The sequence below is a fragment of the Rissa tridactyla genome, chromosome 2 (genome assembly GCF_028500815.1).
Source record: "Rissa tridactyla isolate bRisTri1 chromosome 2, bRisTri1.patW.cur.20221130, whole genome shotgun sequence".
Classification (NCBI taxonomy): domain Eukaryota; kingdom Metazoa; phylum Chordata; class Aves; order Charadriiformes; family Laridae; genus Rissa; species Rissa tridactyla.
In genome coordinates this window covers 52897587-52969675 of record NC_071467.1, presented here as the reverse complement: position 1 = coordinate 52969675, position 72089 = coordinate 52897587, and the positions used below count along the sequence as shown (strand labels likewise).

General features: G+C 43.6%; 1 protein-coding gene across 1 annotated transcript; it reads right to left on the bottom strand.

Moving 5' to 3' along the window:
• Window positions 1-59973: 59973 nt before the first annotated feature.
• ADCYAP1 (adenylate cyclase activating polypeptide 1) lies at window positions 59974-64537 on the bottom strand. The gene is made up of 5 exons (XM_054191966.1): window positions 64475-64537; window positions 64077-64184; window positions 61955-62089; window positions 61342-61437; window positions 59974-60510 (listed from the first exon to the last, which is right to left on the bottom strand). The coding sequence occupies exons 2-5, from the start codon at window positions 64175-64177 to the stop codon at window positions 60324-60326; spliced, it is 519 nt and encodes a 172-aa protein (XP_054047941.1). The 5' UTR covers window positions 64178-64184; window positions 64475-64537; the 3' UTR covers window positions 59974-60323.
• Window positions 64538-72089: the final 7552 nt, after the last annotated feature.

The window sequence follows — 72089 nt, the reverse complement described above, 5'->3', positions numbered from 1 at the left end:
CTTTTTTACATATTGCATAACCTCTCCATGTAGATCCAGAAACAGCCTGATTAGGGGTAAATATTTTCCCTAATTTAGAGACTTGAGGGCCTATGGATCAGCTCGTGAGAAAAAGAAAATAGTAATGATTTCCCCTACCTACTACAGAATGAAAATATTCCGTCATTTTGTTCTCCTTTTATCTTTCTGTCCTCTTCCCTACACTCTTCAAAATTCATAACCCTACAGAGGTCCTAACTATTTTGTTATGGACTTTTTAGTGTCAGTCCTTCAGTTTTCTTTTTTGTAGCTGGCAGCAACAGGTTGTAGGCCAAGCAAAGGCTGGATGACCACCCCTCAGAATTCGGACAACTCTGCTCTTCCGTTGAAGGGCTGGATTTCGGAAGCACATTAGAGTGCTCTTACATAAAAGTGCATTTTACTAGACACATAAAATGGGTCAAAATATGAATTTAAACTGACGTTTTTCTTCCCATGAAGATGACATCCTCTCATTCAAATTACATAGCATGTACTAAAAAAAACATTGGAAATTTCCACTATTTCTTTATCTTCGCTGCTTAAATCAGCACTTTAACATATCAGCATGCAGAGTGCTATACTGCTGAACTCACCCTTTTGATGGCACAAATAAAAAGTAACACTTTGCTTTACAAAACCTTACAGATATGACTTGGTCAGCTTTCTAGTATTATTTAGGACAAACAGATTGTACACAGAGCCACTAGAGGCAGTTTTTACCTTCCTCTCACGCCCTTCGCCTCTGTTCTTGACATCATACAGAGTATAGGAAGCTGTTTATAGCACAAACTGTGGTAACAAAAACCAGACACTGAGTATCTGGGATACAGTCTGCATGTGAGGACGTAAGAGCTCCAAGCTAAATTTAAGCAGAGGCACCACTGCAGTGGCGGATTAGATACTTCCTGTGCATTGCTTAGCAAGATGTCCAGTGGAATATAGGCATCCAGTGGTAAAAGAGCATGTAACTGCAAAAGTGCAAACCAACCATCAGACACTTGCAATTAAACCCAAAATAGGGAGAAAGACCCGAGGCCCAACACCCCGTCCACCACTGCAGTCTGGGTTACAAGTCAGTCAGCAGAGCTCGCTGCATTGACGCATCCACAAAACAGACACGTGCAAGTTGGAGTCTCAGACAGCTCCGTATATGCCGTAGGTACATAAATAGATACATTAAAATGTCTCATGTGGACTGTTTTTAAAGTAATTAGTCACTCCATAGAGATGTCTATGTTTTTACTAATAGGAAAATGAGTGGCCATACTATAAGTGGGTTGTATACAGGCCATATTGTACTAGTTTCCTCAACAGATCTTAAAACAACCTGGATACCTCAATTGTAACCCTTTCCTAAAAGGGAAGTGGCCTTTGATCATGAACAGGCTATAAACTACTCTGGGATCTACCAGGATGTAGTCTTTCAAAGTGTCAGAACATTAACCTAGCCAATATTCATTAAATCCCGAATACAGGTAATGTCTGGAGAAAACTCAAGGGAAAACTAATGTCTGTCAGGCAACATTCAAGCTGTGTTGACGTGCTGCCATGCAGAATTTCATAATTTTCATCCATAGAGAGCAGCTCATATGTATTTCTGTTCATTGACTCCACGAAAAGCCTATAGGCAAGTCTATGGGGTTTTTGGTCTCTCAAGCAAGTGGAGAACAAAGATTTAGATTTCCTATGAAAAGGAAGGAGAGCATTTTGTCTTACTTATGTCATACTTGCTTATGTCAACCAACACGGATGTTGTTTTTCTTTTGTAAGTACTCACTAAACGTATTTCCATTCACAAATGTGTGCAGATGAGGTATTTATGACTTTTCCTACAGAATACATTGCTAGAAATCCTCCTGGGACTTTAGCACTGCTCAGAAAGCGCAAACCAAAAGAGGTCCAGAGAACCTGACTGGAAACCCCTCTTTTCACTACCTGGCTCTTTACCGTGCCCCACTCCGTTCACTCAAAGTAGTCACATCCCTTCAGATTATGGAAAGGAAAGACTGGCAAGAAGACCAAAACGCAGGCACGCAATTTCACGTATTTTCTTGCAAATGACAGAAGGAATTTTGAGTGAAGTAATGATCATTGAAGGAGCTGTTGTATTAATTGACATTTTATTAGTTTTGACTAGTTGATATCCTTTTATCAATATCTCTGTGCTGCCCTTAATCTCTTCTCTGTGGGTTTTGAGATGTAAGTGGCTACTTTTCAAAGGAAATTGGTCTCTAAAGGAAAAATGTGGAACTTCTAAGAGCAGAAACTCATCAGTCTGATAAACAGGACGGACTGCTTGCTTCAATCATTCAGGAATGCACAACCTTCCTGCACTGCTCAGATCAAGTAGATTTGCAAGACCCAGAGAAGTCATACTCATGTCCCTAAAACTGGTGTTCACTACCACAACTCTGAAAGAAAGCACCTTGGGGGGGTGGGGGGGTGGAGGAGCTCATCGCAAAGACGCAAAACATTTTGTGGGAGTGGGTAGCTTGTGGAAAAATTCTCTGTTTGCAGTTTTCAGCACTTAGAAATTGTCAGAATATTTGTTATGGAAATTTCTGGTCTGAAGAAACTTCTTGAGATATTTGAATTCCATCAGGAAAACAAATTTGGTGTTACCAATTTAAGTCTTTTGAAAAGGTCAAGATTCAAATGAAATGTTTCAAAATTCTAAGTGAGGAGTTTTATAGAAAAGAAAATTAGTTTTTGTCTGGGACAGGGATAGTTAATTTTGGTAAACTCATTTGTTTGGGTTTTTGAACATTTGGGGTTTTGTCCCACTTCAGATCCCCAGCTCTCGTGACCAAAATGAGTGAAATTGAAACCTGTCTTCTAAGTCCAGAAAAGCTCCCCTGGCATCTGTCAAGTTAGACCAGATAGCTACTGTTTTTCACCTAAAAATAGAAAGCAGAGCTCCGAAATGTTCGCTGTGGTGTAGGCATATGTCCAAAAAAGCAAGGAGCTGCATCGATTAAAAACACTGCAAGTAGAAGTGTGCCCTTTGAGCCACCCGCGTGCAAAGCTGTTCCAGTTGGGCATTTAGACACCATGTCTGCACAAGGCAATTTATTACCATCGTTCATATTGAGACCTCACCAGCACCTTTCGATCATTGAACAAGATGGAGGCTGGGTTTATTGGTGGCCCTGTTCGCCAAATGTCTTCTCCCAGGTGACAATGTCTTCAAAAATTGCTATCACCATACAGAAGGGATTTCAGAGTCAGACCCTCCGTCAGAAATGGGGAGGCAGATAGTGGAACAAGAGCTTGAAATAAAAGCAGGTGAAAGAGAAACACTCAGAGTTTCAGCCGTTTTTAGCAAGTCTATTTATACCTCACCATATCCTTTGAAAACACAAAATTCTAGTCCTAATTTATTAATGGAATGTGCCAGCACCAAGTTATTTTTAAATTTAGAATATAAATGGCCTTCATGAACTAGAGCGAGCAGGCAGCATCTGACATGAGTCTCAGAGCTAGTGTGAAATTTACTTTTAAATTGCTGCTGCCTTTCCAAAAATTATGCACCGTGAGCATGTGGCTTCACTCGTGTTAGCTTTTTCTTTAATTAGAAAACAGAACTGCAGGAAGTGGCACATAGAACGGATCTTGCCCTTGCTTGGACGTAAATAATCCTCTCGGCTTATTTCAGCTCTTTCTTCCCAGTTAAATTCAAGTTGTCAAATGAATGTGATCCAGAAAAAAAATCAGAAATTTCCAGATATTTGTAAACGCAAAAGGCAAATATTAATTATCTTTTTTTATTTATTTATTTCCCGCCCTTTTCCTTCTTTTACAGATAACAGGAAGCGGGGTCTGAAGGAAAACTGAAACAAAGAAAATAGAGAGGATTTCTTTAGCTCCTGGGGATTTTTAATCCCAATATTAAGTGCAATGAAAAAGGGTATTCTCCTGTAAAAATGTTCCTCAAAAGAACCTTGCAGGTCTGTCTTCAGCCGGCCTAAATCATTTGCCCTTTTAGTTATACATTGTTGACTTTTTCCAACGGCTGTCCTCATCGCAGCTTTATAAGCCCATTAGAGACATGCATTTGAGTGTTGTAGGGAATGACTAGACACAGTAAATGAATTCCCATAAATAATTTATTTGATGACTTCAAAATTCTCGGCGTTCCTGTAAGAAGTGCCTGTCATGGAGGAATGCTGGTAAGAGACGGCAGCTCTCTTCCCCGGTCCCACCGCCTGACCCAGGGCCCCCTCCACAACCCACGGAGAAGCTGCTGCAATTTCTCCTGGGATTTGTTCCTCTGCTGTCTGAGTTAGCGGGAATTTTCCTTGAACAGAAGCTGAACAAGATCCAGAGCCTTCCTGATCTTCTTTGCCTTCTGAGAATAAAAGGGAAAATTGCATTGCCTTACAAGAAAATGTCCTTAAGCGTGAGTCAACTTTGGGACAAAAAGTGTAGCAGCCAAGAGTCTGGTCTCACAAGCTCCTCAAAGAAGCAGTGCTATTATAAAGAATAAAGATTTACAAGACTAAACCATGGAAGGTTTTGCAAAAGTTGACTAAATGCATTTTGTACTGAGCTTAGCTCTATCTGTATATTTTCAGAGTTTAGTAAACACAAAAGTAGTTTTGGAGTTGCTTTAGAATAGATGAAAGGACTTTATCAGTTTTCATTAGTTTTAGGTTAAAAGAACCCTGAACTTTAAATACTCGTTTATGTGGAATGTCAAAGCTCCTCTAAGATAAATCTTTGACAAGGGAAAAAGCATATATGTTTTGATACATAAAACATGCATTTGAAACATTACTGTATATGGGGACATTTAATGAGAAAGTTCTTTATATATTTGAACACACTGGGTTTCCATACAGTCTGAAACCTCTAAAAGAACAAATTCCCACTGTATTATCTTGCTTGTATTTTCCAGTCAAGCATCTGCAGGGTCCTTGATTTAGTTTTGAGGTAAGAATCTCAGATAAGTTTTTCTCATTACCTTTGTCACTGAAGTTTAAAAATAAGTTAAATTATTAATTAAGATTAAATGTAGTAGCTGCATGCTAATATGCTGGCAATTTATCTACCACTTTTAGCAGTCAGCGTGTTTAAATTATCTCACCTCAGTGCCTGATAAACAATCAATGGACTTTATTTAATAGCTTAATCTCCAGCGCTAATTGTATCCATTTAAATGAAATTATTCTGATTGTTATTCCATGTAGTGATTTGGTGATATGAGACTTCTGAAGAGATATTATTGATCTGGGGCAACCAAGCACCATCCATTACACCTGTGAAGACAGGAATTAAATATAAATAGTGGGCTATTATTTTGCGGATGTCTTTGTGGACAAATAGGGTAGCGGAAGCAGGATAATTACAAATTTGCACTAATTTGTCTTCTTGATTTATAGGTTTATGATTCCTGAAAATAAAATGGGGGCTACAAAGTAATCAAAGTGAGGCTGGCAATAGATATGACCTTGTGACTCCTTTAGCAGAAAGGACAAACAATTCATGTGCTGTCAGATTTTAAAAGGTATTTAGGCAGCTAAGAAGAACCATTTTGGCACCTGATGAGATTTACAACAGTGCCTAAAATCGGTTTTGGACAGTTAGATAGAATTTAGGCAGCAGACTAAACAAACAACAAAAAAAATCTTTCATTGTCCCAGAGTACATCTACCACGCTGAATGGAACCATACAAAAACCATTTTCAAAAATGTGCGACAAAGATAACTTTTGTGCAACATTCCTGAGGTTATGGGGATATAATAAGCAGAACTAAAAGTTTTACAGCACATATGAAGGTACAAGTGAGTTGAACAGAATCAGTGGGAGATGCATGGTATTGAAGATCCAAGAACCACCAAATAATCTGGCAAGTGAGAAGTTAATTAAAAGATGACATGGTAACAGAGAACGCGCTCCTTTCCCTGAGCCTCAGTGACTTCCATCTAGATGGAGATAGTTCAGAAGACACAAGAAGTAAGAGGGAATGCAAGGTAAGGGTTGTTCGCAGTGTCTGTGATAAAGACCTAACTGTACAGAAGAAATTCATTATGTATAGCACCCACAAGATCATACGGTCTCTGATGAGGGAGGAAAATGGAGAAAAAGAAATCACAGAAAAAGCGACCTAAGCAGGACCAACACGTGAGAAGCAGCACTAGAACCTGGGTTAGCCTATGGCAGTACGTATGATCTAATCAAATCTCACTTTGCATGAGATGCAGAGTTAATTTGACGTATCCTGTCGTTGTTGGTAATAAAATCACACCTTGATGATGTAGTGCGTCACTGCATTTGGGCTTTGGTAAGTGATTTGTGATCACTGCATTTGTGATTTGGTAAGTGACAATAGCCATTGACCCTTGCTGCAGGGACTCCCTTGCCCACCTCCTTTATAGGAACACCTGTTCACAAAGAATTCTTTAACTGGATGGTTCACAACAGTGAACTCATATCAAATACGCAATATGTTTCCACTTCGGTCCTGACCATCAGAAGGGGCCAGCCAGCCTGATTCTTAGAACTGAGCCACCATATGCTGCTCTAATCCACTATTTTTCTTCAAGCTATTCCACAAGAGAAAAAGTTGCAGTGTTCACAGGACCAGAAATATCCTCAAGAGAGACAAGGATTCTGGTGTCTCACTCTGTGTTCCCAAGCAATTTCCATAATTTGTGTTAAACAGCCACTGAACAAAACGCTTAATGGTGCTATGAGCAGGATATGAACTCATGTCCGTTCTTCTTTAGGTTGGATTTTAACTAATAGTTGCCATTTTCTCGAGACTCCCAAGGTAGGTGGCGTACAGGTGCAACCTAATTTTCTTCCCAGGTAGCCAGGGAAAAATAAAATAACAGTGAGATTTAGAACTCGCCCCTCCAAGGGAAATGCCTGTTACAGCCATGAATTGCCTTTCATGCCCAATATATCCCAACACAGGCATCCAGACTTTCCTCCAAGTATCCCATGGGCTGATGGACAGAGAATTCACCACTATAGATGCAAAGGTGCTTCCTAAGCAACAAAACAATGATCTGTGTGATGGGCGCCAGGACATGAGTCTGAAACCTGACAGGAATAAAGTGTAAGACGTCTCTGGGATCTGCCCAACGATGCCAAGACCAACAGGCTTCTCAGTGCAACCAGGCACAAAGACAATATTACCCACAGAAATATAACTTTGAAACAGAACAATGATCTCTGGGAGCATCTGGGATAGGTGGGAGTTGATAAGAGTTTTGAGAATCTAAACTTCAGACTGAGATCTTTTTGTGCACGTGCCATCATGCAGATCACCCGAGGTTTTGTTTGTATCTCCCTAACTCCACCTCCAAGGCCAGGATCATGGGTCCTGAAGACAGTGAGCCTACAGGCGCAGCTCAGGCATAACTCCAGTTTTGCATGGATATGCAAGCCTGGACATACATGGTCAGTTAACACATCAAAAGGTTGGTTGTTCAAGGGTAGTATGCAAGCTGCCTATATAGAGAGTACCTGGTTGAAAAGCAGGAGGAAGACAGAACTTGCCGTGCTTACAGACATCTGTGTGTCTTTTCTTTCGGAATCATTTAAGTGGTGGCAGAAAACTCATGAAAGTAGCTATCATGCCACATCCTTTAGGGCTTCAAGAAAATCAACCCTTTGTAAAGTTATGGCAATAGAAAGATCAGCTAAAATCTCTTTTCAGCACAAAAGAGAAAACTTGTCGGTGCAAACCCCCGTGCAACTTTCTATCTTTACAGTAATTAATCTCACATGAATTGTCTTTGACTGGTTTTAATCGCATAGTCAGGCCATCAAGTAAAACACAAACCTCTTATGAAATTCATTGGAGTTTTTAAAATCAACTGGTGAAGGAATTTGACATTAATCTACAGTTTTCCTCACAAAAATTTAGATATTCCCAGTTACAAAAGGCAACGCCTATTAATTAGGATCACTTTACTAGAAATCAGATGCCAGAGTTGCAAATCTCCGAGTATCGTAGGCAACCAATAAGCAGAGGTTCTGGTACACCACTGCAACACAGAATTAGTCCAAGAATGAAAAAAGATCATTTCAATATATTTTCTATTTAGCTTAAATATAGCATGTTTCCATTCTTGGGTGTATTTCAAACCTATTCTAAAAAGAAAAAAAAAGAAAAAAAGGGGTCTAACATGGTTTTCCCAGTTGCAAGTCTTTCCATTTTTGGCGATAAAAATGCCTGGCTAAGATCAATGAATGTTTATACAGAATCTGAAAGAGTACAAACAGAAGGCACAGTCCAATTATTCTTTTGAAGGCAAAATTCTGTTATTTGCTCTGTATCTTGAGGCACATGAAAAACTTCTGTAGAATATAATGACAAAGTAACTATTATACAGCGGCTACTCACTGCATAAAACTTGCTCTGTCTGATGCCCAGTTCTGCTTCCCATTGATGCTGATGTCATATTTTGGCACTGAATCACAAGAATCAAGATCAGCTTGATCTTGACAGTTTGCGAGGAAGTCAAGGAAACTGCAACACGCCATTTGAATAGGAGAGAACAGGGACAGTGGATGGAAAGAAACTGAAGCTTTATTTTTTAGGGCTACTTCTTGAAAATCAAATCAATTGAAAACACATTAATTTGTGATCTGTCTTATGAGTAGGTGTAGTTGTTACACAGATGCCATTCCACTAAGATAGAGAACGGGGAGCATGGGCTCAGGCGGTGATTTTTATAACATCCAGAGCAGAAAGATAAACTCTATGGCAGTGATTGCAGGAGGGCTTTGAATGAGGAGCGGTGAAACGACCCTATAGAGCTCCATCCAGTCGTTATTCTCTGAATGAAGAACTTAACGGAAAGGCAGGACACTTGGGTCATAAGGGGCAAGGAATGAGACATTTCTGGGATGTTGCTTGCTGGGGCAGGAGCAGAAAACAGCTCTGAGGCTCCAACAGTGGAGATCTGCAGTCACTTATGGAACCAAAGGTCCTTCTGCTGAAATTAAGACAGGAGAGGAATACAGAAAGTGTGCACACGAGAGGTGTATCTGCTAATAGCATTGATTGTCTATATGTGACTTCATTACAGCCACTGAACTCCTGCTGCAGAGCCTGGGGGAGAAGGATCCATCACAGAGCTCCTCACTGCACAGCTGGTACTGCACAGGCAGAAGAGCTTCCACCAAAGTTATCACCCAGAAACTTCAGCACTGACTGGAACGAGCCCATATCTGCAATTGTTCCAGCCAAACTTTGCTTTTGATAAAGAAATTAAATACTAAATACTCTTCTCCTGGGTTGAGAACTCTGCCAAGCATCAGCCTAGTGAGAACTTTTATAACAAAAATTTATTCATTTCTGGGAGCTGGAGTTTTATAATGGGTAGAATGAGTCACTCTTTACTAGTGCAGTAATACAGAGCTGCACTCTAATCACAGATTCCCATCTGGACCATTTATTTGTGAATTTATCTTAAAATATGAAGCCATTTCAGCCACAATTTGGTTTTTTTCCTGACATATTTTACTCTTGTTCCTTCCCTTTCCTTTTGCTAATAAACATATTTCCCCCCACTTTTTTTAGCCAGTCAGACAACCTCTGCATTTTTCTAAATATTCTAACATTTTCAAGCAGCAAACAAAAGACTAAGTGCATTTATGAATCATTGGAAAACACAGATATATCTTCTTTCTTTAGCCATTAGTGTTGTCTATCCTAAATTGACTTTTCATTAACAAATGAAACCTAGCATATAAGTTCATTGCTCCAAGACACTCAGAATAGCTCTAAATTAAGGAAGATCTACCACGTAGTTCCAAGAAAAATCAGGAAGAAATTGTAAATTAGAAAACAAAGTTCTGTTGTTTCTCCAGTGTGAGTTTGGTTGGTAGCTTTCAGTGAGTGATGGAACTTGTTTAGTTAGAGTCTAATAGGGACATTAACTGTATATCTGGTTATAATTTAAAAATGAATGTATAATCACAAGGGTAACATCTAAAGCTAAACTAACCCCGTGCTTACCCACTAATGATCTATTATAAAAGTAACAACAGTATTATGGCAACTCAAACACAAGTGTTAGTGTGAGCTTAGACTGCAAACAAAATGCACTTGAGCCAAAAGCTGATTATTTGTGTAGTGTTTGGGTTGGATCAGAGTAATCCAGAAAAAAAAATGAGTTCTAGCAATATCAGTACTCATGTGGTTAAAGGTGCTTTTTTGAGAGTTTTGAATGAGAACAAATACAGCAGATGGATAAACAAATTCAAATGGATGGTGGTCTATGAATTGTGAGCCTCAGCCAGAGATAATGTCAGAATTTAGCTGACATTAAGTATCTCATGCTACCAATACCACTGTCACTAACTTCACAACCAGACAAGCTACCTCTGTTGAACAGCTAAATAATTAAAGACAGCTATTAAGAAATAATTTCTCCAATTAAATAACTCAATTAGTAGGCAGTCAGCACACTAAGAAGTTATGTCGTGCAAGGAAAAAGCAGTGAATTTTACAGAAAAAGAGCTCTCCCTATTTTTCGTTGTTGAGGCAGTTTATTCCTACAGGCTCCTCAAGAGCCCCATGCACCAGTTTGAACATCTCACATTCGCAGCAGTGAATACGTTAACGTATTTCTTAATCATTTCTGCAGGAGTGAGAAGAAAGGTTTAGGAAGGAGAAGATCTGATTATTCAGTTGCATGATTGTTGGTGTTTGACCGTTGCACGAAGCTGCATAAGGGACAGTTCCCAGAACTAGAGGCAAGCAGCATCACTCCTGGAGAGTGAGCTACATCCTTGCACTGCAAGTGATGATCCAAATCCCGTTTCAAAGCAATGCACTGTGAAGGCAAGTGTACCAGAGATTGTACAGGTAGATGACTTGATAACAAGGGACTTATAGGCATGAATAAATGTGGGTGAAAAACCAACTTGCACTGGTAGCAGCAGCTAAGAGCCGAGAATTTCCTTTTACTTGCATCTCTTTGGGAATTTTCATGGCTTAACTCCAGCCAGCAAATAGGACCATGCAGCCGCTCACTCACTCTCCCCCGACTTTTCTCCCCCCAAGAGTTAAAAAAAGAAGGGGAAAGGGAGAAAAAAATCTTCTGGTTTGAGATAATAACAGGTTAATAGAAACAATAACAGAAAAGGAAAAACAACAACAATAATAATAATGACACGGGTCACTCTCACCACCTGGTGAATTAGCATCGTCCCGAGCAGTGATCGTGAACTCCCACCCTCCAGCTAACCCCCATTTATATACTGAACATGACATCTATGCTATGGAATATTTCACTGGCCATTCCATCTTTCTGTCTATTCTTCTATGGGAAGCTGAAAAAAGTCCTTGAATAGTGTAAATATCACTTAGCAACAACTAACAACAATAGGTACTATTGACATTCCTTTCATAACAATCGCTAGAAAGAAAATTAACTCTTTCCCAGCTGAAACCCAGACAGGAATTAAGGAGGTAAAAACAGTAAAAAAGACTAACGTTAGTGATCACGTGGACAAATATGATAAACAGAAAGCGTCAAGTTTGGTAGAAAAAAACTTATGCCCCACAAATCTGTAAGAAATCTTGAAAGAACTAGGTGTGCCCAAGGTGATCCCAGTGGCAGAATATTATCAGCTTATCAAAAAGCTCCGATCTGCATCCCTTTTTCTAGATATATTAAAATGTCATGGTATGAGAGGAAAGTTCTCTCATAGGTTAGCAACCAGTTAGACGTTAGGAAGGCAAAAGTTGAACTAGGAAGGCAAAAGTTGAACTAGAAAGTCAGCTTTCACCAGAGAGAAGTTACACCTAGATCCTCTGAGGATCTGTGGTGGGAACTCCTAAGGGCTCATAAATGGAAAAGATAATGAAGAGTGAAAGAATTACATTTCCAAATGAAAGAATTTTTTTCAAGATAGTCAAAAATTAACACAATGTGCAGGATGATCTCACAATATTGGGTGACTTGGCAATAAAATGGCAAATTAAATTCAGTGCCAATTAATGCAGAGTAATACACGTAGGAGAAAAAAAAAATCTGTGCGTAAAAGCAATGAGGGACTCTAAACTATCTATTACCACTTGGGGGAGGATGCTGGAGTCACTTCGGACAGTTCTCGGAAAACATTGATTTAGTGCTCAACAGGAAAATTGCATGATAGCAATTATTAGGAAGGATGGCGAGCAAAGTTAAAAGCATCGTTTTGCTGCAGTGCAAATCCATGACATATGGACGTAAGTGGACATGAACAGGTTGTAGGTGTTCCTTCTTTAAGAAGATGTAGCCAACCCAGAAAAAACACACAGAGGACAGCAAAGATAATTACGTTGCCATAGAAGGAGAAACTGAATAGACGAGGCCTGATGACAGTACAAGAGCTGACGGGTGTGTGACAAGATTGCCAGGCACTGGAGGTCAGGGAGCAGTAGTTCCTAAGGGGAAGCAAGACAGGAGCCACTGGTGACAGGGCAGGACAATGGCCCCCCCAGCAAGGGTGCAGTCCTTCAGCGCCAAAACAAGGCAAACAGAGCAGGTTCCAGGGGCAGCCTCTGTTTCAGCCCCCAGTTGCCACCAGGCACGTTCCCTCTCACAAGGGCATGTCCAAGGGCAAGCAAGAAGTCAAGTCAAGAAGGCCAGGCACACCATACACTACATACAACGTAGTTCATGCAAGGACCGAGCACCAAGGCTTGGGCTTAAACAGGGATCCTGGGCCTGTGGGTGAGGGTGGGCCAGTCATTCAGGTGGTGGCTCTTTATTTTGTCTCTTGCTACTGGCGGAGAAAAAGGACATCCAGCCATAAGGGACCTTAGCCTGGGCATCTGTGCAGCCTTGGAGCTTATTAGGGAATGGACCGGTTGTAAAGATCTTTGTAAATGAATCAGTAAAATGGAATGCACAATTTTGCATCCCAAACTTGTGTTAATGTAGTGACTAAATGATTTGTGATTCATTCCTGTCCCGCTCTATTTGAGCAAAGGATAAAAATAAGCTGCCACTATTTGGCCTTCTTTGCAAAACTAGAATCAATATTTTTAACTAAGAAAAGACTAATGAAGCTAAATGAAAAATAAAAAGACCAAAAGTTAAAAAGGAAATTCTATTAGCTCTCTTCTTTAAAAAAAAAAAAAAGTCATACAAATTTATTTTATAACTGTGAGTTAGCCATCAGTTCTGTGAAACCACAGCATTTGGAAAATGCATTCCCCTTTCTGTGCATGTTGTTGACCCAGTCGGAGGTCTTACTTACAGTGAGTTGAAAAGATGTTACATTTGAGAACAGAGCTGTTATTGTTTACAAATTTATAGACATACCTAGAGGTAATTGCAAACCATTTGAGTGACTGCCATAAGCTCTCCTGAAATGACTGGCAGCATTTCACAATAGTTACTCAAAAGGAAGTTATAATCCCAATATGAGCAGATGAACAATTATGAGAATACCAGAAGATGTTCGGAACAGAGTTTTGTCTGATTTTTTTCTAGCAGATTTCATCTGGAATGTAGCACTGGAAGGGACCTCCTGAGTTGCCGAATCCAATTTCCTATTATCACCACTAAAAAAGTCAGAAACACCACGAATTTGGCAAGAGCTTTGCGATGGTAAACTGCCAATCTCCCTGGCTTGGCTTCCAGAGGGAAAAGCATAAGCAGGTACCCAGCCATGGCTGAATTTACTGAAAATTGCTACTGAAAGGTAACAGTTTCTAAAACACTGGCAGGAAACTGGAGTTTGCAGGGTTGAACACCAGGATAGAGATTACAGAGCAGAATTACATAGGAGTCTGTCCAGGAGAGGGACGAGGATGGCTGGGTGCCCCAGGGCTTGGGAGCCAGAAGGTAAGAAGAACCTAGAGCTCCAGGACAGAGGCTTACGGGGTAAGAAACGTCTATTTGTAAACTAATCATGCTCCTCCTTAAAACAAACGAACTGGTGAAAACAGCTCTTGAAGAGCCCCAGCTGTGTAACTTCCAAATCTTGAGGGCAGTTTCTGTCAAGTCTTGTCTCCTGAGCCAGCCTCACGGACCTTGGCACTGGTTTACAGTCTCTTACCTCTTAGAGCTCAGAGCAAGACTGGGTTTAGCCCAATCTTAAATGAAGGCTGTGGTAAATTCTTAGCTAAGCATCTTTGGGGAAAAATCCAGTAAAATAGCTTAGAGAATTCTAAACCATCCGTGCAAATTTAAATCAATAGGTAGAAGTCTATAGTGAGAAGGAGTTCCTTGTGAAATGTCGCACCACAAGGACTTGTTTCGGAGCAGCAGGGCAGTGAAATGTCTCTCATGAGTGGAAGGGTTGATCGAAGATCTCCAGCTGCCAGGCGATGGGAGGGAGGGGGGCAGGGAAAGCTTCCTCCATGCAGAACCTCCCACTAGCATCTCTTTTAGTGGTGCTTGGCAGCTTGTGACAGGCTCACTAGACTCCCCAAGGCCAAGTACATGCAAGAGAAAGGTTCAAACTATGTAACAGGTTGTTGGAAGCAAAAAGGAGGTGGATTATTTTCATGCTGCCCACTGTCTTGTGTACCAAATTAGCGAGCCTGACTCAGTCAAGGCTGTGAACACTGATACATGTGAAAGCAATGGACAGGCATGCCATGGGCTCCTTCCTTTAAGGGTGGTGGTTTGAAATGCCAAGTCCTACCCCAAGGCGGGAAATAACCCCAGGCAACAATCCACACTGGGGACCAACTGAATGGAAAGCAGCTTTGCAGAAAAGAACCTAGGGGTCCTGGTGGACAACAAGGTGAACATGAGCTGGCAATGTGGCCTTGCTACAAAGAAGGCTAATGGTATCCTCAGCTGGATTAGAGAAAATATTGCCAGCACGTTGAGGGAGGTGATCCTTTCCCTCTATTCAGCACTGGTGAGGCCACATCTGGAGTACTGTGTCCAGTTCTGGGCTCTCCAAAATGAGAAAGACATGGGCTCACTGGAGAGAGTACAGTGAAGGGCTGTGAAGGAGATTAAGGGACTGGACATATGAGGAGAGACTGAGAGAGCTGAGACTGTTCAGCCTGGAGAAGAGAAGGCTTGAGGGGGATCTTATCCATGTGTATTAATATCTGATGGGCGGATAAAGAAGATGGAGCCAGGCTACTCTTGGTAGTGTCCAGTGACAGGACAAGAGGCAATGGGCACAAATTGCAATACAGGAAATTCCATTTGAACATAAGAAAATACTTTTTATTTGTGAAGGTGGTTGAACACTGGAATAGGTGACCCAGAGAGGTTCTGGAGTCTCAAAATTTGACAGGGCCTGGCCCTGAGCAACCTGCTCTCACTGGCCCTGCTTTGAGCAGGGTGGTTGGACTAGACAATCTCCAGAGGTGCCTTCCAGTCTCAGTTATTCTCTGATTCTGTAATTCTGTGTTTCTAGGATTTTTACCTTTTTATGGTAACTACCTCACAATCTAGCAATTCTTTGTGTAGAATATAGCAGTGATTTGTACAGCACTACTTGGAACAGAAGAATAACCATTTACAAGCAACCCGAGCAATTTTTAGCATGCTTCAGCACCTGTTAGAGAATGGGATTTTCCTGCCCCACAGTGAGGCAGGAAAGCACTGTAACCCCTTCTGGATAGTCATGAGGTGATGAGGATTTGTTCACAACTGGGCCTTACAATTAAAGGTTTGATTTGCAAAAATAAAACAGAACTCTTCTGGTTCTCCCCCTGTGCAGAAAATAGATGCAGGCTGCAGAAGACAGTCTCAGGACAGGAATTTGTCCAGTTAACTTGACACTTAGGAATGCACCAAGTAATTTTATGGTTATTTCAGCAAATGGGGCTCAAAAAATGCAGGCTATTAACGTGATCCGTGCCTACCTCAGAGTCCTCTCCCAATTCCCTCCTTTCCTCTGACCTTGACCACACTGTCAGAAGACATCCCTGGCTTCCTCGATGCTCTCGGTCTCTCCATGAGAGGCAGCAGCAATCCTTTCTGGTTCTCCAATGCTCCTCTTGGCTGGGTCCAGGGGGCACTTAACCCCTTGCTTTTCTTCCTGTGCAGTACAGCACAGTTCTGGGGGCAGCAAAGATGGGGAGACCACCATACCTGTGCCTTTTGTGGCCCTCGTCCCCAAAGGGGACAGCAGCATCTGCAAAGGGGAATCTCACAGGAGCATTTTGTCCTCTGACTCTGCTGCCCCACTGCTGAGGAGAAACAACAGCCTGGCCCTTTGTTGGTAGGATGTATTTTAATGGACTGTCATCCCTGCCCGATGGCCTGTCCACCTGGTGAGCCCACTAAAACTGAGGAAACACGGAGTAGTGTGGCATTTGCTGGGCAGCAATATGCTTGAATAACTTCTGAACCCACTGGTAATGCTTTCTCTGACACCTCTTGGTAGGCAAGCTCCATCCTGAAGACAGACCCAGCGATTTCATAGAATCATAGAATGATTTGGATTGGAAGGGACCTTAAAGATCATCTAGCTCCAAACCTAGCAGGAGGGACACCTCCCACTAGACCAGGTTACTCAAAGCCCCATGCAACCTGGCCTTGAACACTCCCAGGGATGGGGCATCCACAACTTCCCTGGGCAGCCTGTTCCAGGGTCTCAGCAACCTCACAGGAAAGAATTTCCTCCTAATATATAATCTAATCTACTCTCTTTCGGTTCAAGACAATTACCCCTCATCCTATCACTACACTCCCTGGTAAAGAGTCCCTCCCCATCTTTCCTGTAGGCCGCCTTCAGGTACTGGAAGGCTGCTCTAAGGTGTCCCCGGAGCCTTCTCTTCTCCAGGCTGAACAACCCCAACTTTCTGCCTGTCTTCATAGGAGAGGTGCTCCAGCCCTCTGATCGTCTTTGTGGCCCTCTTCTGGACTCACTCCAACAGGTCCGTGTCCTTCTTATGTTGGGAGCTCCAGAGCTGGACACAGTACTCGAGGTGGGGTCTCACAAGAGCAGAGTAGAGGGGCAGAATCACCTCCCTTGACCTGCTGGCCACACTTCTTTTGATGCAGACCGGGATAGGGTTGGCTTTCTGGTCTGCAAACACACATTGCCGGGTCATGTTGAGCTTGTCATCAACCAACATCCCCAACTCTTTCTCCTCAGGGCTGCTCTCAATCCATTCGCCACCCAGCCTTTATTTCTGCTTGGGATTGCTCTGACTGACATGCAGGACCTTGCACTTCGCCTGGTTGAATGTCATGAGGTTTGCAGGGACCATTTCACTACCCTGCATTGCCCCTGCCCCTCAGGGCATAAAGAGACTGACTTGGAAAGGACATCCACTGTCTCCATCCCTTAGTACAGGTTGGATCCAGAGCAGCCCCTGGGCCTCACTGCCTCAAAGCCATACTGGCACTGCAGGGAAGAGGGGAAGTTATCAAAACCTGATAAATGGCTGTCTCGAATGACTTCCTCCTTTGAGTGCAGGGCACCAGGCGGGGAGTTACTAATTGCTGGGAGGGGAGCCGAATGCCAGCAGGCGTTCAGGCAAGAGGTCGAGACTTGCTCTTGCCTCCTGTGTACAAGGTAAAGAAAAAAGGAAAAATATTATTACACTTCATAAAACTCTTCAAAAGTGAAAAAAGTGTGATCTTATTCTGACACTGCCTGTCACTTTCCTCCTCTGAACCGTCATGAGTCAAAATCTGATCTCCACGGTAAGTCAAAAGGCCATCCCAAGGTATCTGGCAGATTTAATTTGTTTGAGGATAGAGTCTTCTCAGCTGGATTTTAATTAGCAGTTGATTTTCTTCAAATGCAAATAGCAAAGGGTGTGTGTCCTGACACACAGAAAGGAGATTTGCAGCACATCTTTAGAGCTTCATTGATTTCTCTGTTTTCCTCAAGCACTGCCATATTCTCCTGTTTTCATGCGGAAATATACAGAAGCGTAAACATAAACGGAAGTATGCCTTATGAAGGAGGAAAAGGATAACAAAAAATAAAATCAGACCAAGCATTTAAGGACACTATTTTTTCTGCAATATTGCTGTGTAGAGCAATCTTGACATCACAACACAATCAATCAACTATCATTTGGCACAAATTGTCCTGTGTCTTCACTAAACAACATATTTGCTAATAGCTATGGCTAAATAATGCAAAAAAATCCCATATTGTAAATAATGTATTGATACACTGATGGGCAAAAATCGTCTAATACATTGTTAGATAACGTGTCAGCCAGCCGTAAATTGGTGGACTAATGAATACGATAGTTCATATATAATTTACTCAAAGAAATATGCCTAATTTCCCAGATTTAAATAAATAATTCAGATAGATGTATTTGTTAGCAGAGAACCATTTGTTAGCTAATAGGAATATTTTCTTAAGGCCCAAGTGGACAAGATCTTTTTACTGCATTTGAACAGAGACTCTTTAGAGAGCTTGTAGTATACCTGCCAGCTTTGTTTTTTACGGGAAAAAAATGACCACAGATTAAAAATGTACCTACATGCTTGTGTTTCCATAAATTCAAGCAAAAACAATCATCTTGGTATTTTTCCCATCAAAAAGCCTCTAATAAGTCAGCTCCGTAACAAACCCCAATGTCTGTGGATAAGTGCCTGAATTCGAACAAACTGTTACAAATCTTTATTTAAGCTCATTTGTACCTTTGCAAATAATTTCTCTATAGATATAAGCTTTTGGCAAATGCATCCAACCCGAATAGAGCAGAATATAGAGCTGTGTAAAACTAGACAGCTCAGCTGAGCAAGCTGGACATTGCAGTGGCAGCTGGAAGATCTGGCAGGACTTGGGGAGGTGCGAGGTCTTCTGAAGCTGAGGCCTCCTAAATTGTCAGGAAGGAGCATCTGACTTGGTTAACTACAGATTTGCAGGTACAAGTGATAAGACCAGGTTCGGAGCCTTTGCACTTCTGTTGCTTTCTCCTGCAGATGCTCTTTTGCTTCTCAAGGGCTTGCTCAGGAGACCCCAGACACAAAATGCAGGGGACGCATGCTGTAGTGTGGAGTCACGGGGCTGCGTCAGGGACCATCCTGAGCTTAGTGCAGAGATGCACGATGCCTTCTGCCTCCTTTGCCTAAAGATGAAGTTACCATGAAGTACACGAATCTCACCAACCCTTCTTCACCAAATCTCCAAACCTTGAAAAGAACATCCATCGTTTGTGGACAGCTATTTTACATGCTAAGAGGCTTCAGCACATAACAGAGAAGCTATCTATACATACACGTATATCTCATACAAAAGAAGAATTCCTAGCAGTGCAATATTTTACTTGCAAATAGTGCTGACAGAGCATTAGTGGCTATATGTTGCATCGTCCTTTTAAAACTGGTTGAAAATACATGGGCTCAAACCTGTTCCTGATGAAAGTAATACCAAGCTAAAAAGGTGAATCCATCCTTGTTGTTGCTTACATGTATCATATGAATTCACATCCACAATTCAGCTTCACACAAAATTTTAAAATAAGGAGAATTAGGAATTCGGAAACAGTCAAAGTTCTGGAAATCAGCATTATCTTTAAATTTAAAATAACACGTTTAAAATTAAATCTGCCCTCTTCTGTCTAAGGATTTTATTCCCTTCATACCTCAGTGCATGTTCATAGGAATAGTAAAAGTCACTTGACCATAGGTGGATTCCTTTGGGCAAATCTACTGCCGTTTCACATTACAAAGGAATAAATTTTTTAAAATTTAAATTATGCATTTTGCACTCAATCTCTTTCTCTGAATTTCTAAACGATTTTCAATAACATTGTAAAAAAGCAACCTGAAGCAATCATCTACCATGGAAAATTTCAGTGTGACTTATTAAAGTGTGGTAAGGTTATTAGTAAGTGAAATAAACTATAAATAGGCTTACAGAAGAGCAGATTAGGCGCTTTTAAAACTGAATTTCACACTGCTCACTACACTTTGCCTAAGATAAAACACATGCTACAATCCCAAAGCAGTGGTCATTGCAAATTGATGCACATTTTAACTAGAACAAGGCACTGGGTACCCATTAACTCATTTTATTTTAATTTAGCAGTAAAAGCTTTCATTATAGCCATTAGACAAGAGAGAAACCTTTGGCATTAAAGTAAGGGAGAAAGCATATATAGAAATAAAATAAAAATTTAATTTACAGCACGGGGACTGGTAAGTTTATATTAACAGAACTTAAAGACTTAGTTCTAAATAATTGAATCTGATTAATACAAATGGGAAATATATCAAAAACATTAAAAAATCTGGAGAGAATTCATTTTAGAGCTCTGTAGACGGAGTCTAAAACATGTTTTAATACATATTTTTCCAGTTATCCTTGAGGAAATAAACCCAAATTGCTTTTCCAGTTGTTTGCAGTGTATTTGTAGTGATTATAATTTTCCACACTTTCTTGTAATACTTGGTTGGCAAATAGGGCAGAGAAATGTATACGTTTGCAGGCACAATATCCCTCAATTCTGGGAATACTTCTTTTCCTGTCTTTTTGCAAATCTTAGCTTTCAAAAATACATACTTCAGAGCAAACCTGGCCACCACCTTCCATTCACTATGTACAGTGCCTATTCAGCAGAATCATTAACTTGTTACATTAGGTAATATGAATAAAGAAAAAAAATTCAGCATCCAATCCGTATTACAATGGAAAAAAATCCCTCTGATGCCTGGGATAGAGCAAGTTGTGGGGATTTTTTTAATGTGATTCTTCTCCTGGATGGTCTATACAGCTTTAACACAAACAGACTTTGGATAACAGGGCTTGGTAACGGTCTTGGGTACTACATCTGATTTGCTGTCCGCATGTTTTCTGCATGACCCTGGGAGACAGTAGAGAGACACCCCAAGAGACAGAAGTGGCTGTGCCTCTAACACCCTGCTTCTTGTCCAACCCAAATGCCGTCCCATGGGAAGTCAGGAACCGGGGCTCAGCATCCCCAGAGGCTTCACACCATCCCTGAGCTTGCCAGGCCGTCCAAAGCCTGGGAATGCCAGTGCTTACCCAAACACCAGCACTTACCCAAACACCAGCATGTACCCAAATGCCACATGATGGAGTCAAACTCTGTTTCCATCTTTCTCGCCCATGTTGGTTTTAACAAACCAAAAGCCAGCCTCAGTACAGCTCTTACCTTTCCTTTCTGTGTCCACATGGTGCTAAGTAGCGTACAGGGCTCCTGACCCATGGTGCAGGCTCCCCAGACACACGGACAATTTGTTCTGCTCATAGAAATAGCTACTATATAGAAGACGTACTGATCTCGGCTTGTCTTGCCAATTTAAGCTTTGCCTATCAAGCAGGACACACATATTGTGCAATTCTGACATGGCAGAGTCTCCTAAGAAATTCATCCTTCCATCATATCTCTCCTTGAATTTCAGCTTACAGTGTAAATATGTATAAAATGCGTATTCTAGCTCTGCAGAGATGCCTTTTTTAAAAGAGCATCAAAACCTGTCCCTGTAGCAATAACTCCATTTGCATACAAGTGGGCTGAGCTGTTCTTCAGAGGGATCGGAAGCCCGTTTTCCAAGCAATTGGGGATTTATCATGTTCCTGCTGTGGATTTCTCCATTTTGCTGTAGTCAACAAAGTCAACAGGACTCTGCGAAACGCTGAGGTCCACCCGCACAGAACAGCTTGCGAGACTGGGGCCTGGGCACAAACAATAGCAGTTTTCTTGGCAAGCTTGAACGACCTTCTTGTTGGCAGATTGAGGAAGCCCACGCTTCTCCTACTGCACTGCCGTTGATCAGTATCGGAGAAGAGCATTAATCAAACATGCAATACCATTATTTTTCCAAATTGAGGTCTCAGGTCTGTGATAAGCACTTCTCTTAACACAACATTGCACAAATATTATGCAACCACACTTCAAAACTGCTGCGTTGAGAAATTCGAATAATGATGAGTACTTTTTGGAAATATTGCTATGGTCTTGCCTCTGTCTAGGCAGGGAAGGCTGATCATGGGCCTCTTGCTGCACGAGTTAATTTGTCTTTTTATCTGCTTTTGGCTCATAGCTCACTTACAACTTCGTGAAAAATGACAGAGTGTCAACATCTTGCCATTAATGGGCCATGTGACAGACGCCCAGCGCAGCAGGCTGAAGAGAAGCATCTGAGTCCTGCAAACTCTCCTTACTGCTAGATTTACTGATGGATGGCAGAGTTCCACGGTGCTGACAAAGACGCTGCTGACCTTACTTCCAAACATGCTAGATGGTTTGCAGTTTGCAGCAGTACATCCAGGACATAAGATACAAAAAGCAAGCATGTTTTTAGGAGGAGAAGGGTTGGTTTTTACATATGGCTCAGAAGCAGTGAAATCTCTGCAGAGAAATGTTGTTTTGGCAACATTTCTGCGATCTACAGAAAGAGCAGGTCTCTTTCTAAAAAGTGAATCCATAGAAGAGTAGATAATCCTCATCTTTTTCCCCACATACCACCTGTCCTCTACTAGAAACTTTATTATTATTAACCTGTGACAATACTTAAACTGGCCAGATCATGTTAAATATTTTGAAAGAGGATGCTTTTATAAAGAGAATTTTGCCAGTGCAACAAAGCACTTACGATATTACTTGCTAACTTCTGTTTGGTTGTTAAACATTTTTTGTTTTCCTCCACACAGAACAAGCACTCGACTATTTTCAGGCTTTAAAAAGGGAACAAAAATTAAGATAGCATGTGCTTTCCTTTTCAGCCCGCATTGTCTCTGAGAGGTGAATAAATACAGTTTTCTTGCTTGTGAGGATGAGTATCAAAAAAGTAAAAGTAGGACACGCAAAATAAAAGCATCAGTGAGTCATAGCTACGTACAGGGCAAAACCAAAAGCTCATTACGACAACCTAGAGGTGTTGTTCTTGTACAGCCTAAGCTGCGTTTGCATCAGTGTTTTAGTTCAAGCCAGGAATTGCTCAAAGATCACCACTCTCCACACAGGGAACGCAGCAGCAGAGCACACAAACTAGATACCTTTGAGGTGAGGTACCCCCAGAGATGCCCTCCAGGAGGACATCTAATGCACTGCAGCCACAAATGGGCATTCAAGCCACCAGAAAAAGGTAAACCCAGCCAAAAGGAAAATCCTTGAAAAGCACGTCATGGGGACAAGTGGTCCTCAGCACCATTTCCACAAATCCACTTCCACCACTTCCATTGTTCCTTGCTGAATTCAACACAACCAATGAGTGCTGAGGAGGTCAGCAAAAAGCTTTGGGGTGTGTGAAGCTTTGGTCAGATCAGGCACAGCTTTCCCCCATTCTGCCCATCAGTGGGGTGCAGTGATGGCCCATCAGGGTTTATGGTTGTTCCAGGCAAGGAACGGAGGTGGCATCAAATCCCAAATCTCAAGACTGAGGGGCAGAGTTTGGAAACAGAGTAAATAAGCTGTGGTTTTAATATTAGCTCATACAACCATAATGTCTGTGGGGAGCCAATGAGACGCCAAAAGCTATAAGGACAAATTGAGTATTTTTGTAGCAAGAGGGATCCTGTGTGAGTACTGCAGCTGGATCGCTGACCTGAAAAGCAGACAGGCAGAGGAGTTCTTCACTTTGGGAAGAAGCCATGAGCTGCAGGAGAGAGATCTGTGAAATACTCCTGAAGACACTGGGAACACAGAAATGTGGACTTACTGCCTCATGCAGGTAGTGATGTAATACTAACGAAGGATGACTTTCTGTTCCCACAGACTTGAGCTGCAGTAAAGGGCAGTGTTGCACCTCTGCTCGAGCCCAGGGAAGACAAATTCCCATGGATGTGTCGGATGCACCATGGTGCCCACATGGCAAGTATCCAGTCAGGGACTGACTGCAAGGCTTCGCCAACCAGCAACACCAGTCGACTCTGCCACTGGGGAGCTGGTGCAGGGTCCATATGGAGCCGAGCGCTGGGGAAAGCAGGCTTCCCTCGTTAAAACTCGCATGCCTCGGAGATGCGTTCGACCTATGTATCATTTGTGATTGCCTTTACAGCTACATTATTATTGCAGTAAATAATGGTTGGATTTCTGTCCCACATAGGAGGGATTTGATCCTAGACAAGCTTGGAAATATGCCTCTCCCAATTTGGAGACAAACTTTTCTTTTTTAGCATTCCTTCTGTTTTCTATTCCTGCAGGTATTTAAATGGTAAGTACTTCTCAGAACGATAGCTAGACACAGAGAAGAAGAAATATCCATAGACTCAGCTTTGCCAGAAAATAATGATCCAAGCTTTAAAATGAAAGAGGCAGGGTGGGGAGCTAAAATATATAAAGGCTAGTGCAAATATATTCTGGATCACACATGTCCAGATGTGGTGAGTTAGGCTGGCAGCAGCCAAATGCCCACCCAACCGCTCGCTCACTGTCCCTCCTCAGCAGGACAGTGTGAAAAAATCAGATTAAAAAGCTCGTGGGTCGAGATAAAGACGGGGAGATCATTTACCTGTTACTGTCATGGGCAAAACTGACTCAGCCTTGGAAGAATTAATTTAATTTATGGCCAATTAAAACAGATTTTGCTCATGAAAAACAGAGAGAAATGCCCCCGAGGTGCTGCCGTTTTGGCTGCAGGGCCCAGCTGTGCCCCGTGGTGGGTTGGTTGGAGATGGTTGGAACGGGCCGTGTCCGGCAGTGGGGCAGCCCTGTTCTGTCCTGACAGAAACCAGCCCTGCAGCCCCCCAGCTGCAAGCACCTACACCCAACACACCATCTAAAACATCGCAGAGCGTGAAGACCCCCTTCCAACGTGTTTTAAATAGCCCAGAGATAACCAGGCAGGAGTTACAAACAGAAAAAAAGTTAGTGCCGTGGTTTTGATTCCAGAATATGCAATTATATATATCATTCCTTAATAACTGGGATCTCAATACAAATTATCACAGACATCTCTTTTATCCGTATTCAAGACTAGATCCTTTGAATATGATGTTTCCAGATAAAGCTCTATTTTCTGCAAGGATGTAATATTGTTTTTGCAGATTTCATTCTTGCGTGTTAAATCTAAGTATCTTTATATTTTCCACCTGGACGCCAGAGCATTTCCATATTTCATAACACAAGATTTAGAAGTTTCATCAAAGCAGATGCGCCTGCTCAGTGGTTGTGAGACTTCTGTTGTACAGAAAGTGTTAGGATCAAAATACTTCTGAAAAAGTCAGGAGAATCCACAAGATATTTTCATTCAGTCCAGGCAAGAAAGAACCTACTTTATGAATAAATATCCTTCAAATAACTCACTCACAGCAGGAGAAGCAAATCTAGGAAAAAAATAAAGGAAACCAGAAACTTAATAAGAAACTTATTAGCATGCCTCAGAGAAAGAAAAGACCAGTGAGGTCTGACTCAAGCAAAATCAAACTTCACATTAAACAGATTGCACCATTGATTGAGCCCAAAGTCTTGACTTTTCCTGGTAAAAGAACATGACAATAAACTGATCTCGTACATCCGTTAGATTGAGTCTTTCATGTAATGCGTCAGAAGGTGTTTTTCAGCACATCCCATTCTGACAACATTAATCAGCAAAGCCCGTATCAAGACAGAAAATTTATAGAATAGAATTGCAGGATTATTATTGAACCAGAGGCCCTGACACAGCGAGAGCCTACCTATGGGGCCTAAGTGCATGACAAGCTAGGTAAGGTGTTTTTCTGGGAGGCTGTGATTTTTTCTGGTACAAATGAAACAAAGAAAAAATTACTGGAGCCGTGGAGGACTGAACCTCAGCTAAAATTAGGGGACTTCACGCCAGAACTGGAGGCCCTCAAAATACTATTTTACTAATATGGATTGTCAAGGAATTGCTCTGTCAGTTTAAGATACATTTGCTATATTAAAATCCAATACTACTACAAATTATGCGTCAAGTAGAAACAAAAAAAAAAAGTTGGCAGGGAAATTATATAAACTTTGAGATGAGCTGAGTATATACCTCTTCACCATTATGGGACTTTTCAATGCTAAGGCTCTTCTCTGGCTTGCAGGTGTGACTTGATGAACCCTAACCAACTGATAAATCCAAACCAGCGTGAGACATCCATGGGGAACCAGTCTCTATTTCCAAAGGGCTGCAGAGGTGCAAGGGCAGTGTCACCCAGGCCCACCGCAGTGCCACCACGTGCTTTGGGCTTCCTTGTGCTGCCTGCTCCTGGGTGCAGCTGGTAGGCTGGACAAGCCAAGGGACAATTATTTATTTCATTCAACAAAATGGTCTTTGGGAGTGTGGAAGTTCTGTTCAAAATCTTAAAATTATTTAAATACAAACTCTCTGTTCAAGTATATTTAGAGGATTTCCAAGAAGATATCATGAAATGCCTTCTTGTAATATTCCTAGTGAGGTTTACTACGACATATATGTTGTGAGAGAGACAGAAATAACCAAACTTGAAAGATTGCTTTTATGTTCCCAAGCTTTTCTAATGACTGAAAACAACCTACATTTTCAAATCCGCTATCCCTTGACTTTTCTATAAACATTCAGTCAGAGATAGATATCCACCATAAAAAAATATGAACCCATCTGGCCAAAAATGAGAAAAGTTATAAGTGATTTGACACCAGGGGCTTTTCAGGGAAGGTTTTCAATTTGCCGGGGCTCCTATTACCTGGTGTTTATGTGATGCAAGATGCCCAAAATGCTATTATTGCTAAAATGCTATTGTAGCATACAAATATTAAACATGTAAGTTGTTCAGGCAAGTAATTCATAAATAGGTAGGAAAAAAAGTGAAGTCTTTCCCAGTGAACTGACATGTCCCTATACTTACTACTTTTAGGTAAATTAATGCAATAATTTGGACTACTCCTTCTACCATAGGAAATTCTAATCTAGTTTAGAGCAAGGCATCAGTCCTTGCCAGGTCAAAGATTTCAATTTACCCAAAATGAAGCCAGTTCCTGCATATTGATTGCTCTCCCTAGCTGTAAATTATCACTGATTACTTTGAGAGCAGAAGCGTTGATAGTTTCCTGCCATTCCTGACCTCACTGAAATTAAGTCTATAGTATAATTTTGTGTTTATAGCAACTAAAATATGGCTGGAGTACCTCAATGTTTCAAAGTTGTTGTTTTCTTTTTCTTTAAAGAAAACCCTACAAAAGATACCAATGTGAAATTCTTTTTTGGTCAGTGGTGTTTTATTGAAGTGAATAAATTTGTTCAAAAGTAAGTTCTGGAGGACTGATAATCCTTTAAAATACGTACATAGAATTCATGTCAGTGCTCTTAATGCGCAATGCTTAAGAATTTAGGGTTCCTCCACATGTGAGGCTTAAGCACCTTCAAGGATTTTGAAAAGATTCAGTGGTGGTAGCTTGGGATCCATACTGAAGTACAACCCCTAGCCCCTGCTTGTCCAGAGAAGCTCAGGCAGTAACACCAAATCCATGTTCTGCCTGTTCAAACTCCCTCAGATTATTTCCTTACAAACAGATTTCCACATTTCCACAAAGAAATCTCAACCACAAGATACTGGTCCCCTGTTGGGCAGTTTCTCAGAGAAGCCGAGCACCAACCTGGCACAAATCCTAACCTGTAGGGATTTCTCTAATAAAGAACTGGAGCATCTTAAGGGGGTAAAGGAGGGAGGACTGCACATTGTAGCTCGTGTTCAGTTGACTGAATGAGTACAAGCTTTCAGTTCCCAGAGCTGTCAATCTGATCTTTTTCACAGATCAGTTTTTTCTATCTTAAGAATACACATTTCCATGCTAGACCAAATTGTAGTGTCTCTTCTCAAGTAAAATGGGATCAAAAGCATCAGTATTGTCAACCAGAAATAGACTTTGTTACCCTTTTCGTTTGCTTTTAAATTGTGTATGGGAAAAATAATGTGTCCAGAAAAACAGAAATAGAGGGAAGAACAAATAGCTGAAAGCTCAAACTCCCTCTTTTGGGGTCTTCTGTCAGCAACACCAATGCTGCTAAAGTAGCTCTCGTAATCTGGCTTCTTCTGAAAAGTAGAAAGCGAACAGCACAGTCAAAATCAATATTTTACTAAAGGATCTTTTGCATGCTGGTGATACTAAGTAATTAAACACATAAAGTATTAATTTATATTTTCACAATCCTTTCTCCATTCTATAGGAAGAACTAATACTATGTGCAGACAGAATCAATCGTCACGGGGAGAATTAAGTGGCTACATATGAATGAATAACCATTGCTGTCAAATATTGATAAATGAAATAACATCTCAGAAGAAGACCTTTGCAACAAAATCACATAGAGAAATCTATGCATAACAGAGGATGATACAAAACCCACTTCATTATCACTTCTAGGGAAAATATTTTTAAAAATCTTAAAATCTGCTTTCTTAATTCTATAAACTAATAAGTGGTGCAAACATGCAAATCTGCAGCGTACCATCTGCTGTTCTCTAGATGATTATGCCATTCTCCTGAGACGTAGTGAATAATGAATTTGCGTCGTGTTGCTTTATATATTGTTTGTGAGGTCATAGCTGAGGCCTGCTTTTCTATGTAAGAAGCGAAACTATAGTCACAGCAGCAAATTCCCAGACAAGGTTTAGATTCAACAATGCCAACTAATTTGGAGCTCACTGTATACATGTGCTTCTTATAATTCTGCTGGTTGTAAAAAAGAGCAGAAGGTGTAACCAGAGTTGATCAAGGTGAGGAAAGTTCACTGGCACACTTTGAAATAAATTGAAGAAAGAGGGTCTTTTTCATTTGACTGCTTATTTATGGTGTCATTTTTAAAAGGAATTTAACTTTATAGAAATCCAGGCCTCATCTAGCCTGAAGAAGGGAGTTGCTGGGGGGAATGTGAGAAGGGGGAGCTCCATCACAAGTACCAGAGCGCTCAATCTCAGAGCTGGTGACAATAACGAAAGTCCTTCCAGGGCCTCCTGTGAGCCTAAGGACAGGAGCTGAAAGCCGAGTAACAAGGAGGGAAAAGGAGGTTTTGACAGACAACTTAAATACTCTTGGATTTTTTGCCATCAATAGCTTAATACTGCAAATTAATGTGCAGTGTTGAGAACCACAGGGTGGTTCTCAAAGTGAAATGGTGAAAATAAGGAATGTGGGGTTTTTTTCCTTCAGTAAAGGAGAAGTATTAGTAGTTTGAGGGCTTTTGCCATATCACATCTGTAGCCTTTTGAAGTGTGCTGAGCTCAAGCTGCAATCAGAAGCGGGGTCAGCTGATTTAGATGAGTAGTGCTCGGTACAGTCAATACAGCCGTGTTGGTTTATACCTCCTGGAGGTCTGGACCGTTACCTGTTTGTCATTGAAAGAGTTTTGGGTTAGCAGGTAGCAAACACTTACTAGAAAAAAATTATTGATAATAACTCCTCGGAGCAACACTCTTCCTAAAGCAGGAAGAACAGCAAGCTGCAGCAGAAAACGTTCATCTGATCAGAATAGGCATTCAACAAGACACTCCACCATCCATATCCACTTAGTCCTTAATACTGTTTTAAAGTAGAAGTATACTCTTCAAAGTATAAAAGACTGGAAATATGCAGTAGAAATTTCTTTATTAGGGAAGGATTTTTTCCTCTGTTATGTTACCTTCAAGTGGATGAAAAACTTGTGCCTGCGCCTATTAGGCGCAGCCCTTAAAGGTCTAACATTTCTTTTTCCCCAGAAAAAACAGCATTCTAATGCAGCACTTGCTTCTTAGGCATGAAGAATTCAGACTGAAACTGCAGAAATGTTAATCGTAAGACACTACTGAGGAAGAGCAACCAAAAATGTCCAATCTTGTCATCAAATTTGGAGTCAAAATCATTGTGCTCCCTCCTGGAACTCGCACCTCTAATGGGACAGTTAGGAGAAAACATGCAGGGAAAATCCTTTTATCAGTGCAGAATTAATTTTAATTAATGGAAAGATATGTTTTTCTCCAGACTGCCTTACCATCCAGAATATACATATAAAATTGCACCACCAGCGACTTTCATTTATGCTCTTACTGTCGCCGAGTTTGAGCATTTTTGTCTTTTCTCTCAAGTGAGAATTATTGCTGCAATTTTACCCAAGACGTTTAAAGGAATTAAGCTCTGCATTGCTATTAGACAGCAGCAGGATGTGAACGTCTATGTTCTCCAGGTACCTCTGAAAGTCCCATCAGTTGTTGTTGGCTGTACCATCATACTGCTGGAGACTTAGAAGAGGATATGTCTCGATGGTCACCCATTATTTAGCACAAAGGCTGAATACTGAAATATGCTTTTGTGTCTGTGTTTGTCTCAATTTGTTTTATGATATTCTTTTATAGGGCCGATATTCTGCAGCAAAGGAGAAAAAATGTCTGTAATGAGACAAAACTTTGTGAAGACGGGTAGCATCTACATTACACAGGCAGGAGCTTCCCTTGGAGACCTTCACATGAATTCCTGCCACAGACAAGACAGGAAACTTGTCACGTGCTGCAGAACTGCCTCACTGTGCACCTGGCATTTCAAAACAAGTTCAGTGCTTAGGTTCAGCAGACTGGATCCCACGCACCTCTTCTTTGGTTTAGTCGTTTTCTTCTCCTCTTGTTTTGGGCAGTGTTGCAGAGAACCCTCTTTGGGGACCAACTTTCCTAAGCTAGGCATGACTTCAGTCATGGGACCCCTCAGGCTCAGTGAAATAAAACAAACAGATGTTTCAAGTTTTGGAAGGAACGTAACAGTGGAAATAGAGAGTGATAATGCTGTCAAGATCCAGCTTAATCTAAAAATTACTAGTCAATTCTTTCTGCTACACAGTACCAGATTCATTTTTCTCTAAGTCTAGTTGCAAAATCTAATTCTTAAAGTTGTCCATTTCATTTCTTAGATCCCAAAGTGATGCATGTGAGGAAGGGGGAACCATTAGCTTTATGGCATGCCTTTATTTATTCTTTTGCCCAAAATTGACACTTTGCCTAGCACAGTGTATACGCCAGTTTAGATCACAAGGTTTAGCAGTAAGATCCTCTTTTCTCTTCTGTTCAGTGCCTAACACAATTAAGTCAATTATTTGTAGGTATTTCCTAAGTCCAAGTAATTAGGTAAAGAAAACACAGAGTTTGAAGATAGAAGCTAACCCAAACTTCATTTTGGCATTCATTCTGGTTATATTGTTGAGTTTAGAGGTCACACATTTTGGTGTTTAAACACGTTTAATGTAGGGACACCTCCAAGGAGGCTTCTGTGAAGGAAGCCCTTGGAGCACACCAGCAGCTAGTGCCAGTGCTGGCAGAGCCCGAGGGCTCTGTCCTTGTCAGTCCAACCAGGTACAAGACGTAATGTTAGTGAAAATAATTTGGCACTGGTCTATGATTACAAAAAGACCATCAAAGTTGGAAAAAACTATTATGTAGTTGGGAAACACACACATTTGTGTATGTAATCAAATGTTCAGTGGGGCTTGCAAAAGTCTCCATTTTGAGTGATGGACCCTTGATATAGCACTAATGAAAACACTTCTGTTCTATATTTCCTGTGTGTACCTTAATTTCATTTATGAAAATGAAGGCTTGATTGTGTATTTTCCTCTGCCATTTGGTAGCCTGCCATCAAAATTCTAAGTGACATGACACACAATAGATTTATGCGCCATGAAGCAGGCACAGTAGGGGCTTGGGGTATTTGTGTTTTATTTCCAGTCAAACAATACACAAGGGGCTGTCACACTAACAAGGTATATAATGATTGACTTGCTCAGCCACTCTGAGACCTTTACGCTGATACAACCGAAATCTCAATAAACAGGAAATTTATATTTGAACAGCTGCTTGTTTTGAAATGCTGTGCTTTATTTGCTTCCTTTTCTGAGCAGTACATATGGTTCATTCCTATTTAATTGAAAAAAATATTTCATTTGTTCAAGTTGAGCCATACTTATACATAGTAAAGCTCTTAAACTGAGGTTTTGCTTTGTTCTTTTCACAATTCTCTTTATTTATCACGTCATTTGGCCTTTTGATATACACAGTTTGCAGACTATCCTTAGCACTGTAACTCTGAACTCTAACGCTGCAACTCTCTTCTATTGGGGGCATCATAATACAGAAACACCAACACAGCCATCCTGTTGTGCAAAATCCATAGAATAATTTAACCATTGTGTTACTTATGGGCTCGTTAAACGTCAGACTCACAGCCTTATAATGGTGTCTGTGGTCCTTTATCTCATACAACAATCATAAGAAGATAAAGTCTTCTTTACATACATAAAAACGTCAGCAATGTCATCCCTGAAGCTTGGTTGTGTGAGTTTCGGGTGCAGAGGTGCTGCTCAGAGCCCTCTCCAAACCAGTCTAGAACAGATTCAGAGACGTGTAAGCTAGGGCTCCCCTGCTTTTACTTGCTCATCCGTAAAAATTAACATTAAGCAATTATGCACCTGAAGTAAGGCAACAATTTCATCTTTTAGCCATGAGGAGGGTTTGATCCAGGTAATTTATTTTTATCCTCAAATTCTGAGGCATAAAGTCCTGCTTTGCAAGTATTAGGTTTTGCACAGTGCAATTTTAATTCCTTAGGCAGCAGGGATAGACTTCTTGCTACTGTACCTATTACACAACAGTTCAGCTGAGTTTGGAAGGCACAAAAGTTGCCATTTGTTCCTCATCGAGTGCTTCAATCCATTTTACAGCTCGTCTCCTGGTCTGAAATGATGAGGGGCATCGGCCATGACAGTTACCATGATCTTCGCAACAGGCAGGTTATGCAACTTCAGCACACGCAGCAGGAGCTAGTGCCTCCACCATGAAAGATTTAACTCAGTCTATACACACACTCTTTGTGGTTTCATTAAATATAAAGCGTGAGTTTTAAAACTTGAAAGTCTTCCTGTCGTTTTTCTGTGCCCACGCATTTGAGCCAAACAACGGGGCTCTGTGAAAAACAATCACTCAACTACTGAGCATTTGGGAAGTGAGGAGGCACAGGGCAAAATCCTCAGCCATGATAAATCAATACTCCCTGATTTATATTAGCTGAAGTTCTGGCAGTGCAAGTCTCTGTGTAAAGCAGCCATGCTAGATGAAGTGAGGAGGCGTGTGCCACCCTTTCACCATAAAGTGAGGCCCAGCAGTCAGCTTCTCATCTCCTAAAATCCTTTTATAAGAATCAAAACAGGCTCCTGCATGAAGAGTTCAGGTTAGTTTGTCCCTGAGCAGTGATCTATCTCTTGTATCTTTTAATTTACATAAGAATACGTGGGTAATAAATCATTTCTGTCATGTGAGATGTGCAACGTTCATTGAAATTCACTGGCAGCAACTGAAGAAAACATACCTGCAACAGGCAGCTAGGCTAAACCTTGTGGGTGAGCTCTTCTGGGTGCAGATGTGTAGATCTGTATCACCCAACACTCAACTAAAAAAGTCTGGCCACTGTCTGGTTCTGTACCAATAAAAACGGGAGAGAGGGACACATGGAAAAAATTGACAAAGGTACAACTGAGCAGACATCATTTCCCCTTTTGAACCTGTGGAGCTTCAGCCCATTGATCTTTTTCCTAGCACTGGATATTTCTCTGAAAGGAGGTACTCTCAGCACAGGTAAAATTCCACTAACAGCAGGAGCTTTTTTGTATTGGGCAGCACTGACTGCCCCTGTGGGTTGTTTTATCCTTACTTAACCATTTATCTTACTGTGATGTTGCTTATATTTTGCTTTGATAACAATACGTAAGTGGGTAGTTTAAAGGCAGGGCTTAATATCTCGTTGTCTATGTTACCCAAATGACACATCCTGTGCATTTTCAGAGAGGCTGCAGGTCAACAAAATGCTTCTCCTTAAACACAATGAGCAACCTACAACTGTTGCCAAACTAGCAGAAGCCCCCTCACGTTTTGCCAGCAGGGCAACCTTCTCATCTTCTCTAACTTTTTTGCCTTTTTTCTGTTTTAACATTTCCCTGTCTTTCAGGGTGGCCAGTGGAGGGAGTCGGCAGCACATTCCCCCTTTTCCATGCTCAAACTGCCCTTTCGATGCTCCCAGTCCATAACAGACTGTAATATTCAGCGACGTTCTGCACTGGCAGCTTTGCTGCCTGAGGCACAAAATTAGGTTTGTTTTGTCTTGCAGTGGAGCATATATTTGCAATCCACGATTCACCTCAAAAGCCATAGCCAAACTAGCAACAGCAGATTTGGGAGCTGCTGGGATTAAATCAGCTGCAAAGACAAAACAAACCAGAAATGAGCTTGTTGCTGGCCAGAGGAGCAACAAGAAACAATTAGCTGTAGATTGGGATGTCCCAGGGTCTCTGTGCCTATATTGATGCCTATATCGCATGCTATATTGTGCCTATATTGCATGCTCTAGTGGCAGAGATTGTAGGTTGGTTGTTTGTGGGGTTTTTTTGGTTTTTGGTTGGGTTTTTTTTGGTGTGCGTATGGTTGCACTCGGTGATCTCAAAGGTCCTTTCCAACCATGAAGGTTCTATGATTCTATGATAGTGGTAAATAAAATCACAACCAAGTGCTTGCTCCTTTTCCTACAATTCTTTTCCCTCGAGCAAGGCATCCTCAGACAGGTACATCCCCCCTCCCGTGCTCCCACGCATCCCTTCCTCAGCCTCGGCACTGCCAGTGGGTCCCCGCACCTGGGACGTGTGGAGACCAGCTGTTGTGGGGCTGGGAGGCAGTGGTGAGCCTTTTGGGACAGCTGAGCACACGTTCCCCATGCCTCTGGGGCTGCTGTGGGGGGAACAGCTTGCTAAGCCAGAGCCCCCAGGGGTGGCCGGGCTACAGAGCGATGCTACTCAGCCTTTTCAGGCTCTGCATCCATATGCACAGGGGACAGCCATGCCGCGTTTTATAGGCACGCTGAAAGCTTTAGCCCACTGAGAGAGGCCCTTAAGTCTTCTGCATTGCTTTTTCTGTTACCTGTGCAAAAAGCCAAAGCAGAACTATTTTCTTTCGTTGTAGCATGGATAGCAGGGGATGAAAAATAGCCTGGAAGCCTGTAACACAGGTTTCTCAGCTGAATGAAGTATTTGCTCTCATCAAAACTCAGAAATACCTAGACTCAGCTTTGGATCCTCACCTTCCCTGAAACACAAATGTGCTGGTGAGTTTAACCCCTAGGTTAAAACTAGGAAAAAACCCTTGCAAGCTTCTTCCCAGAGATTTGGGGAAGGGGGAGGAACAACTTCTTTTTCTCTACTTACATTGGAGAGCTAACATGAAGGAAAATGATTCTGTGTGATTGCAATTTCTTTGGACAGATATATGAAGTCTGACTTGCCTTTCAGTTCTGAACAAATTGTTCCCTGTATCACTTTCCATTATGAATAGCTTGGGATGTTTGTTGGGTTTCTCCCTGGCTTGCAAATTAAAAAAAATAATATAAAAGTATACTTACTCGTTTAAGTCATCTTTTAATCAACACCACACAAAAATTGCTTCCCTAGATAATTTAAATAGCAGCACTGAAATTCTGATATACACCTTTAGATACTGAATTGAATCAAATGAAATCTAGTTAATGTGGAAAAATACTCCCAAAATAGGCTCTAATGACTGAGGACTTACCAGAAAAATCTTTGGAAATACAAAAATGCAACAAAGCACATTAGATTTCAAGCAACATAGTCTTAGGAGAGTCACCCAAACTCAGTTTGTTCGTATACCAAATAATGCTACACAGTCTCATCATCTTCAGGGAAGATCAGCCTTCAGGTCCTACTCTGAGTAACATCCCTGTTTGAGAAAGGTACAGCCACAAACACTCAGATCCTACTGAAGTCAACGGCACCTAAATGATATTGGCCTGTGGGTATGTGAGTCAGTGCTTTCCTGAACAGGTGTGGGTTTCATCTGGCTTTAAAAGCATCACCTGGCAGAGGGTTTAAGTGAAAGCAGCTGCTGTGAACCAAACTGCAATATCAGTTTTTAAGATGCTGTTCCTCTATATTCCTCATAAAGGCTGAAGAAATAAAGAAGTGGTGCTTTAGTCTTTGCTGGTATAAAGCCTTTGCCTTTATGTTATCTGCTAGGAGTATAAAACATACCGTTCATCCAGGTTCTCTATCGATTCACCTTCGAAAATTCTTTGTTCCGTAATTATTAATTTTTGTTGTTACTTTAATATTTGTGTCCTGTTGAACTCCAAACATCTAAATCAATACATTTTTATCTTTTGAGCAGCTGACAGAGCAGGCATGTATTGGAGCAAAGGTCATGCCACTAAAACTTGTCTCTGCATGCCAAGGTAACTGCTGGACTCTTAAATTGCTGGTACAGTCGCTAAAACATTTCTAGCCAACAAACCGATTCAGACATCTTTGAACTGTCCCTATTCAGTAATTAAGTAGTATTATTTTACATTACAAATAGGAAGTGAAGGCCAAGGGTCCCATCCAACAAGCTTTGAGGCTGGATGTCTCAGTGACTTACTCCAGCCTCCACAGAAAATCAGTGCAGAGCAGGGACTTACGCTCATATTTCCAGCAGGAGTCTAACTCCTTCACAGCAACTGCTCAGGGAAGTGAGCAGTATATTTATATTTAGTCCACGCTACTCTAAATTTACCTCACAGCCTCCTAACACTGTGAACCTACGTGTAGTTTAAGAGTCTGTCACAAAGGTTATCTGAAACCTCATTCTCTTTTTCATAGATAAAGCTCTCCTAGCAGATGCAGCTTTGACATAAAGCAGGCAAGAATTTCAGATATGCTTTCCTGAGTGTTAGCAAAAGAGGCTTGAAACTTTGCTACCAGGAGGAAGAAAGGCTTGCAATTGCTTCAGAGTTGCAAATCAGCAGCAATTACCATTGGTGGCATTGGTCTCATTGGTATTGGTGGGATGGCAAAGGTACAAAACCAAGGTGAGTCCAGACACAGACCTATCCCTTTCACTAGCAAACCTCAGAAATGGATTGCAGTGCAGTTGCAGCTGAGCTATTTTATGATGCAGTACAAGCTTTATAGGCTGGAAAAATTACAAGAAGGCTCGGGTTCTCAAAAGATGCAGGGAGTTTTAACATTTTGGCCAGACTGAGATGTCTCCAGAGGTCCAGAGCTCCAGAGAATAATGAGCTCCTGTCTTACAAATAAAAATCTCTATTTTGAAATTCACAGATGGGAGCTCCCAAAATCAAAGTCATTTTCAAATGTTGTGGTCACAATATAAATTCTTGCTCTGTTCTTTTCTTAAGCCTGAGAACTATATCTATTTTTGTGTGTGCGCATGTACAGATTTGTGTTTGAATACTCAATACTGTACGCTCTAGTCACCATATAACAAGTAATAATTGCATTGGAACTGTAAGAACAACCTATCCCTTTGTATTTTAGAAATTCTTTTTTCCCTGTAGACAGATGGCCACTTTGCTTCAGGTCATTGCTTGAGATTCCTTTTTGTACCATGAGGTTATCGATCAATATACAGGGATGGTATTGGCCATGCTAGATCACTTAGCAAGGAGGATCATGTAAAATTTCCTTCCTTCAAACCTATTCAGACAGAAGAAAAATTAAATATAAACTGAACATTTTAAGGCTCCATTAAAGGTTTGCCCAAGTTTGAGGAGAAAATTTAGGTCAACTCACCTATCCCTTAAGCACTTCTTAGAGTTCATTAAAATAAATAAAAAAAAAATTAAAAGGCAGTGCAAACTTCTAATGGTTATAACCATCACTTAGAAAGGATGAAAGCAACCTTATAAACTGATAAGTCTGTAAAATATCACATAGGGAATCTCAAACCCTCTGATTCTCCTAGCTTGTTTCCTAGAGATGGCCAGCCATAGGAAATAAATAGAAAAATGGCATTAATCTGTTGTTATATTTTACCCACAAGCCTATTTACTTAATATTTTCTTACTGCAGGAGCTGTAAAATGAAGATGTTTATGGCTTGTATGAAGCTCAATAAGGATGATGATTCATCTCTAGAACAAATGTTTGGACATAAAAAAAAAGAAGATTCAAGAAATGACGTCTGCCCTAATATAGATCCCTCCGTGAAGAGTACTGTCCCTACCTCCACCACTGACTGACTCAGCTCACCTTTTTACTGGTGAGCAACCACCAGACCACTTACTTACTCTTCTTCTAGACTTTCCTGACACGTGTAAGTATAGGTCTGTAAGGCTTCTTCACATTAGTTAATTAAATTTGCCACGGTCTGTGCTCTGGCACTGAGACCTACAGGCACGGACTAGCCCTGTCCATGCCCTTAAACTCTCCTAGCCTCCAAAAGGTCAAACTGCCTTTTGGGAATTGCTAGCTCCTGAATCACTCCATGACTGTGAGCTGTTTTCTGTGGGTCACAAGTGTGCTGTTCACGGGCTGTTGCAGCAATAGCAATACAGACGATCAGGTGCTTGGGCCCTGGAGCCTTCCCTGGCACCGCTTAATTTCCTTGCATAGATGTAGCCGTCTGCTCAGCCCAGCTTTCCCCAAGTTCATCGACTTTTCTTCTTTTGCTCTCAAAAGCAGAGGTGGTTTCCCACAGCTTCCCAATTCTCATCACCTTTGTAACAGTAAGGGCAAATCTTTCCTACATGGTAAAGAAGGACATTATATTTAGGCATGAACAAGAAGATGACTGATTAGGGGCCTGAGATAATCACTTATTTGATCTTTTAACAGCTGCAAGAGTTTTAAGGAAGGCACAGTGAGGGACTGCCAAAAGAAACAGTGTCTGACATTTTTGAGCATGGTCCAGACATGTCTCCACCACTGGGCAAGGAGAAGTAAACCCAGGAGAAGAGAGACCCAGTGCATGTCCTATGGCTGTGATGTACACATGACCACAAGAGACCAGTTTACCACCAATTAATGACTAGCCCTTGCCAGGTGACCTGCAAAAACTGGCTCTGGGTTCCCCCTTGCCTGTGTCAAGTACAAAACAAAACACAACACAACAGCTGAACACAGTCAGAAGTTAATGCCTTCTAATTCAGTGGTGGGGAGGACTAAATGCTTTCATGAGCTGTGCAAATGCAGCTTTCTAATCTACAGTAACTCCATCTTTTTGTGTTTTTGCTGACATTCCCTAAGATGAAAAGATATTAAGGATCTTTTGAGCAAGAACAACATGGAAAAGCAGAAAAAGAGGTATCACAGCTCACGGAGGTGACACTATGCTTTGAATTCTCATCTACAATCAAACCAGTTTGCACAGTTTTCTGCCCATGAAGGAAGGGCTAACAGTACTATATATGAGATTTATATCAATTGCAGTGATATAGTATTACCAAACAATCCCTCCATAAATAAGGATCACATCCAGAAGAAGTCTTAACGACTACCTATGAGAAATGTAGAGGAGTAAACATCAAAGTACGGAACTTTAATTAAACCTCTAATACAGCTAAAAGCCAGTTTTGGAAAAAAAATGGCTGGATTACAAGAACACATTAGATGACTAAGGAAATCTGTTCCAATGGAAGTGAAATCTTGTGCTTTTAATGAAAAAAAAGAAAAGCTTTTAATTGGAAAATGATAGTGACACTTGTCATACATAAAGTGTCTGGCTTAGCAAGATTTGTTGATCTCAGATACATCATCAGATCAGTAAAGATTCAGAATAAGAATGTGCTTCAGAGTTTCCCAGGATCACAGCAAAAAGTCCTAACCCGCTGAGAAATCATGTACTTCCTACTTCTAGCTAGGTATAGTTACTATATTTCACATATATATATATGTATGTATGTATATAAATATATATATAAAAATATATATATATGTATGTATGTATATATATGTGTGAGGTGCTACACATTTGTTCTTTATCTTCTACATGCAGCTCTACAAATAAGAGACACCTATTTCAATGTTGACCTTCATCAACATTACTCTGACATTCATAAAAATTCTATTCAGTTTCCTTCAGTACATACTTTCCTATTAATTCACAGTGCCTATTGATCTAGGAAACACTTCATTATTGCTTAGCCATTGACTAATGATTTAAGTTAATACATTGTTCAGTCAGCTTAATATTTTTAAGTTCTGAAACTTAAAACCTCTAGATATAAATGAGTATATCACAGGCTCTGCAATAAGGAGATGGCATTCTGTGGAGAATGTTAATGGGACCCCACAGAAAACCACTTTAATGTATTATGTATGGACAATTTGAATTTTGGAAGGAAACATAAAAACTAATGAGTAACATTAAGCTTAAACATTAAAAAGCAAGCCATTGTTATCAAGCATTATAAAGGCAACAGCATTATCAGAAGTATCAAAAGTTACAACTTTATTATGAAATAAACTCTATCCCAATTACAAGTGTTACAAATTACAAGCTTTTTCATTATTTCTAACAATTTTAGATTCCTGTCTCTCTCTTCCTCTCTTCCCAGCTTTCATAGAATCATAGAATATCTTTCCTCACCTATGTTCTATATTTTCAAATCCGTGTTGCTAGTACATCTAATTCCTTTTGCCGTAGATCAGCTTTGCTTCTCCGTTTGACTTGACAGCCTGGTTTGAAAATTCCTCTCCCTGTCTTGACAAATGGGCATCAATCATCTGTTTCCTCAGTTTACCTTGTTCCTGTGCCCAGATCACAAGCATAGATAACCCTCCTTCTGCTCTTCAGTGTCTCCTGCTCCCCCCTTTCTCTTCCTTCTCTTATCACACGCTCATGAAGTTCTCCAGACCCTGCTTCTCTCCACTCTCACTTCTTTTTTCGCTCTCTCCCATTCCAGGGTCTGTCCTCCTGACCCACAGCACATCCTCACCTCCTGTTTCCTCTGTTCCTCCTCTCCCCAGCCTGGGCAACACCCTCTGAATTCATTCCTTTCTTCTTCAGTTCTTCAGTTCTGCTGCATCCCTGGGCAAAAAAAACCACCTCTATACTTCTATACTTTAACTGAATCCCGCGTTTCCAGAGCTGGCAGCCTTTCACCACCTTTGATTCGCCTCTTCAGCTGTCTTTTCCTTTTCCTCCTTCGTTTCGCCCTTCCCAACCGTACACTTCTCCTGCTGTGCAGAATTTCACCAACTTATTTTGAGTTAAAATTGACAGGTTTTTCAAAACTCCTTCCCTTCCAAGACTTTTCTTCTTCTGCAGGACATGTAGGACATATAATCTGCAATACTGATTCTAAGCAGACAATCATCTCACTAGTTTCTCCCAAGCTTGTCTTTTAATCCAGCCGGCAATCTTTCACTCCCTCTTTATTATTTCTATTTCTCAGTTTCCTCAGGATTCTCCACCTCACAATATAAGCATCTTTTTAAAAATAAACCACCTTTGACTCCACTCTCCTCTCTACCAGCCATCCCATCTACCTTTTTTGTCTGCCAGTGTATCCTGGAGGTCTTCCAACCAAGTTCAGTCTTAAGCCCTCTTTTTTCTAACTTCTTTCCTTTGCCCTCCAGTGAAGAAGATACATTTTCACCGAAGTCCCCCATGAATCATTCTTTTTAAAAGCCAGAACTAACACCCTTTGTCACCCTCTCCAACCTGCCTGCAAGACTCTTCCTCTTGGAATGCTGCTCTCCGTGGACTTTGTTTGACTCATCTGTGTCTTGATTCTCCTCTTTTCCCTCTAACCGCACTTTCAGCGTACCTTTCAAAGGATTTTCCTCATTATTCCCTCTAGTTTTCTACAGAATCCTTCTACACCTGGGCTCTGTCTCTGTTTCCTTTCATGTTGTCTCCAGATAATTCATTTACAGATAATTATATGGATAATCAAATTCCAGATAATTTCATCTGCAAAATAAATAAATAAAGTACCTGCTCCATGTTTTAGCCGTCTGCTTAAGAGTGGCAGGATCAGAGCAGGGCTCTTCATCTTTCCCTCTGACATTTTTCCCTTTTCTCTGTTACTGTGGAAATACCACTGTCCTTCCTCTTCTCCAGCCCCTCAGGTCCATAGCCTTGGCAAAGCCTTTAGCTTAATTTCCCATTGATTCTTACTCCCTCTTTTTACATTACAGTTATAAGTTACATGCTTTTATTCTCATTCATAACCTAAAACACTCCTCCAGACTCTCACCATCTCCCATCTTGATTAACATCATCTTCTACAAATTTGTCAAATATAACATTGCCACCTATTTCCATTCATAACATTACAGTGAAGAAAACTTTCCTAGCCTTTTGCTCTGAGCATGTGATTTCACTTTTCACAGCCTTCCCCCTCTTCATTCACACCAAACATCAGCTTCTTGTCTTCATTCTTCACAGCTTGTCTCCACAGTATTTATCATCTTTCGTATACTATAAGTGACAGTAACATTTAACACCCGTTCCCACAGTACGCTTGGCAGGAACAGGCTTTCAGGGCCAAAAACAGAAGAGAGGTGAATTAACATCCCTTGCATGAAGCCGACGGGATGTGCCCAAGCGCCGACAGAGCCACTTATCCTATCTTTGCTGGTAAGGAAGGGAATTTACTCCTCTGTAGCCTGGGGAGCTAAAGAGAGCCTAATTAATGCAAGATAAAGTAGGAAGAGGCGTCTCTTCTGAATCAGCCCCTCAGCAGGTGGTAGCGCGCGGTGAAGACAGAGTCCAGGAGCCAGAGGCAAAGAGCCACTGGGCTGACATTGGCAGCATTAGTCTGTGTCCAGCTGTAAAATATCTGTCAGCCATCAGAAGTACCCCTAAAAAGCTAAAGATGGAAATGACTGGAACTCAAAGATGTGTTGGTAACAGAGAGCTCAGGTCAGGATGCTATAACAGAGTGTGCCAAATGATCTCCAGATACTCAAACAGCTCAGTACAGCTAGCAGCCAAATTTTTTTCCAAAGTCAGAGCTGAGCCAATGCCAACAACCAAAAGGGTCTTACAAAAATATTGTCTGAAGCCATTAGTATGTCGGCCTCCTAGTCTTTCTTTTGAACTGTCCTCCTAAAAATATTCACAAAAGGCAGTCACCGGGCATGGATGCATAAGGCAGCTGAATGAAAAGAGTCTCTCTGTTCATCCCGGCCCATTAGAGCTGAACTGTGCAGTGCACACAGCCTGTCCGCTCGTTCGTCCCTCTTTACACAGATCAGGGCTATTCACCTGCCTGGACTTCATCCTCCGCTGCACATTTTGGGGGACTTTAGGGTCCAGTTTTGAGAGCACCTTCCCCTCATCCTCTAGGCTCAATCTGAAACTTATACCAACAAATGACAGCATTTGAGACCTCAGCTACCTATTCTGTGGATACATGCAGATACAAAATTATGAGAGCTTAATACCGTCATTCGACCTTGAAAATTTTCTAGCGTCACTTCTGAATTGGTTTTCCGTTGGTTTGTCCATTAATTGCAAACTGTCTGGGCATTTGAGTTAAAAAAGCCTCATACACAGAAATGGGCATTTAGTCCAAACAGAGACTGAACAAACCTCAAAGGTCTGCCCTCCTTCGGTTGTGATGGTTGTGTTTTTCATTAACTTTATTTCTTTCTGGTGTGTATATTTTTGCCGTGTAGCAGAATGGACAAAAACTAGGATTGTCCTTATGGTATCCAAAGGTTTTTCAAGCAGAGGAGCCCAACCTGTTTCTGTAAGCCCTGTGCCCAATTGGAAAGTTAAATCAAGTCGCTTATAAATCCATACTGGTTAAAAAGGAGGAGGAAATAAGGAAATCTCCCTGACTGCATCTTCACAGAACGCTTAGGCCCCTCTCCGACTACAAAAGGTGCTTTTAACAGGCTTGTAGCCTGTAGCGAGAGCCCTGAGGAACCCGGGCGCAGCCTGCAGGGCTGGCCAGCTGTGCCCGTGAACAAAGCCAGGCTCCAGGCACGGTGGCTCACGCCGGGGGTGGATCAGAAAAACCCCTGCCTTCCCGTTTCTCCCTGGTGATAAGTGAAACCGCTTGCAAACAGCGGGACTTCACGCCAGCTGAATCCCCCTTCTGCGGCAATATTGCCGACGCTCCCGTTTCCTAAGGTCCTGCTGGTTTGAAACACTCTGGTTTTAGTTGTCTCTCCTCCTTCACAGGGTGACCAGGAAGGTTTATCAGCAATTTAGTGTGGAGAGAAAAGGGGCAGGGGCAGCGAGCTGCCAACGTTAGGCTATTAGACGAGAACACATCCCCCACAAGCGCAGTGCCTTCAGGAAAAAAAAAAAAATTAAAATGGAGGGCCTCCCTGCAAAGATCCTTACAGCAATTGAGTCTGAAGAAATATGCCTCCCTCAGGACTCCTCTTACAGCTGCCAGAGTTACGAGGGCCACACGCTGCCACGTTATTAATATGGTGTGTTTAATTAGCACATACATGTTGTGTTGCATTTGTCTTGAAATCGTATGAAGCTACATGCACGGAGCAAACTCCCTGCTTCAAAATGACAAAATAAACCATGTCTTCACCGGGCAGCAAGTTGTGTCAGCAACACACTGCAGAAAAAAAAAAAGGTTGAAAATGAGAGAAGAGAAAAAAATAAATGGGAAACTAAAATAAAGACATACTGAAGGAAGGGAAGGAGTTAATCAGCTTCCTCTTAGGGCACTAAAAATTGAAGGAAGATTTCAAGGCATTAACAGAGTTAGCATTTCTGGAATGTAAAATAGCATTCGTATTACACTAGCTCAATACCATGCTAGGAATCGATATTCTCTGAAATGCAGGAGAATTTAAGAAGGTTGTTGCTTTGTGTAATCATGGTCCTTTCGGTAGTGCTTCCCCATGGGATTTGCAGGCTGATAGTTTCTTATGGAGGGTTGACAACTTTTCTTCTTAACGAATATGAAGGTTCTCTCAGGTCAATGGCAAGCTAATGGGGAAAAAATAATATTTCCAGATCCCAGGGTTCATTAAAGCCTGAAATCTGTACCAAAGAGCGTTTCATAGCTTTCCTTATGTGAGGAGGTCTTGCTCAGCCAGATCAGCAGAGATGTTCCCACTAACCATCCACCCAGTAAATGGGGAGGCGCTGCAGTGTGAGGTCCTTGGCTGGCCCGTCCTTCTTGGCTTGATAGAACCTGAATTTATTTCCTTAAGGGCATGGTTCAAGGTCTGCTGATAATGCTAGCATTTCTCCGAGGAGTTTCAGCAGACAGACAAGTCATCACTGAGGGCCTGATTGTGATTGTATTTATCTGTTTATATTGGAAATTGCTTTACATTCGTTGCCTGCAATAGCATGCATGACCTCAGAGACCTTTCAAAATTAAGAACACTTTATTAATGCAAATATGAGCTCCTCGTGTGTTTTCCTTGTTTGCGCAGTTCCTAGCGGAGTGGGGGTTTTGTCTGTGACTGAGCTCCTAGTTGCTATGGCAATACAAGTAATAAATAAATAGTAAAAATAATACATTAGAATAAAATATTCTGATTTCGTAAGCATGTTCTCTAGAATAGTAATAACAGCATTTCCTACAGTTTAGTGTTTCTGAGCAAGCATCCATCCTGGGGTGCCCCAAAACACTTGTTAACGATGTCGTGCCTTACAGATGCTACAAAATGATAACGCAGCTCTACCACACGTTGCTGCAACTTTTTGGCTGGTCATGGCTTCGATTCTCTGTCGTCAGAGGTGTGCCTGGGAGAAGACAAAGCATCCTAGAGCCGGGCATGTCCAAACTGGTGAGTTTGCACATATGAAGGACAAGCGGTAACTTCATGGGCGTTTCTCTCTGTCCACAATACCATGATGTGCAACGTTTCGTTCAAACGAAAACCCTTTTACACTTCTCTGGCTGTGCAAGGCAGCCACAAAAAAAGCTATAATTTGCATTTATACTCAACTTTAAAGAATATTTTTATTTATCATATAAAGAAGAATTAAGCTCATACAGCTAAGATATGATTTTGCAACATAAAGCTGTAGATCAAGAGTCCTGTTTGAAAGTACTGCAGAATTGATGCTTCCCGAACAATCTCAAAATGACGAGATTTCTCTCTCTCTTTTTTTCAAATGTGTACTAAAATGCATTTCCATTGTAGATGGACATAAGAGTTCTAGAAATTGAAATCATGCAGACAAATAGCATGTTTTCTTCCTGTTTTGCAGGAAAAATAACAAATACTGGTGAAATCTGAAGTGTCTGCAGATTTGTTTCTTTATTGAAACAAAATTATATTTACTCCAATAAGAATGATACGTAAGTACACATAGAGATAAACAGATACGTGCAGATGTGTCTGCATTTACCTCACAGAAACTGCTGCTAGGAATATTTTTAAAATAAAGAAGCATAAACCTTCATTCTTGAACAGTCACAGATATACCTGATAATATCCAGCAACTCCACTGGTCATTGAAATGCTGAAGTATATTTTTGCCTGTTGACACGTTTCTAAAATAGGGTGAAAAATTAAATGTTAAAAATAGAAAGTATAAACATTATTGACCTGCAAACAAAAAGGAAGGTTAAATCCACAGGGTTCAGAGACAGTACAAAGACCTGATGATACTTTGCAGATACAAAAGCAGCTCATATTTCTAAAGTCAAACCCTGAAAAATGAAGTCGATAACTCTATGCATCTTCAGTGCAATATATTTAACTACATAGGACTAAGGACCAGCAGTAACACAGGCAATAGCATATGGGAATTGCAGTTGCTTACTACTGCAAGTTTTAAAACAAAGTGACTTCTGAAACAGTTATTAGCTACAGAAAGCATTTCTGAAGAATTAAAGTACAGCAGTAACAATATAATAATACATAGCTGGTTTTCAGCTATCTCCCAAATGCCTTCTATTTCTCATAGAAGGCCTCAGCAGAGAAAAATGGGAAATATTAAAAAAAAAAAAAAACAAACCACGCATAAATTTTTCCTACCTTTTTCCAAATCTTCTGGTTACAGAAGGCTTTTTCCTCCAACTCACTTCTTCATACAAGTAGTAATATGATTCTACAATCTAACAAACATCCTTTGAAAGAAGACATTACTCGGGAGAAAAGTTAACTTGCAGTTCAACCACAGCCAAAGCGACATTCTGCTCCTCTGCTCCTTCGGGGACAGCAGGTTATTAAAGATCACCCTGACTTTCTCATGGGCAAGCAAGTGGCCAAACATGCAATGGGGGGAGCACTAGGATGTTACCCCCATTTCCTCAGCTCGCACCTTAATCACTGTCTTCTGCCTGATGCTGTGTCCTGCAGGGGTAACATCCCTCCTAAACGTGCCTAGCAGATGACACCTTGAAAAGTAAGTAGGTGAGGTAACCTCTAGGTTGTGGATCCTGCCAAACAGCTGAATGTTTGGTTATGTCAGGACTTTAGGCAATCAAGGGGACGCCTGACCACAGAAAATTGGTGTATGTTACCAGGAGAAGGAGAGACACCAGTGAACTTCAAACATCTGTACTGCTGAGTGGGAGGTACATGAACACAGTGCTGTCGCAGGCACCAAGCCAAGTCTTCCTCCTGGTGGCTCCAGCCCTCAATGTCAGGTGTAGGATACACCTACCAACAACCTACAGAGCTAATTTATCATGACAAGCACAATGATCCAGGAGCAACAGCTGCCCGGCAACTTGTCCCTGCTTTCACTCAGATCAAAGAGACAAGTTGCTTGTTAACAGCAAACCTGTGTCATTTATACTTATTAAGCCTAAAATTCAAGATCTAAAATAGGATCTGCGCAGTCTGTGCAGAGTTAGAATACTCGATATGAGTGGGTGCTGCATGAGCTCTTTGTAGAGCACAACCTGAATTGTAAGGCTAAGTTTGGTTACTCTTTGTCTTTCCTGTTGAGTAGCACATACACCCCAGGGCCACTCACCCTCCCTCTGGACTTTTGGCAAAGGCATCGGGACACCCCTGCAGCAATGATCCACCGAGACGGTTTCCAGGTTTCCCTGCTGAGACCTCATTAAACTGAATAGCGTTCATGCCTGATATCATTCTACATCAATGTCCGCATTAAAGCACCACCTGCAAGTGCTCATCTGCTGCATTTGCACGTGGCTCCCAGCCCCGCGAGGCCACAGCGCGACAAGGAAGCCCCAGTGAGCTCTCCCCTCTCTTCCGCTGACCATGAAGACTGGGGGTTTGGCAAAGGGTTTTTTGAAAAGTTTTACTGCGGATGGAAGGAGAGATTTCTTTCACAGGCCGCTCCACGTGCAGACTGAAAAGGAGAGGAGAAGGCCTGGTCGCTGCGAGGCTGGTGGGGGGGTGCAAGTAGCTGTGGGGGCTGCGGAAAGAGACCTGGTTTGGAGCTCACATCATTGCTACTGTTACTCCCAGCAGAGCCAGAACTCATAATTCCCTCCTTTCTCCGCTAAAACTCTTGAGAAAATGCTCCCCAGCTCCTTAAAAAAATAATCTGCTGGCTTTCTGCTGGCTTGGAAACATAACAAAACCCCAGCACTCGACCTAACCTCAATGTATGTCACTTTTGATATGAATTCAACCTTCTTTTCCACCCAGGATTATACACTCATTACAGAAGGAAGTCCACTCTGTGGCCAACTTGGTTTTTCCCATGGTGGTTGGTACAAGGTACTCAACCAGGCAATGGATCTGTCAGCAAAAGACAATTTGATTTGTCTGCTTCCCCGTCAGAATGGACCCCAGCGCCAAAGCATGGCTCCTTGCCAGACCAAATTGTTACCTGTCGTTTTCCCTGGCCATGTCGCCTGTGGTACCAACGGACTTTGCTGGTTGGATCAAGTCCTCTTTCCTGGAGGTACCCTCTTATTCTGTAACACTATTTCCCTCTTTGAGCCACAGCACAGAGCTCCTGCTGAATTCATGGAGTCCTGCTTGCCTTTGCTCATGATCATTAGGGACTCTCCACCGTGGAACGTGCCCTGGTGGCAGTGCAAGTGGAAGCATCGCCAACGTGGAATTGTTTCTCATCATAGGGGGAAGGACACAGCCTGTTATTTTTATCTTTATAAACCCATCTGGACATCTTCAGCTCACCAGATAATTTTTTTCTGATTAAGGCAGACAGACTCTAACAAAACCCCGCTGGCTTATGTCTTTCACTGCGATGCGGAGCATCTTAATTCCAAGTGTTAGTGGTCAGAGCCAGGCAGCAGCATTTCCCTGCCCCTTTCGCATTCCTACGGCAATGAGCCTGGGCTGATTGCTCTGCATGCAGAAAGCCACCGAAAGCCAGAGGGAATTCTGTACTTGAAAGTGTTTCAGCCATGGAATGCAAGCAAGCACCAGCAGCAGCTCTCGATGAGCTTCAAAGGAGTAATGGGTGCATAGCATATCTGATGAACAAATGACATAAGACATTCTTTGGGTATTCCAAATCTTGGCAGGTATTTTAGCAGTATCTCTTTTTCCCTAGGTGGTAATGCTATCGTTTCTGTACAACTGGGTGTGTATACACATGAAAAAGCGAGCTGTTCAAAAGAAAAACAATTCAAGTTTTTGACCAAGCTGGTGAAAGTCTCACACTGGGTGAAAAATTATCTGGTTTCTTTAATGTTTCGGTGTAATCACTGCGAGTTCTTAGTCAGGTTGCTGAACCAGCTAAAGCTAATATTCAAATACACAGCTTTGTATCACAAAAGCATACTGAAACACTGCTTGATTTACTTGTAGTTAGTTGCAAAAAATTCAGTCCTAAATTTCAAACTCAGACATTGGAGCAATACAGATAGCATGACCAAGTTATCATACAATGCTTTCTCATGGTGCTTGTTCCAGAGGCATTGTTGTAGAAACAGAAGTCAGAATGCTCCTGATACATAAAAAATAGCTGCACTGGGTATAAACACAAAGTGAAATAACTTGTAAGTCATAACAAGAAATTTTAAAAAGCTCTAAATTTTAAAGAAGGCTAGAAGAATGGACAGGAAAGAATAGCTCAGATAAGATGTGGGGTTTTTAATGAGCTGTGACTTTTCCATAGCCTCCAACAACTGCCAACATGTGTCCTGCCTGGGAATATATAAGAAATGATACTTTGACTATAGATACTCAGAGTCTTCAGGGGCACTTATGCATATAACAATGTCATTTATCAAATAGCAAGAGCATATAGAGCATCAATTAAAATGGGAAATCCATTGCTAAAATAAAGTTTAAAAAAAAAAGTGGATGTAAAAAGGGAGCCACCAAATCGATGGAGGTCCACCTGGTCTGTTAACAGTCATTAAAAGGCAGCTTACTGCGTAGCAAGTCCTTAATTTACTGACGGTCAGATGCTCTTTTCGGCAAAGACAGTCCTTCTGCATGCCCTAATTTGTAAAATTTTCTTAAACTGCTGGTCACCACGAGAAAGGCTGCTGGGCTAGCCTTTGCCTGGTCCATATGGTTGCTCTTAAGCTCTTGCAATTCGAGCTGAGCAGGAAAGTAGTCAGCCCCTATTTCTCACAATTCAAAAGTGGTAGGACCCAAGTTCGTCCCCTCTGGGGGGGCAGAGACCCCTAATGTCTCTGCATGGTGGGTACACCAAAGCCTGCGGACACCCTCTGCTCCTGCCTCGCACTCCGAGGTTGTGCCTGCCTGATCCACATGCAGGTGCATGGACAAGCCATTTAAAGGCTATTTTTCCATCTGACATCTACCTATAGCAGGGGAATCTAACAAAGTCCCGCTGATTTGTGTCTTCGCTGTGATACCAAGCATCCTAATTCCAGGCAGAAGTGTTTCGCTGCGGAGTCAGAGGACACATTATACCCCTTTTATCAGTACACAACCCCAGTCATATGTATGCCCACAGGAAGAAACATTTCCCAGGCAGAGAATGACTCAGACTAGGTCAAAGCAGAGATGTAAGGAGAGTGGAGAAAAGTGAACAGTAACTGCAGTTTATAAAAGGTGGCATTTATCTTACCAGAGTGACAGCTGCTCACTGTGAAGTTACAACGAAGTATTGTGATTTGTCTGACTCTGAAGCCCACCCTTTAGGAACCACTGATCTGGAATATGAAAAGACTGCACATACTGAAAAAGTCATCTTTAATAAGACAGGGTCAGATGGTGATCAAGCTCGCTCACATTCAGTGGCATTTTCCTTCTGCTTGTGGCCCCATTGACATTAACACCATCATTATTGGTAAAATAAGGCCGAATAAAGTGCAGCTGCAGTTGCACTCCTGTTGGCTGCTGATAATTGATAATTAATAGATTCCAATAGATTTCAAAATTTTTATTTTCTCTGAAAGCCCAGCTTTACTGGACAGTAAGAACAGTTTGGGGTTCCCCTGGTAGGACTCTTATAATGACCAGGTTATCTAATTTATTTTACAACCCCAGCCCATGGTACCTACCACTGTGTTAGGGCTCAGGAGCGTGAGCTGCAACAACTATCAGGCATGAAGTTGACTCTTTGTTTATAAGATTAAACAATGACTAAGCTTAGCAAAAAGCATAAACAGTGGTGTAATAAGGCTGTCATTGCAGTATAACTAGAATGAAATGGAACTGTTATAAAACATAACTGCATTTTATTATAGCAAAGTCAACCGCAATCAGAAAACTGCTTCCTTTCAGTATAAATGTTGCACCTGTCTGCGTACAGCATGCTACACAAAGTCCCCGATTTAATCACCTCTTAGCTGTGTCATGACTCTTCCCTGATGCAAAACACAGCAATGCACCCAACCAGCTAGGAAAACCAGAAATCATAAAACAACCGTAGTCTGAAAGAGTCTGGCCAATCTTCCTTAGTTTTTGTGTATTTATTGGCCCAGGGGAAAAATAGATAAAATCTATAGAAGCTGTACAAAACCAGACTAACCATTCAATTTATATCAGAGATGGGTTGTGCCTTGTAATACCTATCTGTCAGACTGTGCTGGGGAGACATGCCACGAGAGTGGAGAGGAATACACAAGGCTCTAACCCGTGTTGCACAAGAAGAGCATCTCGGGCCTGGTGCAGAGGAGATGGGCTCGTGACCTGGCCACAGCCTGTTTATGGAAAAAGCGCGCTGGTCTTCCCTCGTTCTGGCCATGAGTTTGTTTTCAGAGGCACCTATTAGAGGGGCAACGAGCTGGATTTCACACAAATTATGGTGCCCCATAACCATCATGATTCCCTTGGTATGGCAGGAGTCATTGACACACAGAAAGTCTCAGGAAGAAAGAAAGAGGAAAAGAATGACTATGTGTGGCCAGCAGGACTAGGGAAGTGATCGTCACCCTGTACTTAGCACTAGGAGGCCCCACCTCGAGTACTGTGTCCAGTTTTGGGCCCCTCGCTGCAAGACAGACATTGAGGTGCTGGGGCGTGTCAAGAGAAGGGCAATGAAGCTGGTAAGGGGTCTGGAGCAGAGGTCTTAGGAGGAGCAGCTGAGGGAGCTGGGGTTGTTTAGCCTGGAGAAAAGGAGGCTGAGGGGAGACCTTATTGCTCTGCAACTACCTGAAAGGAGATTGTAGAGAGGTGGGTGTCAGTCTCTTCTCACAAGTAACAGGGGATAGGACAAGAAGAAATGGCCTCAAGTTGCACCAGGGGAGGTTTAGATTGAGTATGAGGGAAAAATTTCTTCACCAAAAGGGTTATCAAACATTGGAACAGGCTGCCCAGCGAAGTGGTGGAATCATCATCCCTGGAGGTATTTAAAAGCTGGGTAGATGGGTTGTTTAGGGACATAGTTCAGTGGCGGTTTTGGCAGTGTTAGGTTGATGGTTGGACTTGGTGATCTTAAAGGTCCTTTCCAACCTAGACAATTCTATGATTCTATGTACATTTTTATAGCGGGCAGGTAGCAACAGAGGTTGGGCCGGGTGGGCTGTGTTGGGCTGGCCTCGCTTGGCTTTGCTTAGTTTGTTTCCTTGCAGCTGGGGAACACCTCATTGCTCAGGTATCACTTGAACAGACCTCATGTTTTTCTTTTATGCTTTTTTAATCTTAGCTCTCCTGAAACAGAGATGTCACAAGGTAATATTTGCAAGGTCATGAGGTAACCTGATTTTAAAGCCTCAGATCAGCTCATTAAATTGAACTCGCTGATTTATCATACAAGACCAGAGTATCAAGGATACATAAAAAATCAAGTCAGAAAAGAAAAGAAAGACTCTGGGAAGAAAGTTTCTTCTTTTCTTTTTTCTTTTTTTTAATGCACTAAGAATGTTTGAGAAAAGCAGAGATGTAAAGGGAAAAACTTGGAGCCAGAAGATCCAAACTTCCCCTTGATTCTAAACTTAGCTCAGCCACTGGCCCACCGTGCAGATGACTCACTGCACTTCCTTGAACTTAAATCATTCGTCTTACAAAACTTGTTAAAGAAAGACGTCAGTGTAAATTAGATGTTGTGTCTAAGTTTAGCTATGGCCAATACATAAATATTGGAACTTTAATGCGTTATCATTTTTGTCTGATGTAGAAATATGTCTTTATACACATATGCATATATAGAGAGAGCAAGGGAGAGAAAGATTTTTTTGCGCTATTTTTACCATTTAATTTACATATATTGTTATTTTGCTGGTGACATAAGAGCTCACAACTGATTAAAAGTTTAACCATTTTCAGAGCAGCCTGATTCCCACACCGCCCAAGCACTCTTCATTCTCTCAAACTGTCAGGGAAGTTTCAATCCCATCCAAGCGGTGGGAGCTGAGAGTAAACGTTCGGCATATAACACACATGATGGCTGATTTCTTGTGACACTAATCTTCGCTCCTGAGGGAAAGGCAGTCATTTATTCATCACTCTACCACTCAAAAGTAACCATTCTTCTCACCATGGAGATAAATGTCAAAACAGAGATCAGCCATAGGCTGTCTAATCTAATCTGTCCAAAATGAATATATATTTAGATCTGTTGTCAAATCTTGAACGGTAAACCCTTTAGCCTGGGCGACTATTTTCTCAGTGTGCCCTCTCCACCTATAAATACACTTACCACATTGGATATACACTAGTAGAGGAGCAAATTAACACTGAAAAAATGGGCAGGATATGAGGCTCACCAACCTTTCAGAAACGTGTAACAAAGGCACATAATTTTCATTACGGTGTCTCTACCCTTTAACATCCATCTGAAATCAGAGGGCCCTTCACTCCCAAGTGCTTGATCCAGCAAACGGGAAAAACAAGCTCCAGCCTGGATGCTTGCTTTAAGGGATCTATGGAAGACGGTAATGGGAATTCCCTTTCTTGGAAAACTGATCATTCTCAACATTCCTCTCCTTTCTCCAGTTCACACTTACATGTTGAGGATGTCATTTGGGAGGTGTTTGTTCATGCTAAATCCTCTCCCATACAATTATACCTACGCAGTTCCTCATATCCTGGTACTGAGACGTTGGAGGACACCACAGAAGAACCAGAAGTCCACAGAAGAACCAGGAGTCCACAGAAGAACCAGAAGCGACTGCCATTTTTGTGTCCAACTTCACTACTTCTTACTGCCATAAATCTCCATGAGGTTCTTTTTGAAGTGCAACACCTGAAATTCATCTCAGAGCCTGAAGAGAAAGAGGTCTTCTCTCTGTGATCCACATGAAGAAATTATACTATTTCAGAGATCAATGCATCTATCTATCTTATCTTAGACATTTCATTATCAAAGTTGTGAAACAAACACTCTTGTATAAATGGCAAACATAGGATGCTTGTCTCCACTGCTTGTAAATTGGCATATTTCTGGTTCTTAAATACCCTTGTTCAAAACTAAATACCATTTTGAGGCTTGCATAAGCCCTATCAACAGCCAGTTAACTAATTTTTGCAAAATTCTACCTTAGCAGTTCAACCACGTTACCTCTAATGCATCAGGTACTACTTCTCTTCTCTGTGGATTCCAGGTAAGTATCTGAGCCATGGTCAGTTTTAGCAAAAAGTACTTCCAGACATCCCATGTGGGTCTAGACTGAATGGGCCCTCAGCTACACTGGGATGGGATTGCTTCTAGGAACCGAAGTGCAAAAGAAGGAAATTTGGCCAACAGCCTGCTACGAGTCATTCTGACTTGCTCTGTCACAGGATTTGCACTTAGACTGGGCCAAATCCTTTTCTGGCATAATTACACAGACCTGCACCAGAGACGGGTTGGGCCCATCTATCACAATGCACAAATGAGATTGCTGTAATGGGTCTGCTCTTTCTAAAGATGACAGGGATGGGTGCCAGGTGACAGCAGAGATGAGAAGGAAAAAATTGTGTTATAACGCAACTTAACACAAAGTAGTACAAAATAGGAAGCAAGAACAGTGGTGTCACTTCCAGGCCAGGGCCCCTGTGCATGTGAAGTAATCATCCAGAAAAGAAGATAGGTGTGGGAAATGGTTATGAACGGATCGTGATCTCCCAGCATGATGAAATGGCCAAGACAGAAAATGCGACCCTTTTTAGCAATGAGCAGCCCCTGAGGAAGAAGAGGAAAGTTACTGCTTTTTGCCACATCCTTGAGGTGGTCATTGCTGGGTACATGTCACCATTTCTAGTCTCAAGACTTCAGCAAGGATGTTAATAAGTACAAATGGTTCAGAAATAATGCCATCTGTGGAAAACCTCCCTCATGGCGAGCACTTAAAGGTCGACCTTGCTACCTCAAAGATAGGACATAGAGGAGGGGAAATCTCTGCCTAAGACTAACTACACGGAGGGGAAAATCTACAGGCATTAGAGGTTCTGCAGCAGGCTACAAATCTCTTGGACTCAAAAATGATACAAACTGAAACAAGAAACAGAGTGCTAAACTGCCACGTTTGGAACAACTTATCCAGCAAATTTGCCATTCCTGCGAGTCTTGCAATCAATACTGCTGTCATACAGAACAGCTCACTCAGAAATTAAATGCTAAATGAAGGACTCCATGAAATCCTATGCCCTGTATTACCTAAGATAGAGTAGATGATCATAAGAGTCCCCTCGGGTCTTAAAAATCTATGAGTGTAGTTAAGAGTCTAAGCATGAGGTCCTTAAAATTTTCAGGGATGTGCTTTTCCTGAAGGTTTTTCTGGAAGAAAGACTAAATGTTTTAGCCTGGAACTGGAAATTAAGCTGCAAAAGTATCTAGTAACAAGCCCCCAAAAGATAAAACTCCCTCCTGATTTTCTGTTTTCCTTGACTCTAGATGGAAATGTATACAGCCGATAGACGAGCTTTGTTTTTTGAAGAAGGCTGAAAGCCTCATGGAGGGGAGGTCACCACCCTCACAAGCAAATCTTATGAAAGGCAGATGCTGGCCACAGCTGGGTTTACACCAGGGCTCTACAGAAATTGGTTCTTTCAGGCTCTTCTGGTTCTGATGCTCTGTGACAGATGCGGTGTTGCACCATGTTTCTGAAGGCTGGAATCTGGAGCAGTCTGTCCTGCTCTGTTCAGCCTCCTTTACTAAGCGGAGTTTGTCACTTTGACTGAATGTCGGGAGGTTTTTATAATGCAGGGCTCCAAAATCATGTCTTGTCTAGTCATTCTTATTTCCTCAGCCGGCTTTCTCCATTTCTGCTGCTAGTCGCATAGCAGCATGCAGAACATCAGCAATCCCCAGAAAACTCATGTTATAGGACTCAGTATTGCACATTGTCCAAGCATATCATTTCAGATGGCAGTTTAAATCACTGGGAATAGAGCTGAGCTTCTTCGTGAAATCATATTTGATTTGGTAAAGAGGAATTTCAGCAGAGTGAGGCTAGGACCATCTCTATGTCATTTACAGCAGAATTTCCATCTTCTGTACAACTTCAACAAGTGCCAGGACTTGATGAAGGAGACCTTATTTTTCAGGCAGACCAATCCCAAGTTTTCTCCTTTATCTACCAAGGTCTTCAGCTTGGATCTCTTTCCACGTTTTCAATTGAGATGGGCTTCAATTGAATGTGGTGTGATTATATGTATGAGCACTGCACAATTACTGAATAAACCTAACAGGAATTTTTTTTGCTGTATGCTGCCTTTGGGAAACGCTGACTTGATTTTCTTTTGCTATCAGACTGAGAAACCATCGTCCTCTCCCCCTCCCCCCAATAGGTATTTGTTTGCATTATTCTCTGACCCAATCTGCATTTAATCAGGACTTTTATCTCGCTTTGCACTAATTCCTAACACATAGCACTAAGCCCACCAGCTTTCTAAGTTCTCTCAGTGTCTTCCAGTCAGTGAAATGCTGTTGTTGAAACTAGCCTGGAAGGTGAATTCGTGGCAGAGAGGATATGACCGGTCTGTTTCAAATCCTGGATTTAAGAGTTTTGAAAAATAAATTGCTAGGAAATTGTCATTTAATTCCTGTGCTTTAGTTTTTAATTGTATGCTTTTAGAAGGAAATGGAGTTCAGTTTAAACTAAATTGCTGTTACTTTCCAACATACTGGAATGAAGTCCCTGAGCTACGATAAAAATAATAAACGTAAGCAGCTATTGCTAAACTAAAGTGAAGATTAAGGGTCGGATATCCTGACCTCCGGGTTGTGCCGACAAACCACCCTGCCTGTCTGTGCTTTTTCGTTGTAGCCACCAATTACCCTGTAAAATCTGAGTAACTCTTTGTTGTGTTGTAGTATCGTTTTTTAGGACAGCCCAGTACTTTTTTAATCCAAAGAAAGATGCTGCCGTTGCCCAAACCCGGTGATGCCGGGAAGCGCATTATCACATACAGAATGTTCATTAAAAGCGGATTAGGTGAAGATCTCATCAAACATACCGATTCCGCTTAAAATAAACGGCTTCTAAGCACAGGAATTGTTAGAGGAATGGGCGATAGGCATCGACCGGTTTGGTTTGCATATTTTCAGAGAGTATTATTGAGCTGGCGTGTGTGGAACCAGGCTCTTTACTTCAGTTTTGTTTAGCTTACTGGAACAGAGCAGTAACCGTCGGTAAAAATGTTAGAGGTTATTCGATGATAAAATGTGGAGACTTAATAAAAAGATATCCCAGGCATGAAAAGTTAGAACAACGCTGCTTGAAAATGAACTAATTAAAAAAAAATAAAATTAAATGAAATGCAGCTTTCGCTGCAGGTTCTAGTGTTCTCTCCCCCAAACATTAGACGAAATTGCATTGTTTACAAAAATTTATTAATACAAACTTTACACACTTTATATAACAGTTATCAAATTCCTAGTTATAGATATCATGTGTGTAATAATACTTTGTTTAAGTTCTTTTTATATTCATTTGCACACAAAATAAGTTCTCCAAGACTAACATCTACCTAAACTATGACTGTTATCTCAGATCTGCTCAAATTTTGGTAAGGCTGTTGGCGTTTCTAAAAAAAAAAAAAAGAAAAAGAAAAAAAAAGAAAAGAAAAAATCATACAAAGGATAATAACCTAGGTGATCACTTCATAATGCTTGCGACTAGCCACTGAACTCTAACGGATAAGGTCTTAAATAAAACGTCAAGAGAGCCCTATGTCATTATACCACAGCCGACACAAACACAGCAAACTCTGCCCATTGCCGACGAACAGAAGTACGACTAAAACGCAAGCCGATGTGTTGCAGCATCGTAGGGCCACTAAAATAGCCATCCGTGTGAACTCGTGGCGATTTTACAAGGTGAAGAGAAGGCACGAAAGCTGCAAACTGCGCCCCGCGTTCCCTCCGCCCCAAGAAACCCGCAACCGGCGGCGGGACGGGCAGCGAGAGCTGCCGCCGGGGGGTGGGGGGGGAGCGGGGGGAGGCAGCCCGGGCAGGCGGTGCCGGCAGCGCCCGGCTCTGCCCGCCCCTCTCTCCTCTCCCCGGCGGCTCTGCCCGGCCGGGGAAGGAGGGTTTCTTTTTAACCCGCGATTATTTTTAATTTTTTTTTTTGGGGGGGGGGGTGGGGGGGAGGGGGTTGCTTTCCGACGTCTTGAATGCGGGGCTCGTTTAGTGTCTTTGGAAAGACTCCTCTAAGGTTTTGTGTGGTGAGCTGGAAGGAAGCAGGTACCTACGTGTGTCCTCCTTCTCCAGCTGCCCGGGCGGAGGGACGGGGCCAGCCCCCGGCCGGGGTCGCTGCTGCTTTACTGTCCCCCGGGCGGAAGGTAAGATAGGAGTCCGTACATAGAGAGATGAGGTGAAAATGGTTTATCTCGTTAGAAACCGGACCACAGGTGAACACTACAACATTCTTTTATGACAAAAGTTTGTTTTATGAAATAAATTTTACTAAGCAATAAGCCAGAATGTAGAAAAATACATTTTACCTCCAAACTCAATAAACAAGGAACAAAAACTTTCGTAGTAGTGCATAATTCTTTAGTGGTAGCTACAACAGGGGTTCCTAAACTTGTACAACAAGAGCTTGCATAAAACAGAACAAAGGAGTGAGAGAGCGTTCACAATCTTTTTTTTTTTTTTTCCCCAAAAGAACATAACCCAAAAAAGGTGACTCAGGTGGGTTAAACAGAGCTCGGAAAAGTGCGAAGAGAGGATGAGAGGCGGGAGGGTCTACAAGAAGAAGAAGAAAGAAAAAAAATAAAAAAAAAAAAAAACCAAAACAAACAATCAAAGAAAAGAGCAACTCCGACCGAAAAATGCAAAGGCGAGAACCCTGCTCATTACACATGATGAGAAGCATGGACAGCACTGGAGAGTAACACACTGTACTTTGCATCCAGGTCCAGTACCGAGCTGCCCGGGGCAGTTGGGTAGCGGATCGGAGGTGGGATCGCCTCGTCTTCCCTCGGCCCTGCGGCACCGGCTCCGGCTCCGGGGCGCGGCGGGGGCCGCCCCCGCTCACTTCCCCACTCTTCCCAAACGGGTCCTGTCTCCGCTTTCGCTTTGTTCTGCAACTCTGCCCAAACAGCCAGAAGAGCAGTGCACCGGGCTTAGTACTCACTATCCTTGCTGCTGGTTCGGGATTTGAGGGTTGGGGGGTTGCATTTGGCTTCTTTTTTTTTTTTTTTGGTTTTGTTCTGAAATTTGGTTGTTGTCGTTTTAACTATTTCTCCTTCCAATAGGCAACAGAGATGCACAATTTGGATCGAGCTGTTGTTTTCACAAGAGAATTATCCTCTAAGCTCATTGTTTGAGGAGACACTAATACAGATACAACTGGAATCAAAGAAAGCAGGAGGGAAAAAAAATAAATCGAAATCTAGAGGAAAGGGTACGTTGCCCCTTCGGAGAGGCTAAAGTGGCAAAGGAGCCTGCCTTGAGACTCACCGGGGGAAGAATCTGCTTCACCAATTTTCCCAAATCATTTTCCTCATAATCCCCTGGGAGCAGGGCATCCTTCTCTATGTACAGTAGCAAATGGTGAAAATTAATGTCCTCGACCCTGTCGCGGATAAAAATACTATCCTTTTAATTTCCATTACAAAAATAGGAGTAATATTCAAAACAATGATTGTCTTTTTTTTCTATTTATTTTATATAAAAACATAAACAGCTCAGGCGAATTCTTGTTCTTGTGCAGGTTTTATATGAAGAATTGTTCTTTAGTATTCGTAGTAGTATTTATATATATATATTTATATATTATATATAACTTAATGATTGGTCCACAAAGTAGATCTGTGCGTTTCTCTAGTGCTTTTGTACAAAAGAAAAACAATATTATTATCAAAATATTCATTTAATGGCTTTACTTCATACATAAATACATGTTTAGATAACACAGGAGCGGTGATTGTTCAGTCAGTTTGGAAATGACTTTTGTTTTTGTTTAGATTTTTTTTTGTTGTTGTTGGGTTTCTCTCTCTCTCTCTCTTTCTCTCTCTCTCTCTCTCTCTCTCTCTCAGGACTTTGTATACACAGGAGTGGCTGGTAACTCATCGCTACAAATACGCTACTCGGCGTCCTTTGTTTTTAACTCTTTGTTTATACCTTTTCCCCAGGACGGCTGCTAAGTATTTCTTGACAGCCATTTGTTTCCGGTAGCGGCTGTAGCTGTCCGTGAAGATGCCGTCTATGTGCCGCTTGGTCAGCGGTTCCGCCTCGTCCCCCAGGCCGCCGCCGGCACCGCTGCAAGCACCGAGAAGCACAAGCTGCATCAGGCGGGGCCGCTCCGCCCCTCCGCGCCTCTCCGCGCCTCTCCGCGCCGCCCCACCCCACCCAACCCCCGGCCCTGCCCAGCCCCGCGGCGGCCGCTCCCCCCCCACACCCCCCGTCGCGCAACACGTTTGCGCGGAAGATGCGCGGGGAGACAAAGGCCGCGCCGAAACCCCGCTCCCGACGCGGTGCGCGCAAGTGGCGGCGGCGGAGACAATATCTCCCCGCCATGAATTATTCATTGCGGCAGGGAAAGCTGCTCTCCCCGGGGCTTTATTAACGTGATACCTTCTGCCGAAGGGCGGCGGGTGGCACCCGGCTCGACCCTGCCCCGCCGGCGGCGGGAAGCCCCGCGGAGACCCGCCCGGCGCCTGGGGGTGCGCGGGGCTGCGGCCGAGTCCCCCCCGCTTCAGCCCAGCCCTCGGTCATCGCTTCCGACAGACTGCTCCCCCACACCCACCCGCCTAGCAGACCGGGGAGGCTGCCCAACTTCTTAATTTTAAATCACCCGCTTGCAAAAAATCATGGACACACATATATACACGCATATATACATATGTATGCCCGAGGATATTAAACCTCCGGGAATGCCTGCGCTGACAGCCGGGCTCACGCCGCTCCGGGAGCGGTCTGGGAGCCGCTGCCAGGGTCGGTTGAGGTTTGGGGAGCCGAACCCCCACTCCGGCAACAAATTCCCAGCCCCGGCCGGGGCAGCTTTGTTCCCTCCAGCCGCGGCCTTTTAAGCGCCTCCGCTCCGGCAGCACCAACGCCCACCGCGGGAAAAGAAAGAGCAGAAACCCTTACCCGACCCGTTTGGCCATCAGGGAGTGCAGATATTTCCTGGCGGATAACTGGCCCAGGAGTTTCCTGTAGGCTTTGTTGAAGATCCCATCGGCGTGCCTGGGCGGAGGGAAGAGCCCGCGGATGAGCGGCGAGGCCCGGGAGCCGGCTGCGGCGGGGTGCGGGAGCCCGGGCGGCGGCGGTGGCGACCGTCCCTCCCCGCCGGCGAGCGGAGGGCGGCATCTCCCCGCGTCCCCCGGGACCCCTCTTCCCCACCCAGACCCCTCCCCGCCGCACTTGCTCGGCTCGGCGCTGGCTGGGCATTTCTGCTCCGTTTGCGGGAGCATCGCTGAGCCCTACCCGCCGCGGGCGGCTCCCCCGCTCCCTCCCCTGCGCTGCTGGAGGTAAGGCGGCTTTTCCATTTCTTCTAGGCTTTAAACTGGGCACGGGGACCCGGGCAGCGTGGTCGTTTGTTTGGGTTCGGGATTTACATATATACATATATACGTATATATACATATTTGGTTGCTGTTAGCTTGTTGGGTTTTATTATATTTTTTTCCCCCAATCGGCTCGGCCAGACCCGTTTTGCTCCCGGCTCCAAATTCACGCCTGACACCCCGCGAGTTGCAGTCACCTCTTTTCCGGTGGGTAATACAAGGTGTACATCTCGCCGATCACGGAGGACGGATTCGCTATACCGAGGGGCTCGTGGTCATAGGCGAAGTCCGGCAGGGTGTTCCCGTCCTCGTCGTAGACTTCATCCTCCAGCCTGGCAACGAGAGTAGCGAGGGGAAGGAGTCAGCCGGGCTCGCCGGGGCCCTCCGCTCCGCTCCCCGCCGCCGGCTCCCGGCTGCCTCGGTGGCCGCCCCCCGGCGGAGCCGACCCGGGCGCCCCGGGAGCCCCGTCCGTCTGCCCCCATCCCCTCCCTGCGCCCGGCCGCTCCCCATCCCCGCCCTCCGCCTCCTCTGCGGGGCTGGACCACGGGGGAGGGAACACACCCGCCGTCAGACGTGTTCCGAGAAAAGCCTCAAAACATCCCCCCACCACCACCCCCGTGTCCCCGTCCCGGCCCCCTCCGGCCCGAGAAACAGCCCCTCTCTGCCACAGCCACGGCTGGTGCTTCCCGAGCGGAGCGCACGCAGGCACAGCCGTGCAGGCTGCCGCACACACACGCGCACACACACGCGTGTGCGTGTGCCAGGGGCTGGGCGGGAGCCAAGCCGCCTCCCCGGCGGGGACGGGGCGGTGAACGGCAGCCCCCGCCGCCGGGGCCGGGGCCGCGCCCCGCTCCTCCCCGCAGCGCCCGCCGGGCCGGGGGGGGGGGTGGGTGGGGGCTTCGCCTGGTGGTGTTTTTCGTTGAATGGTGCCTCTGCCCTTTGAGATCTCGCCAGTTTTGTGTCCGCCCCCCACCCCAGCTTCCCTCCCCCCTGCTCTCTGCCTCCCTCTTTGCAGTACGATGTAGGTCATTGTACGTTACAGGCAGCTATTTTTGTCTGTGAGCTTTAGCGGAGGTATTAATAATAGATGCCGCTAAAGTGTTTCACTCCTGCTAATTCAGGCGCTTGAATAGAGAGAGCCAGGTTGCTGCCGGCTAATGGCCCCGCAGGCCACCGAGCCGGCTACCCCGCAGCCCCTTTGCCTGGGGAGGGGAGGGAGATGCTCTCAGCCGTCCCCGACACCTCGTAGCCCCAGAAGGGACACCCTCTTCGGACAGCCCTGCGCGCCTGGCATCGAACCCCCCTCACAGCTGAGCCGCACAGCCGTGACCCCCGTAGGGCACCCCGGCATAGAGCCAAGCGCCGGTGGGGCAGGACAACAGCACCAAAACTCCCCCCAAGCCAAGCAACACCGGTGGCCCAAGCAGGCTACGAGCAGGGTGGGACCAGGCTGCCCGCGGCCGTCCCGGAACGGGTGCCCTGCGCTCCCCCCCCCGCCACGTCCCAGCATGGGAAATTGTGCCGACGCCTGTGAGGGTCACCCCACTCTCGCCCCAAACACAGAGGGGGCCAAAAGCCCCCGGCTGCCAGGTGGAAAGGGACAGCACCGGGCATCAGTCTGCGCTGGAGCCCAGGCAAGACAACTCCGAACAGACACAAACAAACAAACAACCTTGTGCCAGCCGCTCTCCCCCTTGAGAAGGGGGGTCGTATACAGACAGGTAAACAGGGGAAGAGACTGAATTCCCGTCAACTCCACTGCTGCTTACACGAGCCATGACAACCTTCGCATGCTTGTAGCCAACGGTGCCCCCACCACCACCCCCCGGTCCCCCTGCCCCGGTACGGGCAGGCGACTCTCGTCACCCTGGGGGAGCTTGCGGGCAACTGAAAGCGGCCGGTAAAGCGCCGGGACCAGTGCAGGGGAGGGGGCAGGCGAAGGGGGGGTAGCTGCTGGGAACCGACGAGATGCCCCGGGACCTTGGCCCGCTCCCACCGAGACGCAGCAGAAGCAGCCTCCCCACCCTCCGGCCCCACCGCGCCGGGATCCCGGGGAGCGGTCCCGGGGGAAGCCAGTGCTCCAGATGGAGGGGGGGCACGACGACGGGGGGACATCCCCCCCGCCTGACCCTTCCGGCGGCTCCTCTCCCAAGGCGGAGGGGGTGGGCGCACAGCTTAAGTGGAGGGGGTTTTTTGATGATTCCCCCCCCGTCCCCTTCTACTTTCCTCCCCGATAAGATTCCCCTGCCCTTAGCAAAGCCGAGGCAGCGGGGGCCTGAAGGGGTCCCGGCGGAGCCCCCAGGCGGGGAACGGACTTACCTGAGCGCCGGGTACTGAAGTCCGGCCGCAGGTGAGCAGTAGACGCTGCAGTGCATTATTATGCCATAGACCAGGAGTGCTAGGATCGCTTTGCTACACATTGCCACTCTGTGCGGGAGGGAAAGGAAAACCGCTGTCAAAAAATTAAAAAAAAAAAAAAAAGCGAAAAAAAAATCACCCCACGACCCACCAAGCCCCCGGCCGAGCCTGCGGAGGAGGGAGGGAGCGCGGCTCCCTGGGGGCAAGTGCTCTGGGCAGCTGGATGCCGGCGCGGAGAGGTGCGGAGAAGCGCGTAGCGGTGCCCGGCGCGGAGCGCTGCCGCCGCCGCCCGCCCCGTCGGTGCCCGCCCGCCCCGAGAGCGCTGCGGAAAGACCCGGCGAGCCGCTTCGTGTCCTTACCATTAAACTCTAAACACCCGGCACTAAGAGCGTTTGTCTGCGAAACTAAAAGGGCAGGTCTTTAAAAAAAAAAAAAAAAAAAAAAAAAAAAAAAAAAAAGAAGAAAAAAAGACCCCTCAAATGGGGGTAAAAATAGAGCTGTCTCCCAAGTTGCGGCCGAAAGGAGTTAAAACCCTCGTGGCATCGCCTCTCCGATGGGCAAAGGACCCGCGGGATGAAGAAGACGCAAAAGCAGCAGTTAGTTGTTTGCTGGTTTTAGGGGAATCCACTCCAAAAAGAAAAAGGGAGAGGGTGGGGGGAATTAAAGAAAAAGATAAAGGAAAAAAAGTTTGCCGGTAGCAGCACAGATGTGGAGTGGAGTCTGCAAGGGAAGGGAGAAAGAGGGATGGAGCGAGATGTCGCCGGAGAAGGGAGCGCAGGGGAAGGGGGAAGAGAGCGAGCGAGCCCGGGAGGGAGCGGAGGCGGGGAGCCGCGGGCTGGCTGCGTGCGATGTTGTCTTCCCCAGATCTCTCCCCTCACTGAGCGCCTTCAGCCTTCTCCTCTTCTTCTCTTCCTGCTCGGTGGCTCCAAACTTGACCAGCCTTCCGCAGCCTTCCGTCTGATACGCAATTAGCAACAAAATCTTTGCAAACACCCCGCTTCAGCAAGAGCCCTCTTCGTAAACATTTGCCTGCTTGTTACCTTAGAGGACGGGCAATATTGTTTGTTGCCCCCGTGGTGGTGTCCGGATTTTTATTCATGAATCAAATGCCTTTTTTTTTTTTTTTTCCCCCCAGTCACGTAATAATCGGGTATCAGAAAAGACGTCACCACCCCAATTCCTCAAGGAACACAGTTCTGTGTCGTCCTCAAAGATGAGCTTATCAGGAGTCATAAAGCTTCTCATAAACACCAACTCACGCTTCCTCCCCTCCCTCCCCCCCCCAAAAAAAAGAAAAAAAAAAGGAAAAAAAACCCAGAAGCAACTAAACCAACAACCAAACAGCAACACACAGAAAAACCCCACAACCTATCCCACAAACCTAGAAGGATGCTCGCCGCGGTCAAGTTTTACCTGCCGTGGGAAGGGACCAGGAGGCGGAGGAGGGCGATTTGTGGGGGAGGGGAGGAAGCGGGGGTCCCCGCACTTGTCGTGCATCCCCGCGGCTTTGCTCCGCGTCTCTCCGCGGGGCCAGCTCACCCGCACCGGGGTCCGGGACCGCCGCTGGGCGCGGGCCCGCGCGGAGCCGCCTGGCGCGGAGCAGCCCCGGCGCGGAACCCTCACTTCCATGGAGATTTTGGGGATAGGAATGCCTTTTTTTTTTTTTTCCTGAGCCCCCTCTTTTTCTTTTTTTTTTTTTTATCCTTTTAAAGATTGTTAATATTGTTCTCATTACGCAAGGGTCCCCCCCGGGGAAACCAGCAGCGCCGTAATCGCTCCGCGTGTGCCGCAGCCGCAGGGCGCAGGGGACGGGCCCCCCCACCCCGGGGGCGCTGGGGGTCTCCTTCTCCCTTCCCCCCCTCCCCGTCCAGCCCCTTGGCCCGACCCTCTCCCCTCCCCGCCTTGTGCAGAGACAGACGTGCGACTCGCAGCGCTGGGCAGATCGGGAGGGGAAAGGAACGCCATGGGCGCGGGGAGGGGGGGGGAAGGAAAAAGGAAAAAAAAAAAAAGTTGATTTGCCGGAGGGACTGGGAGGGAAATCCCTTCCCTGGGGAGTTCCCCGCCGCCAGGATTATTTTCCCCCAAGTGATGCGGCGAGCGCCGGGTGCGGACCACCGTCCGCTGCGATTGCCCTCGTCTGCGCGTCCCCACCTCCCTCAGCGGCCGAAAATCAGCCCTTCATTTCCGAGAATTACCAAAGAAATACAGGCTGCAGGAGCCATTACTGCACATTTTAATTATTGGGATCATAAGCAGAGAGTTCAGGAAGCAGCAATAATTTAGTTCTCCTGTTTCCTATTTGAATGGGTTTGGTGTAACACGCTCAGATGAGTTATTTGAGCCCAAATCGATTTCTCAAAAAAAACAACAACAACAAAAAACGCACCATACAATTACGTTCCTATTATGGGCATTTCAGGTTTCCGTTATTTTCCGGAGATAAAGGAAACTCAACGCGAATGAATTATTCCCGTAGAAATGACCACCGACGCGATGCCGGGGCTAAACGGGACAGGACGCAGCAGGACTCTGTCCCGGTTGTCATTCCAGTTGTCAGGCGTGTAGGACCGGGAAGGGTCCCCGGTAGAAGAAAGGGAACGGCGCGATGGGCTTCCCCCGCTGGCGCAGCGCCCGCCGCTCCCCGCGCTCCGCGGCCGCGGAGCGCGGGGAGCGGCGGGCGCTGCGCCAGCGCGGATCGTCTGTGAGCGGAGGGCGCCACCTAAAGAACAGGAAAGAAATAATAATTAAAAAAAAAAAAAAAAAACAAAAAAAAACCAAACTACTTTCAGCTACTTTTTTATTTACGCCGTCTCATTTCCTCTCCTCCCTTCCCACTCTTCCCAGCTCCTTACAGAAAATACCGGGATGCCTGAACTACCGGGCATCAGCATCACAGAGAGACAGATTTCTGTAAAAAGAAAAAAAAAAAAGACCCGAAGCTCCAGACACCACGTAAGGGGCCCGGTGCCACCCTGGTGGCACTGCACAGGCAGGAGCGATGTCAGGACGGTTTGCACAAAAAAAACAAAACCCCGCAGCTTCTAGGCTCTCGCTGAGGGTGAGTAACTCACATGATTCATGCCAATAAAAGTCTCACGGCATCTCGGTCTACTTCACTGGTGTGTGTGTGTGTGCATGCACGACGTGAATACGCGTAAGACATGATTGCGGTTTAGGCTGAATAAGTAAAGGTTTAAATCTGGTCTCCACATATAAGTAAATTTCTAGATAACTCTGTCATTTCAAGGCTGAGAGGGATTGAAGGTTTATAATACTTGCCTCTAAGGCAAACTCCTAAGGCAGCATCTGAAGAAAAGTAGGTTTTTCACTGGCAGAATTTCCTTCATCTTTCTCCTACCAGCTTAAATTAGACCTTTTAATTTACCTGACTATGCTATTTTAAATATCTATTTTATTAACTAGAGCATTATAATTCTATAGATATTTCTAGGGGAGCTTACATCCTCTGAGCCTTGTTAAGCCTGACCGGGACTGACTGCTCTGAAACCCACTGCCATAGGTTTAATTCAAGGAATGTACTTTATCATGTACCATAATGAGTATCTTTTCCACTCTTCAGAAAACCTCTTTTTTTGCATAATTATCCATATTTCTATAAAAAAATACCATGAGTAATCTATCAAACTGTCAGGAACTTTATTGGTCCATAAAGCTGGATGATATCTCGTGCGCATTTGTCAGATGTCCAGCCACTATATTCATATTTTCTCAGTATGTCACACCTTAGCTGAGTATTTTAAAAGGAACCTGGAGGATTGATGGGTCTGGAATACGTAGTTTTATCATGAAAGGGCACTTGCTTTTCTGCCAATATGGAAAAGGATTAATTCCTCTTTCTCAAAAGCAAACAATCCTGCCAACCCAGCTGTCTCTCTCTCATACACATACATACACTATGGATTTATCATCTATCTTGTTATTATCTCTCCACAGGCCTCCTTTCTTACAGGGGTGGCTTGGGGAACCCATTGCAGACCCAATGAGTACACATCTAGATCAGCTTTATGAACATAATGCCAGCCTTCATCTTTTCTTGGCTTTCCAGCCCCCTCCTCTCTAAGAGGTAGCTTCTAGGAAGGATGAACTTGGCAGAGGGGATATTAACTCCTCCGTCACTCAGGTGTAGCTGTGGTCATCTGATAATGGCTAATTAGGGATCACCTGTCATAAGAACAGGAGTTATTAAAGCTCAAACAGGGGAAGCCAGGGCTTGGTGGACATTTCAGCACTTCCAGCTGAGACATGGCACCCACGGCGGAGGCAGGAAAGCCCCACTTTCCTCCTCGAGGCTACATTGCAATTGACTCAGGGACAAAGAGCACTGAAGCGTCTCATTTGCAAAGATGGGGGTTTTTTTCTTTTATTAAATCATCCCCTCTTGTGCTTTCTTCTTTAAGTAGAAGCAGCAGCATGTTTATGAGCATTGTGGAAAACATATACATCGGTGCGCTTCCTTGCATCTGCCACAGATTGAAGAAGCAAAGCTATAATCCATCCCACACTCAGGGATCTTCTGGGCAGGAGGTACAAATTATGGAAAAAATAGAGAGCAATAACCAGGGACAGCACTGGGACTGCAACTCTCTCAAGACATGAGAGAGGCAAGCCTTGCCTGGTGGCTGGGATCCTTGCCAGCCTCTTCACAGGTGACCACTAAGCATTGGCAAAGTCTTTGTGAGGATCTTCCAGATAATTCCTTGCTTCCTTTTATCATCTTATTTATATTTCCAAGTAAACAGTTAAAAAAAAATCTTAAGTATATGCACTCTGAAGAAAAGGGCTGGGGTTTTTCTTTTTCCTTTTCTTTTCTGAAGTGATGAGGCAGGACAGTATTTCCCGGGGCAGCTGCGTGGGAGCACCAGGAGTGCAGTCATCCTGCTCTTGCCCCTGCTTAGAGCTCATGGTGGGAGACAAAGTCAGCGGGTTGCTGGTGTCTTGCGGGATTGCCCACACAGAAGCTCAGTGTTTGATCTTAAGTGGTGGGCGTGCTCCTCCCCCTTTCCAGTAAATGAAGCCGGATGACTAGAACAACACAGAGGTAAAGGAAGTTATTCCCATCCAAACACAAAGGCAAGAAAAGCATTTCTAGATGAATGAAAGACCAAACAGTGGACTTGGTTCCACAAGGAGGTACCACTACACTACGCACGTGACAGATAATTTCCTTGGAAACAATAGATACATTTAATAGAATCATAGAATGGTTAGAGTTGAAAGGGACCTTAAAGATCATGTAGCTTCAACCCCCCTGCCATGGGCAGGGACACCTCACACAAGACCAGGTTTCTCAAAGCCCCATCAACCCAGCCTTGAACACTTCCAGGGACGGGGCATCCACAACATCTCTGGGCAACCTGTTCCAGTTTCTCGCTGCCCTCAGAGTAAAGAATTTCTTCCTAATATCTAATACAAGTCTACCCTCCTTCAGTTATAATCTCCCACCTTTCATCAAAGTAAATTCGTATTCTACAAGAGAAGAAAAAAAATTTCCTTGATGTTGCCTGACCGTGGTTCTTTGATCAATCATTTATGTATGAAAAGTAGAGAAATAAATTATGAAAGGCAAACAATAATAAAAAAAATCACCTTTTGAAGGTTTAATATTCCAAAGGCCTACTCTTCACTAAAACCATCAACCTACAAAATGCCACTAAAGACTTGCTAGTCCACAGGACATAATAAAAGCCTTTACCACTGGCAGCAGGTTTAGGTCTACTCCCACTCTCACTTCCGTTTGGTCCAGTGTTCAGGGGAAGGTAAATCCTTAAGCAGATTGAATATACAAAGTTTCACGGAATGCTGCCAAGCTACAATAATTAATACTGGACAAATAATGCCCAAAATATCTTTATGTTCTAGGTTGTTTTAGATGAAGCTGTAACCTAGTGTGAACGTTGAGTACTGGTTTTGTACCCAAATGTGACAGAATTTTGGGTACACCTTTAGAAACAGTAGGACTGTTATGTGCCTGTGTCCAGAAACAAAAATCCATCTGTAGTTTTGAGGTATTGCTAATGGCACAGCTAAAGTTATTCATAGTTTAGATTTACCAGAAATAGTTGGAACAAATTAATAATGAATTAGAACATTTCTTATCATCGCAGGAGCGAGAGGGAATAAATAGAATCATCCATATTTTCTTATTACAAAACAGTGTGCAGCCTATTACCAAACACTAATTTGGTGTTGCTTGTGCTGGAAAACTGTTGAAGGGTCCCTGGCTCCTGACAGCGCGGTTTAATTCAGTCTGACGGGAGCAAGACTGCGCAGAGGCAGGCCAGGGTGGGCAGGTGAGGACCATCCCAACAGGGGTGAATCCCAGCCTGCCAGAGTCGGGCGCCGCTCAATAATTCCAATTAACCACGCTAGAGACAACAGAGATGGGTCATGCAGAGCCCAGTAAATATCAATCAGAACCACATATTGTGAGAGGAGAATAATGAAGTCTGTCTCATTAAGGAAAAGAGAAGAGACATTTGGTTGGGCACAGAAGCCTGTCCTCAGTGGCTTGTGCACCCTGCAGTGCAGTGTCTGCCTTGTGGGGCTGCAGCCCGTGCTGCCCACAGCCAAAATTGCCCCGAGCGTGGAAGCCCTTCATGCAGTTTACGTCCCCATTTTGTGCCTAGTGGCACAGGAGGGTCCCTGCTCGGCCAGATGCACAGCTCCAGAAAGACGCAGGGTGTGGGGTGAGACCGGGGAGCTGGGTTTGCTGTCCTCTGTGCCAGCAGCGGATGGGACAGCAGACACTGGGGCCACGAGCCAGGCACCGGGGCCAGGAGCCAGCACATGCTTTTTGGCTGCTGTTGTAACTGGGCTAGCAGAAAGCACCAAGACATTTGCATGACGGCTGTCCCCAGCAAGGCCGTGGGTTGGATTTCTCCATCAGCGTCCCACACCAACAGCCACCTCACCATCTGTGTGAGACCAGGGGCTATTTTAGCACCCGATTGCCTTTAACTGCCAGTTTCTCAGCTTCCCGGGCTTTGAAACATGCCATAATCAAACAGCATGAAAGGCATATCTAACTGCAGACATGACCCACTGGTGTATGTTTAAGGGCCAAAGCCTGTAATTATAAGGCAGCATCACTGTTTTTAAACATTATTTTATTCATTGAACTTCAATAAAGTACTTAGGTCTACTTAGCCTAAAAAGAAACAGGTGATTCTTAGTTGTTATATATAAAGATAGCACAAAGAATTTCCTGTGTGTGGCCTTATGGCCTGCTCCATCTCTATCCTCTAATAAAATGTATTTCTGTAACAGCTAAGGCAATTAATCACTTAAACAGAATTGGATTACAATCTCCATTACTTGAAAATCTTTAAAGTCAGGCTTGCTGTCTTTCTAAAAGATCCCAAGCTATTGAGCCAAATTCTTTGCCCTGCTTTATGCAAAGGTCAGACTGGATGTTCGTAATGGCCTCTTGTAATGTCAAAAATCGGTCTCTGACCCTTGTAATGCCACGGGAAAGACTCTCACCGATTTCAGACAGAACTGCACTAGATTTATTGACCTTTCTCATTAGGAATGAAGATTGTCTGCAGAAACTCCTAAGTGATTTCTTAACTCCAGGTACGTGTCTATTGAGCTCACTATGTAAAAACTGCTGCCTTTGGTCCTCTTTGAATTTCATAGGAGTTTACAGAGCTTAACACCACCAGAAGTTGCTTGGACATTGCAAGACTGAACCTTCTCTTTCGACCCCCAAATTTGTCTTGAATCTCCAGAGGTAACTGGATTTTTCAACAGAAACAACAAAATAATAAATTATGACACTCTGGATATGTATAAAAGCCTGAAACTTTAATACAGTATTTTTCACTGTAGTGAAATTCCGTTTCCTGGGGCTTTCTAGATACAGAGTGCAAGGACATTATTGACTTTGCATATGGGATTTCAGAAAAAGTAATTAATTGCATATAATTTGGGGTAATCCTCTGACATATTTCA

Bases quoted from the DNA above. Each gene is read 5' to 3' on its own strand.
- ADCYAP1 (XM_054191966.1), bottom strand. From the start codon at position 64,177: ATGTGTAGCAAAGCGATCCTAGCACTCCTGGTCTATGGCATAATAATG. The intron at 62,090-64,076 runs GTAAGTCCGTTC...TCTCGTTGCCAG, and splicing joins CTTCAGTACCCGGCGCTCAG to GCTGGAGGATGAAGTCTACG. The intron at 61,438-61,954 runs GTGACTGCAACT...CCCTCCGCCCAG, and splicing joins TATTACCCACCGGAAAAGAG to GCACGCCGATGGGATCTTCA.